Source organism: Homo sapiens, chromosome 11 (assembly GCF_000001405.40).
Source record: "Homo sapiens chromosome 11, GRCh38.p14 Primary Assembly".
Lineage (NCBI taxonomy): Eukaryota > Metazoa > Chordata > Mammalia > Primates > Hominidae > Homo > Homo sapiens.
Genome location: NC_000011.10, coordinates 11,022,827 through 11,083,153, shown reverse-complemented (window position 1 = coordinate 11,083,153; position 60,327 = coordinate 11,022,827). Strand labels below are relative to the sequence as shown.

Here is a 60,327-nt window from a genome sequence, read left to right as displayed (position 1 = left end):
GATGATATGCTAGAGTTCTTGGCCTTCAGCCTACCATGATTAATAATTCAATGAGAACATAAAGGGATTTCTGAAAAAAAATAAAAAATATAACAATGCAGCGGGGAAAAATTTTTAATGCATTGGTGAATCCACTCAAGATTTAAAATATCTGAAGAGGCCAGAGCAATAATCAATATGATGAGAGATTATAACAGAGCTGTCATACCAATTGAGAGATGTGATTTAGCAGCAGTACTCTTGGAAAAGAATCATGGGTCTTAGCTGACCATAAACTCAGAAGGAATTTGAGGTATGAAGAAGTTGTCAAGAAAGTGGCTGTGCTCTGAGGTAAGGAATCCAGAAATGAGAGAAGTGATAGCCCAGTACAAGGCATGAAGCTCAGACCCCTTCTAGAGTGATTTGCTTGGTACTTGAAATATGCTCAAAGAAGGGAAATCAAGGAAAGAAAAGGATAGAGGCCATATTATATGAGAAAGAGTTGAAAAAACTGGAGGTGTTCAGCCCAGGGAAGCCCCAGGGAATGTATTAGTTTGCTCAGACTAGATGTCTTAAAACAACTGAAATGTATGCTCTCCCCCCTCTGGAGGTCAGAAATCCAAAATCAGGATGTTCACAGGGCCATGATCCCTCCTTGTCCTTTCCTGCTTCTGGTAGCCCCCAGCATTCCATAGCTTCTGGCAGCATCACTCCAGTCTCTGCCTCCATCTTCACACGGTGTTGTCCCGTTGTGTATCTTCTGATAAGGATACCAGTGATACTTGATTAAAGGCCCACCCTATGCCAGTGTGGCTTCATTTTAACTAAGTGTATCTGCAGAGACCCTATTTCCAAGTGAAGTCATATTCTGAGGTACTGGGGGTTAGGACTTCGACATACCTTTTTGGATAACGCAATTCAACCCATACAAGAGGGCAAGAGAACCGTCTTCATGTATCCTAAGAACTGTCTTGTAAAAGATTTGATTTGTGTGGCCCAAAGGGCAGAGCTAAGAAGCAGGAATGCAAACTGTGGCTACTCAGGAAGAAGCACTTTCTAAGAGTGAAAGCTGCCTCCCTGTGGCTCCTGACTCTGAAGCTGCCCAGGAAGAGGCAAGTCGACCTGTGGCTCCTGACCTGAAGCTGCCCAGGAAGAGGCAAGTTGGTGGCATTGGGGGGCAGTCTCTCCCAGGAAGGGGATGGGGCTGCATGGCCTCATCTCACTCTGTTACTTGATTCTCTGGCACTCTGGCACGAGGGAACTATTTTTAACCAAGCAGAGATTTAAGTGGCTCTTTCCAAGAACCAGTATAAGTAGATGAGCTTCACGATAATGCAGACTGCTTATGAGAAATGGAGCATGAATTGCAGACCCAAGAAACGAATATAATTCAGCCTCTATTTTAATTTTTAATTGGAAAAAAAAAGCCCATCCCAGCCAGAAAGAACAGGGGAAGAGAGTACTTTGCACAGCGCTATAGAAAGAATTTGTTAGCTCTGCTGAAACAAATGGCATAGTCTTGTTGCTTCTGCCATCCCCACAATCAGGATAGGAAAGATTTCTACAGAGACTGCCGCTGCTGCCCGTCTCCATGGATAATGAAGGTCACGGTTTATGGGCACAAACTATTCTGCTCCAGACACAGCTTCATTGGTATGCAGGCATGAAAACCCAGCAGCCAGCCCCACACACTGATCAGATTTTGGAATTTAGTCATAATGTATACCTTCTCTCACTCCCTCCCATTTTCTCCAGACAGTTTTGCATTTAAATGGAGCAAGAGGACAATAGAAAGGAGTCAGGGAAAGAGAATTAGCATTTACTAGGCACCTACTGTGTGCCAGGCATTTGTTTCATTGAATTATTCAGGCTTTGATTCCACGTAAGATGGGGTCAGCATGTGTGCATGTGCGTGTGTGTATGTGTGCGTACACACGCTGACATATGTGTGACCTAGATGGAAAATGAAGGGAAAGGAAAGAGGTGGAGAGTGCTTACAAGATGGAAAGAGGAATAAGGGTGGAGGTCCTGGAGCAGCCTTTTGAGACAACGAGTTAGGCTGTTTCTCTGATGGCCAGGCAGGGAAGTTCCTGCTTCCAGCAAGGGTATCCAACCTGGACAGGACCCAAGGGTCAGGTCCAACCAGAGTCACAGGAATGCCTGAAATCAAGGCCTGAGATGAAAGAAAGCTGAAGAATTTGAGAGAATGTAAGGTTCCATCAGTCCTGGAAGGTCTTCCAAGGCAGCCAGACCTCAGCTGGACATTTAGGTGTCTCTGTTCAGGATCTTGCTGCATCCAGAGCCCGAACTTTGTAATTTTACCCATTTTACATTTACTGATTTTCTTGATTTACTCTGGAACCTCAGTAAAACTCTCCCCTTTCTGGCTCCAGCCCAGTGGTTCTGAGTCACTCAGGTATAAATGGATCACTGGGGAGACTGTTTATAGAGCAGATCCCCAAATCCCACCAGCAGAAAGAGACAGGTTCAGGGGGTTAAGAATGAAGCTTGACGATCTGAACTTTTAACAAGCACCTCAGGTAAACAGAGGAGCATGCTTTCAGAAATACTACTTCAGGTCATTTACGGCTTTGTTCGAAGAAAAAGAGGATGTGTCCGCCCATGTGCTAAAAAGGAGAAGATAAAAAAGTGTCCTTATGGCCAAGTGTGCTGGTGCATCAACAAGTGTGCTAAAGCAGCAACATTCTGGGAAGTTCAACAACCATTAGATTAGACAACCTCTCTGGGCTCTCCCTTTCCCTGTGCTGAAATTTTAGAGACACTCTTTTTTGTACCTAAAAATCTCACCATTGCTTCTCTCTTCCTTAGGGTAAAGGGATGTCCAGCTCCAAGGTGTCAGCTATTAACAGCTTAGCATGAATTAGACCATACTCAACCAAATCCTTTCCCCAAAAAAGGACACACACAAGAGAAACTAGCTTTTGTGGAATGCTCCTAGATATGTCCGGCACTGCAGTCAGTACTCCGCAGTGAGGAAGACTGAACAAGACTTGGTTGATGCCCACACCAAGCCAGTGAGATGGCATTTTCTGCATTTGGCAGATGAGAAAATTAGGGTCATAGAGATTTAGTAAATTGTCCAAAGTCACTTAGCAGATAGCAATAGACCCTAGATAGAATTCAAAGTCTGTTGGCCTCTGAAAATCATCCTAGCCTACTAGACCACTAGAGGAAGAAAGGGGACCCTACTGGGAAGGGCAGATCTGGGTGGGCTTCCAATAGAGGGTGGGAGAGGGTAGCCAGAACAGGACATAGGCCTGGAGGTAGAAAATTGTAGGCATAGATGTAGGGGGTCCAAAGACAACTTGTACTTTTGATTTGGTTCTCAAAATAAAGTGTTCATCAGTCTAAATAAGTATTGGCCTTTATCAAGAAAGAAAACATCTCTTTCTCTGGAGGGTTGGCCCTTTGGGCAACAGAGGAAGATCTGGGAGGTAAACAGCTGATCACAACTGGGATTAATGACATGGATTGGGTCAAGGCTTGCTATGCCTAGCCATCAGGTCTCAGGCATGATATGAGCCTCATCAGAATGGACAAAGGGTTGCACAGGGACTGAGCAAGAGGGATTTAACAAAATCTAGTTGGATCAAAGGAGATGCACAGGTGAACCACTGGATGCTATAGTGATGGAGACTATTGGGAGAATGTAGTAGAAACCAGGGATAGCCACTGGAGCATCAGGAAACAGGACCTGAGCTCTCCTGGGAGCATGCCTCTGACAGCACTATGGCTGCAGGTCATCTCTGCTGGATGTCCTGCCATTTCCATAGCCTCTGCCTAGCTCAAACTGAGTTCACCAACTTGTCTGCAAAACCAGATTCTACTTCTGACTTCACTAATATTATCAGAAGCACCAACATTCTGGGAGGTTCGACAGCTATTACACAACCTCTTTGGACTCTCCCTTTCCCTCATATCTGGTTACTTGCCAAATCCTACCGATGGACTCTCCATAACGTTCCCCACCTCTTCACTCTTATTGCCCTGTCTGTACCTAGGCTGGGGCCCAATGCACATATCTCTCAACCATAGCTTGCCATTCAAAGGCTTCTAGGGCCAGCCTCATCCTACCTCATAAACCAACCTTCCACTATCCCACTGTTCACTCAAATGAGCAACCCACTCTTGTCAAAGTAGCCTACTTTAAACCAGTCTGCGTTCCTTTGCTCATGCCATTTCTTCCATCCGGATTTCTATTTTCCCTGTGTATTCATTCACCACTCCCACCCCATCCATGCATTCAACAGATGTGAATGAGTGCCTGCTATATGCTAGGCACTCCTCTAGGTGCCAGGAACCCAGTGATGATTAAGACAAAGTCTTTCTGCCCTGGGAACTCACATTCTCCTGGAGAAGATAGAAAATAAAGCGGGGGAAAGGGATAAATAATGGCACAGTGTGTATGTGTGTGTGTTTGTCTGTGTCTCTATGTGTGTGTCTGTGTGTGTGTGCATACACGTGTGTGTGCATGAGTGTGTTTTAGGCAGAGTAGAGTGGTCATGAAAGGCTTCTTTGAGGAGGGGTTCAGATCAGAGACATGAATGAAATGAGAACTAGTTATATGAAAATTGGTGTAAGAGCTTCAAAGTCCTCTCCTCCAACAGAGGGCAACATAAGCTGTATATAAGCCACCCTAACCCCTGAATTCCAGAACTTACTGCCTGTGAAATTCACACATCTCTGAGCATATCCTGCCTTGAGTTGCTTCTTACCTTTTCAAGCCTGACTAGATGATAAGTTCTTTGAGGGTAGTAGCTTGATCTTACTTCATAAAAATCACAGATTACTGGGGCATTGTGGCATGCAACACCTAGTGAAGGTAGAATAAGGGAGAAATCATTTCACTGTGCTTCTGTGAGACTACAAGAAAAAATTTATTCCTTGTGATTTAAGGAAGACTGTTTTGCAGGTGTCATTCATTCCATGTTGGACGTATTCCTAGCTGGAAGCTAGGAAGGTAACTGAGGTCATTTCTCTGATTTGAATCCACGAGCAGATAAATAAACCCCTCATGACTCAGGCAAAAAAAAAAAAAAAAAAAAAAATGCCACCACAGCCCTAAGATAGAAGAACATCCACTGCCAAACTATCTTGAAATCATTGAGCTGAAGTCACAGAGCAAACGCCATTCCGAGGTGCTTCTGCCCTTAGGAGAAGGAGTCCAGGATACATCAGCAACATTCTCATGATGAGGAGCAGCTAAGGACTAATGAAAAGGGAACTGAAATATGTGTAGACTTTATTGAATCAAATATTGGTTTCTAAATATTTTTAAAGTATACAGTGTTAATATTTAAAAGTGTGTATTCTTTTATAATACTTTAATGCATTTAACTGATTTAATAAACACTTATTTTATGTGAAGGAGCCAACACATATTAACTGTGCACCAGCACATCCAAGCACAGTGGGGGTGCAGTGGTGACCTAACAGCTGTGTTCTTGTCCCCAAGGACCTTACAGTCTAGCAGAGAGGGCAGATGCTAAATAAATTAATGTCAACAATTAGGTGGTTACAAGTGAGCAAAATGCTGCAATTGGAGGCTTCTGGAGTGTATGGGGCAGGGCAAGAGGTGGGCAGGGGTCAGAGTAAGTTCCCCAAGGAAGTAATATTACATCTGAGACAAAAGTTGACTAGGGCTAATGTGGTGACTCACATCTGTAATTCCAGCACCTGGGGAGGCTGAGGCAGGAGGATCGAAGAGTTTGAGACCAGCCTGGGCAAGACAGTGAGACTCCATGTCTACAAAAAATTTAAAAACTTAGCTGGGTGTATTGGCACCTGTGGTCCCAACTACTCAGGAGACTGAGGCAGGAGGATCCCTTGATCCAAGGAGGTTGAGGCTACAGTAAGCTATGATGGCAACACTGCACTCCAGCCTGGGTGACAGAGAGAGACCCTGTCTCAAAAAAAAAAAAAAAAAAAACCGAAAAAAGAAGATAAAATAAGAGAAAAAAGTTGACTACTAGTTAGTGAAGGAAGGTAACACAAAAGAATGTTACAGGCAGAGGAAACTGTGCATACAAGTTCAGTAGTGGAAAGGAGAATGGCACTCGAAACAAGGGCAAGGTCAACAGTGCTGGAGTGAAAGAGGCACAGGATGAGGCTGGGGGCGGTGGAGCAGCAAGAGGCAAAACCAGGCACGCTGTAGGCAAGTCGGGGGTTGTGGCTTACCCCAGGGGCTGTAAAAAGCCATCTCACATTTGAGTCTCGGGGAAGCATACCAGCCTCCATAAAACCAGAATCATATAGATCCCCTCTTTGAGGTAAAAAAAAAAAAAAAAGATACATATATATATATATATATATGTGTGTGTGTGTGTGTGTGTGTGTGTGTGTGTGTATATATGTGTGTGTATATATATGTGTATATATATGTATATATATGTGTATATATATATGTGTGTATATATATGAGAAATGAATCACCTTTTAAGAAGCAAATCAGCTTTAATTAAAGACAAATGGAAGAAAATCACTTGGACCTAAAAGTGCTTTTGTTTATTCAGGCATTACGCTGTAAAATGCTTTTCTTGCCTAATGAGAGAAGCTGGAGGATAAAAATTGTTTACAATCTAGGTAGTTAAAGAATCTATATGCTTGCAAGTCAGATTGAGATAAGGTCTCAGTAAAACTAAACATGATTATGCTCTTCTTAGGTGACAAATTTCTCAGTTGCCACTTCATAGAAAGAGATAAGGGCTGTCTTCCTGTCAAACTGCTTTGACAGGCTTGTTTTTTACCCATCTGAAATGTAAACCTTTAGTGTTCTTACACGAACATCAAGAATTGTGAAACATGTTTTAGATAATCACGGGAAGTCATAAAACATAACTGGTGTAGGAGGTTGTAATCGTTGAAAATGTGTAATTATTATTAGTAACCAGATATAACTGAATGTAAAATGGATTAAATTTTTCTTCTTCTTTTCCTTGTCTGAGCCCCATTATTGACTGACAATATAAATCCACAGTTTACAGTTTCAGGCATTTGAAACAGTAGCAATCTTTCCTTGGGAGCTGTTAAAATAAAAATGAGAGCTTTGCTCATACTACCTGCCTGCGGCTGGCCCAGCCACTCCTCCCCAAACTAATCCACTTCACTTTTCTCACCCCTTAGCTTGTGCCGTTGCCCCTGCCTGGAATTCCCTTCCAAGTTCCAGCTCCAGAGCCTGGTGTTTCACACCACATGACTAAGAAGACTCTGCTACTTATTGGCAAGAAACCCATATTGTAAAATCAGCTCTTTGGAGTGACAAGTAAACCTCTTGAAAGCCACAACTCTAAATCCAGTTTGCCACCATTTGCTGATTTCATTCTTTTTGTGGGAAAAATGCCCAAGGGAGGAACATGCAGACTAAAAATGTATAGTCAAATGACATACCCTGTAAATCAAAACGACATTGACTGACCCCTCTTCATAAAGCACGGGCTTTTGTGCTGCCCCCAGTGGCTAAGGTGAAAGAGTCGGTGAACCACCCACACCCTCCCTCTCCCATAATCCCACCACCATCAGAGGCACACACTGTGGATGGCCCAGTGGCCCGGGTTACAGAAACATCTGTGGCCAGAGTGAGGCTGCCTGCCTCACCTGGGAATTGAACCTGTTCACCTTGGCCTCAACAAATGCCAAGCCAAACGACAACAGACGATTTGGGAATGGAATGATCTTGGATATGTCCCATGGTCAATTTGGTGATATTATTAACACAAACCCCCAGATCACTTAAGATAATATTAAGATATGTTGGCACCTCTTCAAAGTGTTTCTCTCTGAGAAGTGGAAAGGCAGCAGGACAAATCTCGACTCATCAGAAAGCAGAGGTTAAACAATCCTCCCTGTGCTGCAGCTGACAGAATGAGGTCAAAGGGAGTGAGCTCCAGGTGACGTCCGAGGATGCAGTCCACTTGGGCATTCTACCCAAAGCTGTATCCACAAACTGCCAATCAAAATGGCACCTTGGAAATCTGGTGTGTTTGATGTGGTTAGACAACCACATCAGGTCAGGCAAGCAAAGAACTTCCAAGTTTAATGCTCCACGAGTCCACGTGGATCCTATGAGCTCAGAGCTTATCCCACAGAGACATCCCCCTGGACTCCAACAGTTAGATATTGCTGCCTTTGTCATTCCAAACCACCACTGTGCGGGCAGCTGCTCCTCTCAGACTGTCCTAATTAGCAGCATGGTGCTCATTAACAGCTGCTGCGTGTTCAAATGTTCTCCCCCGCATGGAGCCGGGCCTGCAAAGCCTCCCAAAATATATCCTCCTGCTAAAGTGGTGCGTACCATGGCAGCAGATGTTTGCTGATGATGGGCCTGGCAATTTGCTTTTCCAGGATCTAAGATCCTGATTCTTCCCAGAGCCAGTCAGGGCGGGGCAAAGCACCCAGAGGCAACGCCACCATCATACAGACTCAAGGAGCTTAGCTGGGCATCTGGAATGTACTAGGCAAGAAACTAATGTTAGCTATCAACGGGGCTGATATTCAGCTAGTTTGCACCCAGACTGACATAGTAGTTGTCAAAATGGCTGTCCTCCTGGATGGTAAATAGCTGCTCTCTCTAGCCCCTGCCCGCCCAATGTCCACCACCACCACTAATATCACCATCACTATGGTGGTGTGAGGGCCTCTTTCTTGGGACCCCAGAACCCCTTACAAGCCAGCATCCACTCTGATTGATCAGTGCCATAGACACAAGTCATTACATTCAATATCATGCCTGGCTATCACTATTATCATCCTCATTGTCATTATTTAAGGACTGATATTCTCACAAACATTTCTACCAGAAACTCCACCCCAGCCCTCCAGGTTCTCCCCTACTTCTCTGATTTCTCCTTATTCTCCACAGCAGGTTTTTATCCTCTGCTCATCTTTTGAATGATTATATTTCCTGAGTCATCCCTTCCACAGCCAAGACTTCCCCTGCATTGCTTGGGGATTTGCCAATCCCATTGCTAGGGATTTCTTGGCCTACCTGGGTTGGAACTATGCTTCCAATGATTCCCTTCACTGCATAGTTTTGTGTTAGCATGGACCACGAGAGGCATTTACAGGAGACTTGAAAGGCAGAAGTGAAGCAGAGACCATTTTCCTTTCACTCTCAGAGAGCCTCTGCAAGACAGCAGGTGCTGTTGCTGTCTCTCTGTCTGCCCACCTCACCCATGTGAGGCAGCAGCCAGGTGGGCTGCCTCTCCAGCTCCTTCTGGCTTTCGCCCTTCGGCTGGGACAGGAGCACCCTAGGCTGTGTGATGGAGGAAACAAGCTTCTCCTGCAATGAAAGCTTAAAGGTGGTGAAAACATCAACACGAGTTCTAGTCCTACCTCGAGAGTCCTGGCTCATCCTTGCAGGTCCCCTTTTGACCTGCTTCCCCACATCATATCCATCTTCCTTTCCTGGCTGCCTGCTCTGTGGACACAAAAGTACCAGCTGTTAATAAACTGCTGACCCAGTTCCTGCAGTGCATGAGTTCAAACCCCTATAATAAATCCCTGCTTATATCTACGTCTGTGTGTTTATCTATATGTAGACAGATATAGATTAGATAGACAGATGATAGATTAGATAGACAGATGATAGATTAGAGAGGCGATAGATACTTAGATGACAGACAGATACAAGATTAGATGAGTAGATAAATGATAGACAGATAGATATTGCCTCATGCTCTGCTTCTCTGATTGAGCTCTGACTGATGCAAACTTCCACCCAGTCACTTAAGCCCTAAATCTAGTATCATCTCACTTCCTGTCTCTTCATCACTCTCAACATCTAAGTATCCATCCAACAAGCCATTCAACCTTCCAAACCTGTTTTGTTCTCTGGGTGCTTAAATATTTTTACTTTGTTCTGCCTTATGTTGGGATTTGACAACTGAACTATGTTTTCTAAATGGCAACTGGAATATCATGCTAGGAAAAGCAAAAGGGAATCATGAGTGCTTGTAGCTTAAAGGCTCAACAAAGAACGATGAACAACCTAATGCAGGACAGCTGTCCTTTTCATCCCCTCCCAACGGTGCAAACATTAAACAACCAGATATGAACCTTTGAAAGGGCATGGTCACCAAAGGGTGTCCACGATTGTAGGTGAGAGTTACTCACTATAGAGCATTTGCTATAACCAGTGACAAGCAGTGAACTCACTGGGGGCTTGGCAGTCCCTTAATTATTAACAACGGCTTTTAAAAATGTGTCTGTATTTATTTATCATAAAGGCAACGGGAGTTGCTAAGAAAATTCATAATGCAAACAGGAGAAATGTTAGCCTACTTAAGAGCAAGGAGCTTAAGTACTGGCCTTTACGTTCACATAATAAATATGCTCATTACACATTTTTTCTACCTCTTTAATAACATCCTGGCAGGAATCTCTAACACATCTTCCCTCTTCCCTTTTAGCATTTTTTCTATGAGTGCTTGGTCATAATGAAGCTACATTTCCTTACCAATGTTTTGCTTTTCCATCCTATCATTCATCATCCATTAATTCACAAAACATTTCTTAAGTGCCTGTTGTTTGCCAGGTGCTGGGAATATGACAGCCTATTAGTACAGGATTTGTATTTGTGGGGTGTCCATTCTGATAGTGGAATATCTTCTATCAAGAGGTAATCAAATAAATAACAACTTCATTTACTAGTAGGCACCACAAAATATACACACACACATAGTTGGGTAAGGGATAGTGAGTGTGCATGAGTGATCAAAGTAGGCCTCTTGGTGGAGGTGACACCTAAGCAGAGATATGAACAAAAGGAAGAAACCAGCCATGTGACCATATGGCACAAGAGCTTCCCAGGCAGTGGGAATAGCAAGGTTAAAGGCCATCGGCAGGAAGCGTCCTGGGTCTTGTCATGCATTTATCCTGATTTAAAAAAAAGGTGGGAGGGAGTTTCTTTCAGTTTCTGGAACCCTCCCAGCTCTTTTCTGCCTCGGGGCCTGTGCACATCCTATTCTGTTACCTGCATCACTCTGGCCCCTGAGCTCACCTGAATGACTCATTGTTCAGGTCTCAATTCTAAACATTGCTTTTTCAGAGGAGCAGTCCCTGACTATGCAACCTCAGGTGGGTCCTTCTTGTTATTTTCTCTAACAACACCAGCTTTCACCCTCACAAGGTAGTACTGTTTGCATGTGTATTTATTCAACACATAGAAAGCACTCAGCATCACTGCTGAAGTGAGGAACCACTGAGTGGATCGTAACAGTCATCCACAGAGCATCCAAACCAGGAAAGCTGAGAACTGTGAAAAGGGGTGGGGTGGAATACAAAAGAAAGAAAGTTATTGAGAAAAATAGTGATTTAAGGACAAACGAAAAAGGAGGAAGGGAAGACTGCTAAGGGGAGCCAAGCAGAGGGACTGGGCTAGGGAGAAAGTGGTAGAGGACTGGCCAGGCAGGACAGTGGACAGCAGGGACAGAGAGTCTAATACCAAAACAGCAGCTGCACTGCAGGCTCATGCCAGCCAAGGCTTCAGCACTCAGAGGGACAGAGCCATGCACAGCCTGAGATGCAAGGTCTGGCACATCCACCTGCTCACCTGCTACCTACCAGCCAATCCTCCTCTGCCTGGACACTGTTAACAAAGGACAGGGTCCCAGCACCAGTTCTGCATCAACCCCACATGCTAGTCTCTTCTTCTGTACTCAGAGCATTCATAGTCCCTTAACAATTCATCATGAGACAGTGGCCAAGCCATCCACCTTCTGTGCACCCCATGATACATTCCAGTTTGCTGAGATCCTTTTGCAGTGTTGCACGCAATAGTACCCAGGGCACCAGATGCAGCTGAAGCCCCATGCACGGGCACAACTGCCACATTTGGAATCGTGACAGCATGACCTTCTCAGGGCCTTTGGCAAACCCACAGCTGGGAGAAGGTTTGGGATGACAATGAGTTCCACCTGCTTTGACAGGACAGGTTACAGCAGATGCTGTTGTATTTGATTGTGTGGCAAATGGATGTGACGTGGGAGGAGAGGAAAATAGAACCTGGGAAAGGGCACGCGAGTCTTTCTGGGCGGCCCCAACAGATGGGGCCATATATAACGAGATAACACAGGTTCCAACCCCAGAGCCAGCTACTGAGGCGTGACTTCCTTCTTAACGGAAAAAGTAGAAATTCTCCTTGAAATGAGAACTACAAGGCAGACATATGTGCCCAAGGAGAGCTTGAGGATTGAATGCCCCCACAGGGCTCTTTGGGGAGCCAGCAGTTTCTACTGAAAATGCCACCGCAGGTGGAGGCGGACTCCTGGTTACCTGCTCAGACTGGATGAGAAACAAACCTGAGCATTCTGTGTGCACTTTCCATAGGCTCAGGGAGACCGCATCTCTGATTGATGTCATTTTGGGCAGCTGTCTCCTTGGAGCTATTATTTCTCCAATTTTCTTTTGCCAGAAAAACAACTAAAGAGCTCCAGTACCCCCACTTCCCTGGGACATTTTTTTTTAGAACGTATCCATAAAATTCTGTCTTTAAAAAGGAGTTGCTCAGTTTTCAACATGTGGATAATTGATTTGTTACAACTCACAAAAGAGCATTTGTCATTTTGCAACAACCAAGACCAATGTGCTTCCTCCAGAGATAAGCGTGGAAACACTTGACTTATTGCTGCCATTAAAGTGAAGTGTTCGGCTGATTATTTGGTATTTCAGAATTCCTTATAAATCACCACCTTATTTTGGTGATTACAATTTTAAGAAGAGATGCTTGATTTAGTGGCAGCAACAGGGAGGAGGAGGGATAGAGAGGGAGGGGCTGGCAGGAGGAGCAGCAAAGGCAAGAAGCTCAATAAACATACAATTGGAAACATCTGTCTGGTACATTGCCCTCTTCTCCATAACTTGCAGCTCAAGTGATATGCCTTCAGCTAGGAAATTTTCATTACTGGGCCTTTGTCAGAAAAAATATAAGAAGGGGAAGGGGCCCAGGGCTCTTTGCAGTGTGGGATGTGCCGCTGCCCTCAGGGTTCTGGTTTCCCGCTAGTTGGGGGTAGAAGAGAGTAGAGCTCCAAAGTGAAATTCATCCTATTGTAACGCATGGGCAAGCCATGAGATCTGGGCCCATGTTCACAGAGAAAACAAGTAAGCAGAGGGCTGGCTCCAGCTCGACACAGCTGGATTCTGAGATGCAACAAAGTGGAAAATGACTTCTTAAGCCCCAGTGAGTCCATCAATCAACTGCATTTATTGACAGCTAAAGGGAGGCAGACCAATGCAGCAGGTGCTTGGAGGGATCCAGGAACGGTTAGACTCAATATCTGCCCTGGGTAAACTTACAGACTAACAGAGCAGGCCCAAGTGGCATGCAGATTGTCCCCCACAGATTAAAAAGCTATGCAAATTAAGTCCTGGATGTGGTTGTGCATAGGTGGCACTTGGTTCTTCATGTCTCCCACAGCTGTAAGTTGGTATCTGAAATGTCTGTCTTAGGGAACGAAGACCTCTCCTCCCACAATGAGAGGCCAGGCTTGAATGTCAAATGCCCCAGGAGAAGGAATGTGTTGGTAGACCCTGCCTGGTGGAATATGTTCAATGCTGAATTTTTAAAGTTGGAGCGTATACAGATGCCTAGGTGGCCAGGATGGTGGGAGAACCCAAAACTAGTCCTATTGGGAATATGTAAAGAAAATAGGACACTCGGCCTAGAGAAAAGAAGGGTCATGAGAGCTCGCATGGACCTGAAAGGCTGTCATGGGAAGGGGGAAACAATTTGTTTTGTAATTGCTCTAGAGAGGAGAGTGAGGACTGCTGGTAGGAAGCTGCAGAGAGGCAAGTTTCAGTTCATTCTACTCTAGCAATTAGAGCTACCTGGATGTGGAGGAGTGGCACATGGTGAGTTTCCTGCCATGGGAGGAGTTAAACGACAGTCTAGGTGGCCATGTTAGAGTCACAAATCAGAGAATCTCTGCATTTGGTGGAATGTAAAACTAGATGCAATTCAAGGTCTGTTGCCACTGTAAGATTATATGACACTGTGACCTAAATTCACACTAAAGTATGAATGGTTGATAGGTTCTTTCCAGAAAGTGTATTGTATTAAAACCAGAGGAAAATTTATTATAAAAAACGATGGATATGCTAACACAACCATATATGCCTCTAACAGGAGAAATGGGCTTTGAAATGGATGATGACTGTGGGCGTCCATTTCAGCACTGAGACTCAGAGTGTTTAAAAGGCTTGCCCCAAAACATATAACCATTCATAGAAAGAGGGCCATCTAGTTTATGAACCAGGGCCTATTTGACTTCATTCCCATGCTATTTTCCATAATGTTATAAGTAAGGTGGGACTTACAGGTATTCCTAACCTCCAGGATATTAAGTCGTGGGCTAAGGCCACATATGTGGCTTTGAACACATAGTGACACCCAAAGAGAGTAGGGAGGGCTGTAGGAAAAGACAGTAGTATAGGCTCCCATGTCCCATGCTCCCTACACCCTTCACATGCCTGGCTGAATGTGTACATACACACACGGCCACACATATATGGCTGCATGTGTGCCTATACAGCCATATACATATATTATTAGCCGTCAGATGAAAAGGTCCAGGGTAAAGGTGGGTTTCACTTCAGCAAGGCTGTTGTCTGTTCCCTGACAGTCTCCCAGGGTAGCATTCACTACTTTAGCAAATTCCCTAGTCTAGGGTCTGGCCCTCATCCTCTTAGGCCTAAAAACAAGATTCTGTCAGTTCCCCAGAGGAAGAGGACTCAGGAAGGTGAATTCTCACCCAAAGCTCACAAGGGATCGGCGTCTAAACCAGTTACCAGTGTGTTCATTTGCAGCCAGGGCTCTCAGTGCCAAGACGCCTGGATATGTGAGCCCGAGCAGGTCCCTTCCCCCTGGAGACAGCTTTGTACAAAGCCAGCAGGCAGCAGGCAGCCAGGGAGCATGGAGCCAGCTCAGGGTCACTGGGAAGGACTAGGCTTCTTGGGCCAGGATGGCTTGATACCTCTTCCCCCAGAAAGACAGCCTGCCAGAGGAGCAGATGGAGGCCTCACCCTCCACTCTCCCTGCAGAAGCCTCCACCTCTGCCCTTGCAGCTCCGTGATGAGGGCTCCTGAAGCTGGCCAGCCCTCCTTCTGCCTGACTGTCCCCACCTCTTTCCAGAGGTTGCAGTCTCCATGTCTCACTGCCTCTCTAAGGTGGCTCTGCTAAGCTCTACCTGATCCTACCTGACCTACTTTATGGTTGAACTCTAAGAGAAGATTCCGTTTCCCTTACCTCCCGATGGTTGGAGTCCTGGCACCATCGCTGCCCCTCCCTACACACACTTGGAGACACCCCTCACTTGGAGGAGCAGGTGGAGGCCCTCAGCAGGCAGAGTCAGCCAGGCTGGAGAAAAGGTGCTCCAAGGGTATCATGGTCTGCTTCCTGGTGCTGCGTATACTGCTGAGTGGGCCCACACTGCAAGATCCCCCAACCCCATCCCACCAGAGAGCATCTCAGGGATTTCAGCTCCCATCGTCAGCCTGAAAGTGAGTTCCTTTGCCCCAGACCTGGGAAGGCATATGCAGCTCTGAGGCTCTTTCTGAGCCCAGTTCACAGACCTCTGCATCCACAGCCCTGGAGTTTCCTCTTTCAACCCTGTCCCCATAACTGGCTGTCTTCCCTGCTGTGTATCCCATCCTCGCTCCAAACTTGAGCCCAACCCTGAGCTCCTGCAGCCGCTCCCCACAGAGCCCATTCAACTTCCTGGAGCTCCCCATGGCCTCCTGGTACCCTTTTAGAAGGGAACATTCATTCGGTTAGTAACAAAACATTAGTAATAACAAGAGCTTACCATATGCCACCAAGCACCCTGCTGAATGCTTTACACACATTAGAATCTCATTTAATCCTCCAAACAACCCCAAGAGGTCATCCACATTCCATGGATGAGGAAACCAAGAAGCCAAGAGTAGAATCCCCAGTGTCACACAGCTAATACATGCCAGGGCCAGAACTAGCACTCAGATCTGCCTGCCTCCAGAGTCCACGATTATAAGTGCTACCCTATCTTGCCACACCTGGGGCAGCACCATCCGGCTAGTGACAGTACCAGGCCTGCCTCACCAGGGAAGGGAGTAGTGAGAGGCCTTATCCCTTCCATCATTTGTTCAGAAGGGCTAGGAAGAAAAACAAAAGTAGTCTAGAGGGAAGGAGTAATGGGGGTTGCTATTTAGATAGGATGATCAGAGTTTCACTCTGCCAACTGCCCCCCGACTTTAATTTGAACTATTACACTCTTCTTAGTTCTATGTATATTGCAAGAACAGCTTCGATCTTGTTTTAGCCAAGTTGTCACCCCCTAAAGCCTTCCAACATGAAAACTCTGGAGCCATCCTGACTTGATTCTTCCATCGTTATCCTGGGATAGGACCACTTACAGGCAAACCTCTTGATACCAGTATCTGTCCTCCCTAGAACCAAGCTCTGAGGCCAGGACAGCTTTTGGCAAGCTGTGCCTGTGCCCTGGCTAGTTTGCTTTCTCCCATGGGCCCTAGCTCCCCAGCTCACAAACTTTGGGGCTTTCTGCACCCAAGCTGCCTCTTGCAGAGCCTCCCCATCATGCTTGGAAAAACCTCCTTCCATCCCATGGTTCATTGACCTGCATCCAAAAAGAGGAAAATTGCAATGAGAGAGGAAAAAAAAAAAAAACTAGCTACGGTTTTAAGATTTCCTGGCATAATTCAAAGGAAGATTATGCTAAGTATGGGGAAAAAATCTTTTCATCAAAGGAAAATCATTAGAATTTTCCACATCATTTAAGCCTCTGTGATGATTTAAACCAGTGATTTCTTAAAATAATAATACCACTAATAATATGACTACCATTCCAAAAGCACACAAAACATGTTTAAGCAAATGCTTGGGAAGCTGCTCACCATGTCTTTTGATGGGTCTTTTTTCCCTTTCAATACCGTTAGGAACTGACAGTCATGATTTTCTGAGTAACTACCATGAAAAGGGAATTGGCCAGAAAACCTTGCCTATGGGACTGTAGCATGCACAGGAGAGAAGCTGAGAGGGGCCACAATTAGACAATTAGGAATGGCAAGTCTGTTCAACAAATATATTTTGAGTACCTACTGTATGCCAGGACCTGTGCTAGGCATTTATGATACAAATTTCTAAAAAGAAGAAAAAAAAGACCTGGACCCTGGCCTCAGACAGCTCCCAGTCCAGTAGGGATGATAGAATGGTGAGCCAGCCACTATAGCATGGTAAACGTTCAGGGTACCTTTCATACACACACAGCCAGCAACTCTAGAGTTCAAACTCCAACTTGTTGGTTCACTTGGGAGAGTCATCGAATTTCTCTGTGCCTCTCTTTCTTCACATAGAAAATGAGGATAGCAGCGATGAGCTGAAATACGTAAAAGGGCCCAGAAGAGTGCCTGTCACAAGCTGTATGTACTGGCCACTCTTGTTATTGTGGGCAGGACACCCAGGCTAGATGGGAAGTTAGCCCAGCGGAGAAGGTGGGGAGTGGAGGGAACAGCATGGGCAAAGCAGAGGCGTCAATGGTAGCTTGTATGTGAGTTGCTCTGTCCCTGGGATGATGGAAGATGGAATTTGGAGAGTAGTAGCAGATACAGTAGGGAGGTACAAAGGGGTCACCCCATAGGGAATCTTTGTCATGCTGAGGAGCTTGAGTGTTTTATTTACATGTTGAAAGCTGGTGAAGGATTTTAAAGAGAGAAGCAACAGAATCAGATCTGCAGCCTAGAAGAGAGCTTACCCTGGGGAGAGGCTGGACGTGGTCTGGGGCTCTCACTGGCAGAGGCAGACACAACCTTCCTCTCAGGAAACCATGAGGATACAAAAGTAGGAGGGATCAAAAGAAGGAATCAAAAGATATTTAGGATTTCCAGTTCAAGATGATGGATTGAAGACATGTGTTTTTATCTCTGCTCCCTCCTGAAACCCCACTAAGGCAACAGTAAATGATATATATATCCCAAGGACAAAGATTAAAGGTGAAGAGTCAATAGCAATAAACTTTCAGAAACCTAGAAGCAAACCATCACTTGGTGGTTGACAAGCAAGCCCAAAGATTCAACTGGATTCAAGGTGAGTATGGTAAACAAAGCCAACAACCACAGGATCTGCCCCCACAGAAGTCTCAAAGGCCCAATAATGGTCTCAAATGGGAACATGGCTCGAGGTCTATTTATGAGGCAGAGACCCAGCCCCAAGCTGGAGGACCACCCATCCCCACTGGAGCACCCTCTCTAGCCTCTAGGGCAGTACTGCCCATAGAAATATACTGCAAGCCACATACATAATTCTAAATGTTCTAGTATCCACATTTTTAAAACTAAAAAGAAACAGGTAAAATTAACTTTAATATTATGGTTGAACCCAATATGTACAAAATGTCATTTCAACATGTAATCAATATAAGAAATTACTGATGAGATCATTTACATTTTTTCATTTCAAAAAGTATGTATTTTATGATTATAGCACATCTCGAATTTTCATTAAAAATACTTGATCTGTTGTTAGATTTCATAAAATCTACAGTTGAAAAAGTAGATCCAGATACCCAATTTGTTCCAGAATATGTAAACGTTTTTCTATACTGAATAGATTATATATTTTGAAAAGTAAATTGATCAAAATTAATTTTTTTTTTGAGACAGAGTCTCGCTCTGTCACTCAGGCTAGAGTGCAGTGGCACAATCTCAGTTCACTGCAACCTCCACCTCCCGGGTTCAAGCGATTCTTCTGCCTCAGCCTCCTGAGAAGCTGGGACTACAGGTCCCCGCCACCACGCCTGGCTAATTTTTGCATTTTTAGTAGAGATGGGGTTTCACCATTATTGGCCAGACTGGTCTCGAGCTCCTGACCTCGTGATCCACCTGCCTCAGCCTCCCAAAGTACTGGGATTACAGGCGTGAGCCACCACGCCTGGCCTAAATTAAAATTTTAAAGTTTAGTTCCTCAGTTGCACTGGCCACATTTCAAGTGCTCAATAGCCCCCATGTGGCTAGTGGCTATTGTACTGGATGGCAGCACAGCAAAGTTACCCCACACTGAGGCCTAGGGGTGGTGAATCCCAACCATACACACACAGACGAGGATCCCCAAACATGTGAGGAATGCCTCTAGCCTGGAGACAGACGAAAGCAGATGGGGAAAAGCAATTTGAGAAAAGCAGAGACTATACAGGGAAAAAACATCAAAAAATCTATTGCTATTAACCCTGAGGAAGTATCTAAAGATTTTGAATTCGTTAGATTAGAACAGCATGCTATTAAAAAGCAATATTCAGAAGACAACACACAAAAAGCACTCTTAGAAAGTAACAGAAACCTGTTAGGAAAAATGAACGATTCAATACAAAAGCTGGAAGATAAAATTGAATAGATAACCCAGAAAGCAAAGCAAAAAGATAAGGAGATGGAAAATGAGGGAGAGAAAAGATTTAAAAAATTAAAAGATCAACTCAGACAATCCAGTCACTGAAAAATAGGAATTCTAGACGTAGAAAGGATAAAATGGTAGAGAGACAGACACTAAACATAAGTTCAAGAAAATATCATGGAGCTGAAGGACATGGATTTCTAGAGTGAAAAGGCCCATTGAGTACCCAGCACAGTGGATGAAAATAGTCACTCATATGGTTTGGATGTTTGTTCCCTCCAAATCCTTTGTTGAAATGTGTTTCCCAGAGATGGAGGTAGGGCCTGGTGGGAGATGATTGGATCACAGGGGTGGATCCTTCACGAATGGTTTAGCACACCATCCTCTTGGTGATGAGTTCTCGCTCAGTCCATGTGACATCTGGTTGTTTAAGGGAAACTGGGACCTCCCCCTTCTGTCTCTCTCTCTTTCTCTTTTTAATTATTTTTTCTTAGTCTATTGTGTGTTGCTAACCCCTTCTCTCTTTCTTGCTTTCACACTCATCATGTAACATAGCTACTCCTACTTCATCTCCACCATGAGTAAAAGCTCCCCAAGGCCTCACCAGAAGCTAAGCAGATGCTAGTGCCATGCTTCCTGTACAGCCTGTAGAAACATGAGCCAATTAAACCTCTTTCTTTTATAAATTACCGAGTCTCAGGTATTCCTTTATTGTGGCACAAAAACAGACTAATACAGTCAGTCACTCTAAAGCATACATAGAAGGGAAATTTCAGAACCCTGGGGGCAAATAAAATACCCTAGGAGCTCACAAAGAGAGTAGGGGAAAAGATTACAATTAATGGCCCAAGCACTTAAAACCCAGCTAATGAGGCCTCCAGGGGTGCAGATAAACAGCTAGTAGCATAGCTAGGACATAGGTGTCCTTCAGAAAGATGCCTCTTGGAAGGTAGTAATGTCACCTTCCTCAACACCTGCCTGGTAGGTTGAGGAAATGGAAGAGTGCAGAGAGCAGAGAGGGATGTTAGCTTACCAAAATGTAAGTCCTTCATCAGACCCGTGGGTATTTATAACCCTTTCACATGAAATACAAAAAATTATCAGGCCCACAATCACACAAGTAGTTGTGCTTTTAGTATTCATTGACTGAGAAAACACAATTCCAAAATACATCCCTGAAGCAACTACCGGTCTTAAGTATTTTCTTGTTCAAAAGAGCATCTATATACATTTGAAATATAAGTGAATACATAATTTCAAAATATACTCGTTTATAGGCAATGCTTGGTGAGTGTACGGATCTATGGAACTCTTTGCAATAAATCCTCATTTCCCAACTATCAGGGTCCAAGGTCCACCTGTTGGAAAAGATTGATCCAAACTATGGGGCATAGGATGCTCTGCAATAGCAGAGAAACACTGCTACCCCTCATGAGGTCAAACTATTAATAGATATTACCAAGATCACAGAATGGAAATCTTTCAGGAGGAAGAAGGAGAAAGCCCCAAGATTCTATGGGAAGATCCAGGTCTTTGTCTTCATCTCCTCCTGCGTGGAGTTTGCCATCCAACCCTGCAGGCACCAAAGAGTAGCATCTCAGTGTGTGGTATCAGAGCTCTCTCCGCAGTCTCCTAACAATTATCCTTGTCCCTCCACCCCTGCCCCACTCCAGTGAGCAATCCAATACGTGCCAGGCTAGGTGTTGCATACTTTAGTATATGCCATCTCTTACTGTTTAATCTTCACAACAAACTGGTGGAGTAGATATTAATATCCTCATTTTAAATATGGAAACTGAGGATCAGAGAAGTAAATTGCTTTGCCCAAGGTCACTTAGCCAATAAATAGTGGAGTTAGGATCCAAATCTACATCCTGTATGGTATACATTTTCTTTTCACTCTAACACATTGCCTTTTCTCCTTCTGAAATATAGAATTGCTGTTGAGAGATGGGATAGAGGTAGGGGGGGTAGGGGTGGGTGGTAATCATCCTGTAAGCTGGTTCCAGGCAGAAGGAACTCCTCCTAATGGCATTTCCATAATTAGAATGAATTTTTTCTGATAGTTATAATTTAGGCAATTGCAGTGACATTCAGCTGAAACCTGGCATGCAAGATGTTCATTTCTCTTAAAAGTTCACTTTTAATTGGCCCCAGTTCTTTCCAAGTCTGGAAGAAGTGCAGAATGTATTCTTCCGATGTTTCCCATGTTGAAGTTTATTTGACACCAGCACTCAATCCCTGGAGTTTATCCTGAAGTCTCTGGTAAGAGACAGGGCAGGGAGGACTACATAAGAAAGAGAAAGGGAGAAAGAAAGAGAGAGAGGCCTTGTCAGAAAGGGGGACTGCTCCTAGAGAGTACATTATTCCCAAAGGGACTCTACAAGTGCAAGCACATTCTATATGCCATATGAAGTAGAAAATGCCTGAAGATGAGACTTTGCTCCCTCATTCTGTACAGATCTCCAGGAACACATGGGCTACAATTACGGTGCTCCACTTAGTCAGTCTGTCCAGTCTTAGCTGGATCTTCCACTTGAATAGAATCCTCAGGAGAAGCTGAACTATGTCTGGTCAAGTGAGAGGACAGTTAAAGCAATACTCTTCTGGAATTCCTGTTTTGTTTGTTTCTTTGTTTGTTTTGTTGTGTTTTTTTTTAATTATACTTTAAGTTCTGGGATACCTGTGCAGAACGTGCAGGTTTGTTACATAGGTATACATGTGCCATGGTGGATTGCTGCACCCATTAACCTGTCATCTACATTGGTATTTCTCCTAATGCTATCCCTCTCCTAACCCCTCACCCCCTGACAGGCCCTGGTGTGTGATGTTCCCCTCCCCGTGTCCATGTGTTTTCACTGTTCAACTCCCACTTATGAGTGAGAACATGCGGTGTTTGGTTTTCTGTGCCCGTGTTAGTTTGCTGAGAATGATGGTTTCCAGCTTCATCCATATTCCTGCAAAGGACATGAACTAATCCTTTTTTATGGTTGCACAGTATTCAGTGGTGTATATGTGCCACTTTCTCTTTATCCAGTCTATCTTGATGGGCATTTGGGTTGCTTCCAAGTCTTTGCTATTGTGAATAGTACTGCAATAAACATACTTTTTTTTGGTTTGTTTGTTTGTTTTTTTAACGCAAGGTCTTTCTCTGTCACCCAGGAGAGAATGCAGTGGCACAACCATGGCTCATTGCAGTCTTGACCCCCCAGGGCTCAAGTGATCCTCCCACCTCATTTTTCTTTTTTTCTTTTTCTTTTTGTTTTTTGTAGAGATGAGGTCTCCCTATGTTGCCGAAGATGGTTTCAAATTCCTGGGCTCAAACAATCCTCCCACCTCAGCCTCCCAAAATGCTGGGATTACAGGTGTAAGCCACCATACTAGGCCAGCCTCTAGAATTCTTAATGCACTTCTGGGCTTTAGGAATAGCCCAAATCCCAAGGAGTCCTGGAATTTGCATTAAATAAAGAGAGAAAAACCAGGGAACCAGAGTAGTGTGGTAGAGAGAACAAAGGTTGAAGAGGAGCCAGAAGATGTAGATTTACGTTCCATTACTGCTCTGCCATTTGCTAGCTCTGTAACTTCCATGAGTCTCCATTTCCTGGGACAAATGATTAATAATCCCAAGATTATCATGAGTACTAAATGTGGCATTATATGTAGACTAGATCAAACTACTATCTCTGGTACATAGCAAACTAGGTATTCTGACAAACCCTCCAACCACCCTAAAGTATAGAAATAATTGAGTTTAAAAAAAGTAAACAATTTTCAGAGGCCAAAAACTAAGTAAAGGTAGAAAGCCTAGAGAGAATGTTGAAATCAACTTTCCTTTGTGGGCATCTGCCAAACCCAGGTGACCATGAGCTTCAGTATTCATGACCTAGCAGTTTATAGGAAACAAGAGACATAGACTATGGCCCATTTAAAGCGGAGAGTCTAATAGGAGAACCACCACCTGCGTTTAAAGCTAGGAACTCAAAGCCTTATTCTCAGTGTAAGGCTGAAGTTGAAATAACAGCCCACCCTCTCACAAGAGGGAACAGCAAAGAAAGTTGACTACCTCAGAATCTGGCTGCTAGGTGGACAGAACAAAAACATCTGAGAATTGCAACTACAAACTCAGGCCACAAAGGGGATTTGAAGCTCAAATTGATATTACCCAGATTGTCCATAAAACCTCAAGCTTGAAACAGTTCCAGTTTAATAGTGCCCAGGAGGCTACTGGAAACAAATACAAATTCTTTCTAGAGAAACTCATTTCCAACCCAGGCCTCAAATAATTCCTATATAGTTAAAAAAGATGTGTGTTTATACTCAAAAAAGCGTAACACACAAGGAAACATGATACCTGAGCAAAAGCCAGCAGAAACAGCACCAGCCTCATCATACCCATAAAGACTTCAGATATTAGAATTATCTGACATAAAATACAAAATGATGGATATGTTTAGAAATAAAAATGAGAAATCAATACTGAACTATAAACATGACCAAATAGATTTGAAAAAAGAACCAAAGATACCATCTACAAACAAAAAATGTAATAATTGAAATCAAAAGTCAATGAATGGAGGTAACATTATTAGATATACCTAAAGAGAGAGATTTTGTCAACTCTAAGGCAAATTTTTTAAAACACCCAAAAATGCAACATAGAATTAAAAAAATTTTTTGAAAATATGAAAGAGAGGTCAAGAGACATTGAGGCTAAAGCAAGAAGGTCTAACTTACATCTAACCAAAGTTTCAAAAGAAGAAGAAGAGAGAGATGTAGAGGAGAAATATTATTCGAAGAATGAATGGCTGAGATTTTTCTGAGACTAAAAAGACATTAATCTTCAGATTAAGTGAATTCCAGGCAGAATAATTTTTTAAAAATCCATCCCTAGGCCAGGCGCAGTAGCTCACGCCTGTAATCCCAGCAGTTTGGGAGGCCGAGGCGGGCGTATTACCTGAGGTCAGGAATTGGAGACCACCCAGACCAACATGGAGAAACCCTGCCTCTACTAAAAATACAAAATTAGCCGGGCATGGTGCCATATGCCTGTAATCCCAGCTACTCGGGAGGCTGAGGCAGGAGAATCGGTTGAACCTGGGAAGGGGAGCTGAGATTGCGCCATTGTACTCCAGCCTGGGCAAAAAGAACAAAACTCTGTCTCAAAAAAAAAAAAAAAAAAAAAAAAACCTTTTATCCCTAGACAAGAGCCAGGTGCTGGGGCTCCTGCCTGTAATCTCAGGACTTTGGGACGCCAAGGCAAGTGGATCATTTGAGGTCAGGAATTCGAGACTAGCCTGAGCAACATGGTGAAACTCTGTCTGTACTAAAAATACCAAAAAATTAGCCAGGCGTGGTGGCATACACCTGTAATTTCAGCTACTCGGGAGGCTAAGGCATGAGAATCGCTTGAATCCAGGAGGCAAAGGTTGCAGTGAGCCAAGACTGTGCCACTGCACTCTAGCCTGGATGACAGAATGACACTCTGTTAAAAAATAAATAAATAAATAAAATCCATCCCTAGACATATCACAGTAAATCTGCAAAACAGCAAAAGCAAAGAAAATGTCTTTAAAAGAACCAGGAAAAAAAGACAAATAACAACCTAAAGACAATGGAAGGAAGTCTTCATATGCTGAGAAAAAAATAAATTGTACACCCAGCAAAATTTCACCCATCAAGACTGGGGGTGAAATTCTTAGAGACAGGTGTTATCAGAAGACCTTCAGTATGCCAGCTATCAATTTATTGTCTCTCAGATACAAATTTGTCCTGCTCTGCTCCTGTATACCCCTATACAGGAGCTTTGTGTGACAGTCTATGTTTGGCCAGGCACAGTGGTTCATGCCTGTAATCTCAGTACTTTGAGAGGTCCAGGTGGGAGGATCACTTGAGGCCAGGTAAAGGTAGAGAGAAGGTCTTTAAATATTTTTTCTTTGCCAGCTGGCATCACATTAAGCTGGTATCATGTTATGGTCAATAGAATGTACTGGAGGGATATTGCAGGACATAGGGATTTTCCGTGCTGATTCCAATTCCTGACCTCCCAGAAAGCTCCGTGAGTAAGCCCAGCACCAGCCTCCTCCAGTGCATGGCAATCAGCATCACCCAGCAGACAACAGCTTCCTCCAACTACTCCCTTTGGTGGTTTCATGGTGGAGCACCTCTGGCAATAGCTCCTGATGAATAATAGCTTTCCCTGGCAACCTAGAGGACATATTTTTAGCAAGTTCTTCCAGTGTAGAACCACAGCAATTTTTCTGCCATTCAGTGAGCCATAATCATGCTTTTTTCTAACAAGGTCTGGGTCTCAGCCCTGCGGAGCTCATTCTTTGGATGCTCTATCTCAGCTTGTAGGAGTGGTGATTGCTTTCTATAGCTGCTATTCCTCTTAAAGTTCTCTTTACTACTTACTGCAAATCCCTTGTTACTGCATTCCCCCATTATAGTTAATTATTCTTTGTATTAAACTTTCCCTGCACAAATTAATGTGTGATTTCTTTCTCCTGATTGGACCTTGGCTGACATATTCACTAAAGAGCATCTTTCATGCAAAGAAAAATGATCACAAATAGATATAGAATGCAAGAAGAAATGATGACTAAAAAGCAATAAATATGTAAATCTAAAAAATACACACTGATTTTCTTTTTACATTTTTAAATACTTTTTTCACAAACCTAATGTTTTAGGATCATTTTTCTTTTTTATATCTTCCTATGTCTTGGACTATATTCCTATTCCAAGAAATTCCGCCTTTGGTCCTCTCCTCCTAGCAGAGCCAAAATGATGGCATGATGAAGCATAAACTTTGGAGTCAGATAAACCAAGGTATAAATCATAGCTCTGCTACTTGCCAGCTATGTAACTTGAGAGAAATTCCTTAACCTTTCAAAGTCTGTTTCCTAACAAACCCAGTTGCCATGAGACTTAACTGAGATAACTGATATGAAAGTGCCTGGAATATGGTAGGTTCTCTATTTCTTTTGAAGAAATCATTTTGAAGAGACACTTTCCCCCAGAGATCTCTGAATTCCTCTTCTAGTCATAAAACTTTCTTTCCTCCAGATGAGCACCATGCTCTTGAGAGGATTCTTCAGTGTTCTCTTCCTAATGGGTTTATTTAATTAGCTGATGTCTGCACATAACTCTGAAGAAAAATGCTGATCTAGCTCTCTCCATCAGCTGACTCTCTTCCCTACGTAATGGACTTCTAAATTTTTAAATCTGAGCCCTAGGTATCTACTGGCTCTAATGCTGTAAGGAGATCCAGGAGAAACCAACTGTTCTGAGCCAAGGATAAAGTGGCAAGGCAAGTTAATGCTTGCACATGCTCTAAGGATATTTGCTGTGCTGTGAGTTTTAAGTCAGCCCATCTTTGCTAGCACTGATTAAGCATTTTGTAATATACAGGGCTGGTGGGTTGGAGAGTTTGGTATCAATACTCTTCTCCAAGCCTACAACATAATCTGGATATGAGCCAACCCTGCTAACCTACCCACCATGTGTTTCAGTCTAGCTAGTTTGAATGAACACAGCTAGATCCTGTATTCAGGATTCAGAACCTCAGTTATGCAGCCACTCAGATATTACTTTGTTAGTGACACAAACTGAACATTCTGTTTGCAAAGCCTAGCATGAGGACCTGAATGAGACAAGTGAAAAATTTGTCTCTGCCTCCTGGGTGTTCATTCAAGAAAGAGCAAGTAAACTCAAAGTTTCATAACCTTAGAACGAAGATAAAGGCCTCAGAAGTTGTCAAGTGCCATCTCCTTCCTAATCCAGGACTTTCAGCCCCTGCTAAAACATTTCCAAACATGGAGAGTTCACATTCTCCAGGGAATGGAGAGTAGCTAACATTAGAAAGTTCTTCTGCTCTTGCAGTTGAAAATTTTCTTCCATGCAGAGGATACAATGCCAATCCCCAAAGCAAGTGGAGAGGCCAGTATCTGAACTACAGATGTGTGAGGTAATTGGAGTGTCCCATGACTGGCATTCATAGGAAAGTATTCAGTGAATGCTTCATGGCACAGGCAACCATTATTCACTCGAGCTGGGACCTTCCACTGATGTCTTCTGAATCCAAAATCTCTCCCCAGAGAGGAGGACTTTCTTTTGTGGGGAGATATAGTAAACATACTTTCTTCTATTTCTCCTGCTATGTGTAACTAAAAACCTTGACATTATTTTAAAAAAAAAGAAAGGAAGAAAAGTCTGGCAGATAGAGAGAAGTAGGCAGATCAGCAGAGACTTTGGAACCAAGGAATTACACGGTGATGAGTTCCCTGGGTTTTACTTTTGTTTCACATATCCTAGACATGGAGCTAAAGAAGTGAGCAACCAGAAAATGCCAAGAGGTGCAGACCAAAAAAAAAAAAAGAAAGCCTCAACAAAAAAGCCTATTCTTTCTAGATAAAGGATCAGAAAAGGAACATCCTAGTAACACAGAAATTTTAGACAATAACCTCTCCACCCCAACCAAACACCACATGAGACAATCTGTGGCCCGATCCCCACCCATGCCAGCAAATGTTGAGTGGGGAGCCTAGACTTCATTCATGTGAGATTGTTAACAAGGCACCCATATTAGTCAGGGTTCTCCAAAGAAACAGAACAAATAGACTTAAGACATGTAGATATTTTTTGGCTCATACAATTAAGGAGGCTGAGAAGTCACACAATCTGTCATCTGTAAGCTGGGGAACCAGGAAAGCTGGTGGTATGATTCAATCCAAGTCCAAAGGCCTAAGAATCAGGAGCTCTGCTGTCCAAGGGCAGGAGAAGATGGATGTCCCAACTCAAGGAGAAAGAGAGAAAATAGTGCTTCCCCTGCCTTTTTGTCCTATTTAGGCCTTCGATGGACTGGATGATACCTGCTCACATTGGTGAAGGCAGATCTTCTTTGTTCAGTCTACCAATTTAAATACTAATTTTTTCTGGAAATGCCCTTACAGACACACCCAGAAATGGTGCTTTACCAGCTATCTGGGCATCCCTTAGCCAAGCTGAGTTGACACTAAAATTAATCATTACAGCACCCTAACATCCAGGCATGATGATGTCAAAAGTCAAGGAAAGAGCTGGGACTTATGTCCCTGCTGGACAGTAATGAGGCCAACTACCTCTCCCTCCTGCAGTGTCAGTGGAGACCACACTGGGATTCTGGACCTTCACCCCCACCCAGCAGTAATAAGGCATCTTTCCACTACTCACTGGAGTGGTGTCAGAGGAGACCTAGTGGAGAATAAAGACTTTCACCATACCCCAGCAGCAACAGGGTAACCCCATAGGGTGTCAACAGAGGCTAAGTAGGAAACCTATACTTCTACTTCCACCTAGCAGTAATGAGGCAACAGTGCCTTCCCCAGAGGGGATTGAATTTAAACAGAAGATTTGGGTAATATTTAGAGCCTTATAATTGTTTAAAGTCCAAGTTTCTATTGAAAATATCTTGTCATATGAAGAACCAGAAAATCTCAAACTTAATGAAAAAAATACAATCTAAAGATGCCAACCCCAAGATGGAAGAAATGTTAGAATTATCTGACAAAGATCTTAGAGCAGCTGTGAATTTTTTTAGTGCTTTAATGAGAAATTACTAACATGCTTGATGAAAAAATTGGAAAGCCCTTAGCAAAGAAATAAAATATTCAGGAAGGATGTAGAAGATATAATGAAGAACCAAATGAAAATCTGAGAACTAAAAAATACAATACCTAAAATAAAAATCTCAGTGGATGGGCTCAACAGCAGAATGGACAGAGGGAAGCAATTAGTGAAGTAGAGGACAGAACAATAGAAATTATCCAATCTGAACAATAGAGAGAAAATAGACTGAAAAAATTACGAACAAACTTTAAGAGCCTGTGAAACTATGACAAAACATCTAACATTCATGTCATTGGAGTCTCAGAAGGAGACTACAAGAGTAGAGGTATGAAAAAGTATTCAAAGAAATAATGGCTGGCTGGGCATAGTGGGTCACGCCTGTAATCCCAGCACTTTGGGAGGCCAAGGTGGGCAGATCACAAGGTCAGGAGATTGAGACCATCCTGACTAACATGGTGAAACCCCGTCTCTATTAAAAATACAAAAAAAATTAGCCGGGTGTTGTGGCAGGCACCTGTAGTCCCAGCTACTTGGGAGGCTGAGGCAGGAGAACGGTATGAACCCAGGAGGCGGAGCTTGCAGTGAGCTGAGATCGCACCACTGCACTCCAGCCTGGGTAACAGAGCAAGACTCCGTCTCAAAAAAAAAAAAAAAGAAAGAATGGCTGAAAACTTCCCAGATTTGGCAAAAGATATAAACTTACAGACTCAAGAAGCTGAGTGAACCCCAAACAGGATAAACCCAAAAAAATTTACAATGAGATACACTATAATTAAAATTCTAAAAACTAAAGACAAAAAATTGTTTGAAAACAACAGGAGAGAAATAACATCTTACATATATGAGAAAAGCAATTTAAACGACAACAGATTTGTCATCCAAAACTATGGAGGATGAAAGAAAGTGGCATAACATTATTTTAAGTGCTGATTTTAGAAAACAATTATCATCCCAGAATTTTTTATATTTAAAAATATTCTACAGGGATGAAAAGGAAATCAAGACATTTTCAGGTAGAGGAAAACTAACAGAGTCTGTCACCAGCAGATCCTTCCTCAATAACTAAAGGGTTTTTTTTCTTTTTTATAGAGACTGGGTCTTGCCATGTTGCCTGAGCTCGTCTTGAAATCTGGGCTCAAGTGATCCTCCTGCCTCAGCCTCCCAAAGTACTGGGATTATAGGCCTGAGCCACCATTCCTAGCCAAGAATCTTCCCTAAACAGAGAGGAAATAATAAAAAGAGGAATTTGGGAACAACAGAATGAAAAAAGGGACATGATAAGCAAAAATATAGATAAGAACAATAGAGTATCTTTCTCCTCTTGAGTTTTCTAAAATATGCCTGAGAGTTGAAGCAAAAATTATAACACTGTCTAATGTGGTTCCAAATATATGTAGATGAAATATTTAAGACAATTTTATTGTAAATGGGAAGAAGTAAAGAAACATGAAGGGAGGTGAGGTTTCTACACATTACTCAAAGTGATAAATAATGGCACCAGTAGACTGTGAGATTTACATATATATAACGTAGTACCTACATTTGGCAACCACCAAAAAAGTGACCAAAGAGATATACTAAACAACACTGTAGATATATCAAAATGAAATTCTAAAAAACATTCAAGTAGCCTACAAGAAGGCAGGGAAAGGAAAACAGAAAAATGAAAGATGGCAAAAACAAACAGAAAACAAAAAACCAAATAGTAGACTTAATTCCAACATATCAATAATTCCATTAAAAGTGAATGCAGTCAAACTACATCAAACAAAAAACACAGATTGTCAGAGTGGATTTAAAAAAATGTATCTCACATGTGTTGTCTATAAAAGATTCACTTCAAGTCTGATTATATAGGTGGGGGGCAGGAAATGTATAGAAAAAGATACATGAACATTAAACAAAGGAAAGCAAAAGTGACTATATTAGTATTAGAGCAAAAAGCACAATTATCAGAGACATTATGAATGATAAAAGGATCAACCTACAGAGAAGATGTAGCAATCCTAAGTGGGTACACACCAAAAAACAGAGCAGCAAAGTATGTGAGGGCAAAAGCTAACAACAATGAAAGGAGAGGCCCAGCGGGTGGCTCACGCCTGTAATCCCAGCACTTTGGGAGGCCAAGGCGGGCAGATCACCTGAGGTCAGGAGTTAGAGACCAGCCTGGACAACATGGTGAAACCCCATCTCTACTAATAATACAAAAATTAGCTGGGCATGGTGGCGAGTGCCTGTAATCGCAGCTACTCCGGAGGCTGAGGCAGGAGAATCACTTGATCCCAGGAGGCAGAGATTGAAGTGAGCCAAGATTGTGCCATTGCACTCCAGCCTGGGTGACAAGAGTGAAACTCCATCTCAAAAAAAAAAAAAAAAAAAAAGATGAAACAGACAAATGCAAGATTATAGTTAGAGATTTCAACACCCCATTCTCAACAAGTTATACGACAAGTAATCAGAAAAAGTGATTAAGAACTTAAGAACACTATTAACCACAGAAATCTAATCAGCATTTACAGAATACTCATCCAACAATAGCCACATACACAGCTTTTTCAAGTATCCATGGAACATATACCAAGATTGATCTTATCCTTGGCCAGAAAATAAACATAAACAATTTCTAAAAATTTAAATCATACAGAGTGTGATCTCTGATCACATTGAAATAAAACTTAAAATCATTAACAGAAAGGTAAGAGGAAGATCTCCAATCACTTAGAAAATAAACAATACATTTCTAAATAATCAACAGATCAAAGAGAAAGTCTCAAAAAAATTAAAAATACACTAAAAAACTAAATAAAATAAAAATAAAACTATCAAAATTTGTGGGACACAACTAAACCAGCACCAAGAGAGAAATTTCTATAAGTAAATGCTACCCTAAAGAAGTGGAAAGTTCTCAGATCAATCACCTAAACTCCCATCTCAAAAACCTAGAAAAAGAAAAGCAAAATAAACCCAAAGCAAGCAAAAGGAAGAAAATAATAAAGATAAAATCAGAAATCAGTGATATGATATTAAAACAGTAAAACAATAGATAAAATCAATGAAACAAAGATCTGGTTCTTTGAAAAGATTATAAAATTCACAAACCTCTAGCAAGGGACAAAGATAATAAAGAAATAAGACATAAATTATCAACATTGGGAATTAAACAGGGGAAATTACCACAGGCCCAGCAGACATCAATGGATGATTAAAAAAAAATACTAAGAACTTCACTTGCATAAACTTGAAACATTAGACAAATTGAGTCAATTCCTTGAAAAACACAATTCACCCAATATAAACAGACTGTTTAAATAACACTGTAACTATTAAGGAAATTTAATTCATAATCTTAAAACTCATGATTGAAAATAATTTTTAAAAAGTCATAATTTTTAAAAATCTTTGGAGCCAGATACTTATATTTAATGAAAAATTAACACCAATTCTACACAAACTCTTCCAGGAAACAGAAGAGGAGGAAATACTTCCTAGTTCATTTTAGAAGCTAATATTACCCTCATACCAAGACCAGACAAAAACAGCACAAAAAAGAAAACTACAGACTACTGTCCCCCATAAATAAAGACATAAAAAGCCTTTAATGAAATAGTAGCAAATAGTATTCATGGTATTTTTAAAAAGTATACACAATGACCAAGTGTGGTTTATTTCAGGAATGCAAGGTGGGTTCAATATTAAAAATTAATCAGCATAATCCACCAGATTAACAGGTAAAAATAGAAAAAAATCACATGATTGTATCAATCACGCAAAATAGCATGAGACAAAATTATTTGACACCCATTCAAAATTTAAAGAAAAAAAAAAAACCCTCTCAGCAGACAGGAATAGAAACAGAAGGGAAACTTTCTCACCTTGATGAAGTATACCTCCAAAAACCCTACAGCTAACATTATACTTAATGGTAGAAAACTAAATGCTTTTCCCTTAAGATCACGAAGAAGGCAAGGATGTCTACTCTCACCATTCTTATCAACATAAAAACATGAAAGGTTGTACTGGAAGTTCTTGCTAGTGCAATAAAGCAAGAAAAGGAAAGAGAAGGGAAGGAAAAGGATAAAATTATCCTTATTTGAAGATGATATGATTGTCTATGTTAGAAATCCCAAGGAATCTGCAAAATAACCCCTAGAACTAATAAGCATATTCAGCAAGGTCACAGGCTACAAGGTTAATAAAAACTTACCATATTTTTATATACTAGTAATGAACACATGGATACAGATACTCAAATATAATACCATTTATAATAACCCACAAATATAAAATATTTACAGATAAATCTAACAAAACAAATGCAGGACTTATAAGCTGAAAACTACTGATGAAAGAAACCAAAGAAGAATTAAATAAATGAATATATTTCATATTCATGGATTGGAAGACTCAAAAAAGTAAAGAGGTCAATTCTCTTCAAATTGATACACAGGCTTAATGCAATTCTTACCAAAATCCCAACAAGATTTTTGTAGATAAAAGCATAATTATTTAAAAATTCAGATGGAAAGATAAAAGAAGTAGAATAGCTAAAACAATTTTGAAAAAGAATAATGTGAAATGAATCAGTCTATCAAATTTCAATATTTATGGCCTTGCTACTCTAATCAGATATCTGGTATTAGCAGAAGGATAGACACAGTGATCAATGGAAGGGATAGGTAACCCAGAAATAGACCCCACAAAATGCCCAAATGATTTTTGACAAAGGTGGATAAGCAATTCAATGGAGGAAAGATTGCCTTCTCAAAAAATGGTGCTGGAGTAATTGGACATCCAAAGACCAAAAAAAAAAAAAAAAAAAGAACGTTGACTGAAGTCTCATGTGTTACACAAAAATTAACTCAAAGGGGAGGAAGCAAGCAAGTCTGATGTGACTGCTTAGAGCAGCAGATCTCCCATCCCAATCCTTTTCCAGTGCCCACCAGAAGGTCACTAGGTCCTGGGTAGCATAAGACAGTGCACCTCCTGGTTACCTGGCTTTGTCCCAAAAGCCAGATGCAAGGTGAGGCCTCGGTTCCTTGGGTCAGCTTTTGAGGATGTGCAGAGTAGCAGAACACCTCTGGATTATCCATTTCTCTGCTGTCCAACTGAGGCAAGATGCAGAACAAAGCCCCTCCTCCAAGGACTAAATGTTGTAGAGGTGATCTGATCCTACACAGGTATCGTCTAATTCTATTTTTCAATCCCATTAAGTCCTCCAGCAATCCCTTAGTACCAGATTCTCTGAGGCACCTAATATTTTCCCCAGCTGTGCATGCTCCTGGCATATTTCATCAAAAGTGAGCCTGATGTGGGCCTCAACCTGGAGGTCAAAGGAGTCCACCATTACAGGTCATGGCTCCTAGAAATTGTTCCCAAGAGAAAGTCTACTGACCTTTGGTGACCTTGGATCCAAGTCAGAACACCCCCAGATTGTTGTGGGCAGTTTGGGGTGCTGTAACTTGAGTTGAAGATCAGCAGGCAGCTGTGTGTCCAGGAAGTCCCAGAACCCAGAAAAAGGTGAAAGAACCGCAGCTTCCTAACCTGGAGATAAGACTTGGTGCACAGTTTTTCTCTTCAGAAATCTGAGGGCTGCCATGGAGAAAGGGAATTGTGTTCTGTATGGCTCCCTGAGTGACAGATGGGACAGCCTAAAAGAAGACACAGATAATTTTTTTTCCCTAGAACTTCACAGTCATGAAATGGGCTGCCTGGAACAAGAGCAAGATCTGGAAGTCAGTGGAGATGTTACAGCTGATGGCTTTTGGAAGGAATGTTGTGGGGCTGGAATCTTAGAGAATTTACAGACTTTCACAACAGGGGTCAAACTAGAATAGAAAATTCTATGGATCCTTCCAGCACTAAATCTATGACTCCAAGAGGCCGGACCAGGGATGAGGCCTATTAGGAAGCCAGAATCCATGCTGCAGGTAAGGGTCTTCACCCACTGACCCTAACAAACCTGAGGGTCCACCCTAGAGAAATCCTAGAATCAGATCCTTACTTCCCCAGACCCAGATACCATTTTAAGAACTGCTGAAAGGGGAGGAAACCTCATCTGAGGAGAGCCCAGGCTGCTCTGCTACCAGGACACAGGCAGCTGGGTAGCTCTGAAGGGTCTTGAGTGAAAGGCCTCTATCAATCAGCCAGGTGCCATTAGAGCAAAGCCCTCTGGAGCTCCACGCAGCATCTCAACAGACCAGCTAAAACCAGTGGCTACTAAAGCCAGCTCAGATGACCCAAGCCCAGCCTGAACCACACTGGCCTGAGCAGAGACCACCTTGTACACACCCTTGCAAAAGACATATGCTGACTTGCTGCCCAGCCTCCTAACCCTGCCATCCAGCTGGTCATTGCCTTAAACCACAAGTTGGCAAAATTTTTCTTTAAAGACCCTGAAAGTAAGTATTTTGGACTTCGTGGGCCATATAGTCTCTGCTATAACTGCACAAAAGCACAGAGACATCATGTAAATGAATGCACGTGACTGTGTTCCAATAAAACTTTAGGTACAAAAACAGGGGTGGGCCAGATGGGACCAGCAGGCCATAGTTTGTCAACCCCTGATCCAAACTCATGACCACATTAGCCTGACAGGCTGGATTCTCCTGGACTCTGAGTTACCTCCATCACAGAGCCCTTCTCCTCTGTGCCTGGCCAATTTTCCTGCCTCTTTGGGGACTTCTGGCTCATTTGGGGCTGACAAAGACCAGAGAGCCCACCCCTGGATATCTCCAACCTCCTGATTCCTGCCATGCTACTCCTTGCCTCTTGCTGTATTCTCCAAGACACCCAGTGTCTTGCAGTTGTCCAAAGCTTCCCTCCACTCCTCTACCCATGCTGTTGCCCTGCCTGGACTGCCCTTCCCAACCCTCTTCACCAGCTGCCTCTCCCACCTTTAAGAAGCAGCTCAGCCATCTGACCTTCCAGGAGGCCTTCCTTGTACCACCTTCCCTCACTCTGCATCCCAGGCTGAGCCTAAGGCCCCCTCTTCTCCATTCTCATAATATTCTCTGCTTTCCCTGTTGTTTGAACATTGTCCATTGGTTGGCCTGCCTCTCTAATTAGGTTACGGATTCCTGGAGAACAAGAACAGTGCCTCACTCATCTATGTGTCCCTAGAACCCATCACAGGACTCAGCATAGATTCTCGGAAACAATTCGCCCAGTGGTGAATGTGTATCTCCTCATCTGCCCACATACCACCCTGGATCTTTGTGCAATCATTTCTCCACAACTGACTTCTGTTTCCACCCCTACCCCATCTGCATTTGTAATGCTTTCATTTAGCAGTCTCCTTAGAGGTCGGAGTCATGTGCATGCTTCTTCCTCCTTCTTCTCTGGACTTCAGGAGAGCTCCATCCCTCTGCCACCTCAGCTTCCCCACAGAGGTAAGCATTTCTTTAACAGATATAAATCAAAAATAAAATTTAAAGGCCCCCAACCATCTGAATGGGCTTCCTTCTCAGCCAGGGCTCTTAAATTTTAACCTGAAAGGCTGGTTCAGGCCATGAACGAAAGTGGGGGTCTGACATGCCTCATCATGCCTCTCTGGCACTAACGTCAACACAGACTTTAAGTCTGATAAGAAACATTGTACAACCTATTCTCGCTGAAGGCTTCTAGCTAAAAGCTTCATCTGCATGGTAAAATTTTGGTCTCCACAACCTCTTATCCCAACCCACACATTCCTTTCTATTGATCCCAGGCCTTTAGACAAATTCAACCAATTGTCAACTAGAAAATGTTTGAATTTACTTATAGCCTGGAAGCCTCCACTTTGAGTTGTCCCACCCTTCTGAACCAAACAAACGTATTTCTTAAATGTATTTGATTGATGTCTCATGCCTCCCTAAAATGTATTAAAAAAAAAAAAACAAGCTGCACCCCAACCACCTTGGGCACATGTTCCCAGGATCTCCTGAGGGCTGTGTCACAGGCAATGTGACATACTTGGCCTGGAATAAATCTATTGAAATATTTCACAGAGTTTGACTCTTTTCATCGACACAGAGATAATGAAGGGCTTGAAGTATTTCATCCCTGGGAATAAAGAAGAACTTTTCAAACCTGGGAGCATCATTACCACTAGAAGACACTCTGCTGGCTGCTAATCAAAAGAGCCCATGGATGCCAAGAGGCTGGCAGTGTAAGAAGAAGGAAAACTCAAACCTAGATCCCAGCTACAGAAAGCATAGTATTTGGGTGGGAAGTAGAAATGGTGAATTATAGCCAGGGAGAAAGCCAAAGATCCTGTTTTCTCCAGCCCCTCCTGGCTCTCAGCTCTCAAGCAAAACAGCTACACAGTCAGCTCTGGCCAGTCCTTGAGATTTCCCTGAGCAGGATGGGAAGAAGGCTGGGAGTCTCAGCCCCATTAGCAGGTGGGACCCAAGAGAACTCGGGACCACTGTGTTCTCACAGACTCGTTGGCTCCCCTGAGCTCTATCATGTTAATCTAGGTCATATGACTGGGCTTCTGCCTCTGTTTCCTGCCTAGCATGTCAATTATCTGCCGGAACTGGCTGTGCCCTGAGCCTCGGTCTCCGAGGCTGCAGCATGGCTCCTGGCCTAGCTCTTGCCATCATTTTCTCTGGGTTCCAGGATATGCCTCCTGTGCTCTGCTGTTACCACCCACTTGACACAGATGCAATGCCAACACACAAGAGGGGCTCATTAAAGGGCCATTCTGATCCTCTCCGGGCTCCCTGCTTTCCTGAGATGCCTGCTGCCCCTCCCCATAGGCCCCTGCACCAGATGATGCCAGCCTGCACCAGGCTTATTTCATTGGGGTACCTGGCAGCCACCACAGGAACTGGTCCAGTAACCCTGCCAAGCTCCAGTCTGATCAGTCCTGGCACCTCTCCTGCCCACAGGCCTGGTCCTGCTGTACCTCCACAGTCCTCCTACCAAGTTATCACTCTAGCTGTGCTAGAGAAGAAGAGGCAGGTAGGATCCTCCTCTTAAAGCATTTTAGGGACTATAACTGGCCCCTCAGGAAAGAGAGTTAAATCTTTGAGCTCTGAGGCTGTACCCCGGCAGCCCCTCCCACCTAGTTCCAGGGCCTAAGGCTCTCCTGGCCAAGCCAGTGAAGAGGCTTGTCCATCATGGCTCTACCAAGGGCTGAGGGGAGGTAGCAGGTGAGGTCTGCAGGCAGAGATTCCTGAAAGAGCCCAGGAGCACCAGCTGAGATGACCTGGGGAGTCCTCCCTTGGAACAGGGTTCTGCCAGGGACTGGTTACACAGAGTGAGCTGCATCCACCTCCCCCAGGCTGGAGCAGAGTGGGAAGGTGTTGGGGACAGGAGAGTGGGCAGGAAGTTAGCAAGACCCAGGGAGGGCTTGTGTACGAAGCTGCCCTTCCTGCCTCCCGCTGACCCAGCCCCTCCTCTCAGCCCAGGGCAGCTAGGTTAGAAGCAATAATTCCCCAGGAAGGGGAAGGATGAAACAACACCCAGGAATCCAGTATCACAGCCAGCATTATCTGAGAGAAGGCTGGAGAGGAGCACAGTACAGGGAAGGAGGCATGCTTCTGAGAGGCCAAGGTGGCATCACCAAGATGAAAATGGCCGCCTCTTACGGAGCAGTTTCCCAAGGCCTGGCACTGGGCTAGGAGGTTTCCAGACCTTACTTCACCCTGACCGCAACTCTTCTTGGCAGGCATACCATCCTCATTTTACAGTTGAGGGAAGGGAGGTTCTGAGAACGACCTCTCTAAGGCAGCACAAAAAGTGATGGGGTCAGAATTCAGCATTGCTCTGCCTGCCTCTGAGAGCAGCAAGACATGACCTCCCTAGAAAACATGTCCAAGAGGAAGGCAGGGAGTGGAGCCAGCCCAGGGAGGCAGGGCTGGCAGCATGGAGATGAGCAGATGGATCTGAGCAGTGTGTACCAGGCAGGCCTCCCCACGGAGGCCACTGCCTTGGGTGTGGCATGGGAGGGCAGGAGACAGAGAAACCCCAGGTCCCCAAGATAACTGGGGCAGAGGGACCAGTAGGTGGCCAGCCTCTAAGCAGGGGTATCCCGTGAGCGCTGCCACCCAAAAGCAGTGCCTGAGACCAGCTGTTTGGGATGTCAAGTGTCCGGCTTTGATCTCCATCCTCCTTCTTTCCTCTCCTGTTATCTTTCTCTTCTAGAATGTTCTCCCTCCTCCTGGTGCCCTGAGTTCCTGGAACATAATCCAGACTCTGAATCCTCCTTTTGGCAGCATTTCATCAATTAATCTTTCATCCACACTGATCCCCTGAAAAATGACTTCCTCATTATCCATCTTGCAGTTTCCACTTGGCAGCCTGAATGGTAAAGCATCTGTCAAGTTCAGATTCTCTATGGTGCAGTGGGAAGAGCCAGGGCTTTGGGATCAAACCGACCCGAGAAGAGGCCCAGCTCTACCACTCTCCAGCTGTGTGCCCTTGGGTGAGTCACTTGACTTCTCTGAGCCTCAGTTTCCCCATTTGTAAACAGGTTGAAAGCACACGCTTCATGGGGTTATTGAGAAGACCAAATGACACAATTCATCTGAGATTTTTTGCAAACTGCTATACAGGTGTAAAGCCTGTTTTGATTATTACTGTTTTTCACTGGTTCCCAGGTGGACTGAAGCTGATCTCCAGCTTGTAGGCCTCAGAGAGGCAAAGCTAAGATCACAGGCTTAAGAGGTATCCTCAAATGCTCCTCGTCACCCCACTGGCCAAAGAAGTCACAGCATGCCCTGCAAGGCAAAAGCCCAGATATGACTGAGGCTCAAAGTGAAAGCCAAAATATAGGGGGCTCATCTCAGCTGCAGAAATATAGAAGTATGAAAAAAATGTGCAACCTTGCTCATGATAGAAAAATGAAGATTAAAACTATATCGAGACTTGATTTCTCATCAGCCAATCAGCTAAAATCCAAGTTAGACAACAAATTCTATTGGTGAAACTCAGGGGGAACAGGCATTCTTTACATTGCTGATGGGAATGCAAAAGGTACAGCTCCTATGGAGGAGAATTTGGCAATATCTAGAAAAACTACGTACTTATTCATCTTTTAAGCTAGAATCCCACATCTAGGAGTCAAAGGAACACTTGTAAAACACAAAAGGATAAAAAAGTAAAGGAACATTTATTCATTGCAGCAGTATTTATAAAAGCAAAAACTGGAAATCACCCAAACACCCTCATCCAAAGGGGACTGGTTCATTATATGATGGTGGGTCCGTGTGAAGGGGCATGAGGCACCTGTGGAAAGCAACAAAGATCTCTAAGTAATACTGTGGAGTGTTTGCTACAACAGGGTAAGTGAGGAAAGCAAGCTGGAATACAGTGTATACAGTATTATTTTACCATTTATCTAAGCAAGAGGGGATATGTATACCTATTTGCCTATAGTTTTCAAAAAAACCCACAATGAAAGGAGAGTTGGACTCTTTATGCCCGTCTTCCATTCATAGGCCACCCCTTGGCTCCATCCAGCCACTACTATAGCTGTAGGTGTACTATAGCTGTGCACACTTGCAGCCTGACACAGCCCCTTCCTTGCCCAAGCTGCACTGTATATATCTCCTGCAGGTTTCTCTGAGATGTCTCAGCCACTGCTGACAACCTCTTTGGCTTATGAGCACACTTGGAAGTCCAAGGGCGTTAACACCCCCAGGGCAATCCTTGATCAACAGGGAACAAGAACACACAGGGGCAGAGGATCAATACTCTCATCTTCCTGTCCTGGACAGGCGATCCTCAGGCACATTCTGCATGGTTCCTCAGAAGGTCCTCTGTGGGCCTGAGCCCCAGTTGCCCATTGTCATCAGCTCAACAACACCTTCTTAGCTTGGCATTCCTTCCTTTTGTTTCCCTCTTCCACAGTCTCTCATGACTGTCTCCTGGGGTCACGTCCCCAAATTAATTACCCGCACGCATCCATTGTCTCAGACTCTGCTTTGTAGAAAAACCCAAACCATGGCAAGGGGTAAACCATTAAAAAAACGTTTTTTAATGATTACTGATAGGGGCAGGAGAGACTAAGGTGGCAAAAACAGGAATAGAAATTATATTTTATAAATACAGTTTACATTTTAGACTTGGGTTTTGAAGCATTTAAATATTTTACGTAATTATAAAACACAATTACATTTCAAAAGGTAATTCCTAAAATCGAAAGTAAAATGAAACAAATCTAAATGTTTACAATGTTGGAGGCATAATCACACAGAAAAGAACTATTCCAAGTGCCTTTAAAAGGTGTTTTAAAAATGAAAAATAATCTTAAACTCTCTTCAGTAGTCACATTGTTAGTGGTAGGGTCGCTATTGCTATTCTGAGATTGTTGTGTGTATAGTTATGAGATAAAACAATAAGCTATTATACTAATGTCATTGACAGCCTGGATTTTTAACATGAGTAAAAGAAGGTACAGGTATAAGGTTGATGATATTTTTAAAAACCTGCAGTTACGCATTTGAGTTACAGCTATCAATTTTTATAAACCTCAAAGTATATGTTATCTTTAAAAATAAACACATATTTTCCAGTGCCATCTCTTTATAGAGCCAAGAAACAATGATTAAAATGATTAGAAAGAGTGTTAACAAAAACCCTAGTGCCCAAATCGGAGTTCTTTAAAACCATTTCCCACTTAGAAAAAAAAAAAACAAAACAAAAGCGAGAATTCTTGGAGAAATGGCTCATTCCAGATTACGGGAAGGAATGTACAAGATGAGCCTGGAACATTTTGTCATACCAGAAAGCAAAGAAGCTTCAAAAGACTCTTAGGCTTGGGGTAAAGGGTCTGGAGACCCTTGAATAAATTCTTCATGGTCAGCCAGTGATGGGGTGGACAATACGAGCACCAACAGGGATAAGCACCCCCATGGACCGAACCGTATCAAGTGTTTACACTTTCCAAATTGGTAAATAAATAAAAAAAAAAGAATCCAGCATTTTTTCCTGCCTTTCCTATATGACTGTACTTCAGGATAATTAAATAGCTCATAAAGGGAAACTTCTCTCCATAGATGTAATAATTTAATAAACAAAGAAGAAATGGTAGAAGTAAACTATCATCATTTTGCAATCCAGCCAAAATGAATTGACAGATCCAGCCAATGATTTTCAATAGTTGTAACATCACAGAGTATGAGGCACTTAGATGTTATGTACTTCTTGATGGTCTAAACTCAAACCTGGATCTGACCAAACTTATGGATCTACCTACCAAGCTAGGGTAAATACAGAAGACAGAGGAAGGTGTTAATAACACCACAGGAAGACAAGCAGCAAAAGTCAGCCTGTAGGAAACTACAAGGCATACGACTCTCTTTCTTCAACAAATAAACTTTAAAGAAAAACTGAAGCAAGACTTGAGAGACATCAAACAATTGTAGCATACGGACCTTATTTGGATCCAATTAGGCTTGGCATGAACGTCAAAGACAGGACTTGGCTTTGACCATGCTCCACAATGTACAACTGAGGTCGTGACTTTTCTGTGCTGGGAATCAATAGAGGCCTATTGGGGAAACCCTTGGCCAGTATTCGTGTTCCCTGGCCCTTCAATCCACTATCCCGTACCCCTGCCACGCCCTCCAGCCCTCTCACTGCTCATGGCATCAGCCCTGAACTGTGTGTCCTGCTCCACGGCCTTTATCCCATCCTGTTCTTCACTTCTGCTGTTTACAGGCCTCATTGTTCATTCTCCTGTTTCTGACTTCATCCATCTCTCCAGAAGCGACACGCAAGACTACCATCTCACTGAGTCCTGGGCTCCCCCGCCACATCCTCCAATCCAGCTCCTCCCTCCAACCATGCTGCCTCATTTGCTGCTTTGAGTTAATGACATGCCAGTGGCCCCCCAATCTCCAAACTCCATAGGTCACTCACTACACAGCTCACTGGGCCCATCAGTGCCACCCGGACAGTCCATAAACTCTTCTGACTGCACCCATTCTCTCTACACTTTCAGGGAGTTGCAGAACGTCAGAGTGAGAACTGTCCTGCCTCTGCTGATGGATATTAGTCCTAGGCTCCAAGAGAGCCTCCATCCAAGGAGTCTAACAGATAAAGCCTCCACCGTGCCCATCAGCATGGACTAACTGAGGCCTGGCCCAACAGAAGTCAGGAATGATAGGGACAATGGGCTTCTATTCATACATTTACAGAAGCAGCCAGACATGTTCTAATAATTCCCCTGAGTTATCTTTCACCCCAGGTTAGCTGTCTTGGTGGGGGTTAGGACAGAGACATTGGCCTCTAACCCTTTGCAGAACTTAGGACAGAGGCTTTGGGGATGGGATGGGGACCCCATCTAGGGACATTAAGCTCGGGTGAGTCATCCAGCCCCAGAATGAGAAGTCCATTTTCAGACTTAAAAGAGCCTCTTCAGCGCTAACCAAAGAGACAAGCAGCCCCTGGTTGAAAATAAACAATTGTTAGGGCTAGATGCCTTGTACTTGTGTGTTCTGTTTCTCATTTTTAAAAAATGCAAAGTGACTCAATAATTTATATTAGAAACTATGATAACACAGGCCAAAAGGAAAGGGAATAAAAAGTAAGCATTCTTCTAGGAGAAAAACATAAACAAAGCAACATAAAAAGCAAGTTGGCTTTTGAAGCCAGCCATGACTGTGAGGAAGTTTGCCCTTCCTCCTGCCATGGTACTCCTTTGGGAAGCTTCTGTCTTCTGGACGGAAAGGGAAAAGGTCTTTGGGTAGCCACTATGGGGAAGGTGTTGTGCTGGGTGTATAATCCCGACAGTGCTGAGCAATAAGCATTTCTGTTTCCATCTCACTGATTTAGTACTGAAGCTTGAGGAGGTCATGTGGCTTGACCATTGTCACCTGGTAAAATGAGAAGGAGCCAGCACATGAACCCACATCTGTCTGGCTCCAAATCTCCTGCTTCTTATTTAACTCTTTGCTGCCTCTGGTACAAATCAGAATACCTAATTCTCCCTTCCCACAAGAGCCCTTCACAGTTTCAAAAACAACCGCCAGCTCCCCTCCTCTTCCCTGCTTCCAGACCAATGTTTCGCAGCCCAAATAGTCCCAGTCCTGCATCAGTCAGCATGACATGGCTTCATATCTTTGCATCTTTCTTCTCTGAATATGTTCCAATTTGCCCAAATCCCCTTAAACATGTGAGGCCCAGAAGTGGACATGGATTTTCAGATCTGGACTGATGGGCTGACCAAAGCAAAGCCTGCAGGGATTATCTTCCCCTTTGATCTGGAATCGAAGCTGACGGTAGCACAATTTAGGATAGATTCATTAGCTTTGCTGACAGCCACAACACATAGCTGGCTCATAATGAGTGTTCACTCAGCTAAAGCTCCCCAGAGCTTTGCACCCTGGCCTCTGCTAAGCCAGCTTTCCTCGTCCTACACTTGAGCAATTTGTTGTTTGGAGCCTTCATTCAGGATTTTCTCATTATTGATTTCAGTTCCACTCAACAAACACCTGCTGAGCTAGGCACAAGCGCAGGTTGCTGGGGAGCTGGGAGGCGCAGGCACCATTGAGCTCTGCACTGCTATTTTCTACCCCTAGCCCTGCTCAGAGTTCCTCTGGGCTCCCCTGCATCCCCGCTCTGAGGGCCTGGCACACACTGCACTCTTCTCCCAACAGTTCCTTTTGCCTTCCTCAAGAGCAGAGCCACACCTTGAAAATTGCCAGGTCCCTGGAGTAGTTTTTGAGTGACCAGAGCTGTGCCAAGCAGGGTATTTTTGTTAGTGAGTGAGCAGCTGCCCAGAACATTTCAGGAGATGATTTACTCCTTCTCTCAGAGCTGCTTATACCAGAGCTCTCTGTTCCTATCACAGCCTGTACCTCCCATGAAAACCCTGTCACAGTTTCTGATCTGAGAGGAGCCTGTTTGCCTGAAGGAAGAAAAATTCTCTGTTTCTTTCTGCCAGGTTTTCTCGCTTGTCCAGGATGTGTCCCCCTGGCCTGGAAATGGGGGTGGAAGTGTAGGGGCTATTAGCTGACCCCAGCCTGGATCCTGCCCAGCAGTTTGTCTGCAGCTGGAGGGGCCATGTCCTTGGCCCCTACCCTCTGACAAGCTGATAGTGCCTGGGCTTAGTTATGAAGCATTCAACCCCATGAGGCCGGGAGACCGTAGGATAATTCTGGCCCTTTCCAATTCCTTGACCCAAAGCTTGCATTTTAGCTAAAATGTCTTGCAACTTGGTTTGGTGCAAATGGTGGCTGCATGGTATTGTGACAAGAGCTCTAAGCTGGGAGCCAGAGACCTGGGTCTGGGTTCAAACTCTACCACTCACCAGCTATGTGACCTGGGTCTGGGCCTCAGTTTCCTCATCTGCCACAAGAGGGCTGACATATAGACTCTCCAAAGGCTCTTAACGTTGCAGTATTATCTAGTAGTGTGGGTTGTGAGCATGGCTAAGGAGCCAGAGTGCCTGGGTTCACCCCAGCTGTGGCATTTACCAGCTGAGTGACCTGAGGCAAGTTACTTAGGTTATTTAAACCTTACTTCCCTCATCTGTCCATGGGGATAATACTAGTACTTACCTCCTAGGATTCTTATGAGGATTAAAGAAGCACAAAAGTGCTTACAGTGGTGCCAGGCACATAGTAAATGTGCAATAGCTGTGGTAGTGTTCTTGTTTTTATCACTAAGTACCAAGCTGAGTCTAGCCTTAGCTATCAGGGATGGGGCTTCCTGTAGAAGCAGCTGTACTGGCAGCATTGTGTCTTCCTTCATCCTGACAGAGTCTGTGAAGTCAGTTACTACAACAGGAAAACCAGTGACCTCAGAACCAAAGTTCACTTGAAGCCCCCTCCAGCCCCAGCCTCAGCCCAGCCCAGCCCTGGACCTAGCCCAGGCCTGAGGCTTCCCAACCAGGCCCAGCCCCAAACTCCCTCCCTCCCAAGCTCAGGCAGACCCCTGGGCCTGACGGGTGGGTTAGCACACTTGGGCCCCCAAGTCCCGAATCACCAGGCGATTAAACTTGCCTTTTATTGTGGTCCTGAGGATTATAAACAAGCAGGCCTGACATACGGGTCATTCCTGAGACTCCTGCTTCATTGGCTTTAAGGCCCCCTTGGCGGTAAAGAATTTCAAAGCTGCTAACACCATAGTATATTAAAGTGGAATAAATTCCTCTGAATGGTCCTCAGGTGAGAACCAGTGCTGAGCAAATACCTCCTGGTTTCCTCTTGTAGAACCCAAGACTGACCCCTGGTGGTCTGTAAGACCTGCTGAAGCCCAGACTTCACCATGGTCATCCTTGAGAACCTTCTGTGTCTGAATCTGGTGTTCTCTCTTTCTCTCTCTCTCTCTCTCTCTCTTTCTCTCTCTCTCATCTATTAGAACTCTCTCTTTCTTTGTTCTATCAAAGAAAAGACAGAAGTCATTTCCTGAGTCCCTTGGGGGTGGGAATGGCATTGGAGGGAAAGCTTCAAAGCCAGTGCTCAAAGTAGAGTGGCAGAATATACCGTCCTGCCCTCACCCTCTGCACAGACATCAGAGTCCCACTTCTGGCACATAGCCAGGCAACCATCACTGGGCTCATGCTGCACACCCTGCTTTAAGGCCAGGACCAAAGAGCTTGGTCCCAGGCTGTGTCTACACAACCTATGCCTTCAGGGCCAGTGTCTAGACAACCTGCATCTCAATAATCCAATCTGCATACCATGCTTTTGTAACTCCTGTATGTGAAGTTCATATCTCTACAATCCAATTTCTGTACACTGTATGTCTCTTTAACATTTGTCTCTACAATGTATCTGTACACTCCATGTCTGTACAACTCCCCTGTACATAATCCTGTCCTGGGAAGCACATATCCACACAACACACTCATGCTGTCACATGGGTTTCTGCACACAACATGTCAGGGCAGAGAATGGATGACCAACCAGGAGGAGTTTTGCTTGTGGCTCATTTTGAAAAGAACGCCTTCCTCCTCAATTCATACTCCAGGATGGTGACCGCAAAAGCCATCTGGATTGTTCCTCCAGAAATGGCTCATTTATCTCAGGACTTCATAAAGAAAAGAAAAAGTTAAATGAGAAGAGCTAAAAACCTTACTGAGAAATGGCATGAAAAAGAGATTCTCTGTTATGTTTTTGAGGTAATCAAATTCACTATATTTTACTTGTAAAATAAACTTTGAAAAAAAACCTATCTCCAGCTATGCTTCTCTTTTAAAGTAGTTCACACTGTCCGTTTCTACTAATTGAGTTAATTAGCACAGTATCAGTGATGTCATCATCACAAAGGTTAAGGTTAAGGTTAAGAAGGTTAAGGTTAAGGTTAGGTAAGGTGAAGATCAAATTTCTGCAGAAAATATAGTTCACAACTTTAAACAAGATAAAAAAAGACTGTTTTCTCCAAAAAAAATGAAATATTCTTCATTACAACAAATATATTGCAATAAATGTTTCCTATAACAATTTTAGAGTCTTGAGCTTAAAACTATTATTTAAAAATTAAACTTTAAAAATGTTTAATATTAAGGGAAGGCTCTTTGTCCATTAATAAACAGACTTAGAAACTCAATTTTATGATGACAAGATATAGAATAAGCATAGATTTCACTTAAATGTTAAGGCACAAACTATCTAAATAGTTGCTAAGATTTTAGCCATCTAATCTTGTTTCTCAGTGGAATGCTGCTGGCATTTGGGGTTAAGAATATTCTCACCATGTGTCAGGTTGTCCCAGGCACTGCGGGATATTTAGCATTCTTGGTCCTGTCCACTGAGTACCAAAGACATCCCCCAGTCAGTGTGACAACCATAACCACTCCCAGACATTTTCAAACACACCCCCATGGGGTGGTACTGACCCCAATTAAGAAGTGCTGGTCTCACATGGACACAGGAAGGGGAACATCACACTCTGGGGACTGTTGTGGGGTGGGGGGAGGGGGGAGGGATAGCATTAGGAGTTATACCTAATGCTAAATGACGAGTTAATGGGTGCAGCACACCAGCATGGCACATGTATACATATGTAACTAACCTGCACATTGTGCACATGTACCCTAAAACTTAAAGTATAATAATAAAAAATTAAAAAAAAAAAAAAAAGAAGTGCTGGTCTCAACAAAACTTAATTGCTTATCCAGGACTCTACATTCTCAAAGCAGGGGTGGACAGCTCTTTAAGTTTTCCTCGAGGTTTTTGTTAAAAACCCGTAGGCTTTGGCTTTAACTTATTTTTTATTGAAACTTTTATTGAGATGATTATAAAGTCACATGCAGTTATAAGAAATAATACAGAGGGAGTCTTTGTACATTATGTCCAGCTTCCCCATGGTAACAAAATGTTTGTTTTGTTTTGCAAGACTATAGTACAATATCACTGATTGACACTGACACAATCCACACATCTTATCCTGATTTCCTACTTTACCTGTACGGATTTGTGTGTGTTTGTGGGGTGGGGGGTGTTTCACACATTGTTATCACCTGTGTTACGCTCATGCCTCCACCACACAGTGAAGACATTTCAACACCACCAGGATCCCTCATCTGACCTTTCATAATCACACCTATCTTCCTCCCACGCCAACCGCCTTCCCCTAGGTCCTAACCCTGGGCAACCACCAGTCTGTCTCCCAATTCTAAAATGCTCTCATTTCAAGAATGTTATATAAATGAAATCATGCAGTATGCAACCTCTTGGTATTAGCTTTTTCCATGCAGCAAAATTCCCTATAGATTGATCCAAATTGTTGCATATATGAGTACAGGTAGTTTGTTACTTTTACGGTTGAGTAGTATTCCATGATATGTACGTACCACAGATAGTTTAACCATTCAACTGTTGCAGGACATCTGGACTGATTCCAGTTTTTAGCTATTACAAATAAACCTGCTATAAATATCTGTGCACTGCTTACTGTAAATGTAAGCATTTCTCGGGGAGAAATGCCTGAACCTGTAATTGTTAGGTAGCATGGCAGTTGCATTTTTTTAAAAGAAACTGTTAAACTGTTTTCCAGAGCGGTTGTGCCATTATTTTGATATTATACATTCTGCCCATTTTCTTTTTTTTTTTTTTTTTCCCCCGAGACGGAGTCTCGCTCTGTCGCCCAGGCTGGAGTGCGGTGGCGCGATCTCCACTCACTGCAAGCTCCGCCCCCCAGGTTCGTGCCATTCTCCTGCCTCAGCCTCCCGAGTAGCTGGGACTACAGGCACCCGCCACCACGCCCGGCTAATTTTTTTGTATTTTTAGTAGAGACAGGGTTTCACCGTGTTAGCCAGGATGGTCTCGATCTCCTGACCTCGTGATCTGCCCGCCTCGGCCTCCGAAAGTGCTGGGATTACAGGCGTCAGCCACTGCGCTCGGTCCTTTTATGGTTGAGTAGTATTCCATGATATGTATGTACCACAGATAGTTTAACCATTCAACTGCTGCAGAACATCTGGACTGATTCCAGTTTTTAGCTATTACAAATAAAGCTGCTATAAATATCTGTGCACTGGTTTCTCTGTAAATGTTAAGTATTTCTCCGGAAGAAATGCCTGAACCTGTAACTGCTAGGTGGTATGGCAGTTGCATTTTTTTAAACAAAACTGTTAAACTGTTTTCCAGAGTGGTTGTGCCATTATTTTGATATTATACATTCTACCCATTTTCTAATCGGATAGTTTAGCTTTTTTGCTGTTGAGTTTTGAGAGTTCTTTATATACTCTAGATATTAGTCTTTTGTCAAATACGTGGTTTGCAAATAACTTTTCCCAGTCCACAGATGTTTTTTCATCCTCTTCACATGAGATTTCACAGAGCAAAAGTTAATAATTTTGATGAGATCTAATCTATCAAATTGTGCTTTTGTTGTCAAGTCTGAGCACTTTTGCCTAGCTCTAGATCCCAAAGATTTTCTTCTTTGTTTTTTCTAAAAGTTTTATAGTTTTATGTTTTATATCTAAATCTGTGATCCATTTTGAGTTAATTTTTGCATAAGACATGAGACTTAGATTGAGTTGGGTATTTTTTTATTGCCTTTGTGTCCAATTGCTCCAATACCATTTGTTGGAAAGTCTACTTAAATTTAATTTTAATCTAGGCTAAATTAAAGACATTTGAGGTTTATAATCATTTCCCACACAGGCACAGGAGTAAGCAACAGAGTTCATTAACAGTTAACACAAGCATACATATTTATAGCTAGTTGCTAACTAGTTAAAGTAGTGGTATTAAACAAAAGTTTTAGAAAAATATCTGCAACATATATCACAATTGAAGTTCTAATGTCTATAATACACAAGGAAATCTTAAAAAGTGAGGGCCGGTTGGGCACGGTGGCTCACGCCTGTAATCCCAGCACTTTGGGAAGCCAAGACGGGCGGATTATGAGGTCAGGAGATCGAGACCATCCTGGCTAACACAGTGAAACCCCGTCTCTACTAAAAATACAAAAAAATTAGCCGGGCCTGGTGGTGGGCGCCTGTGGTCCCAGCTACTCAGGAGGCTGAGGCAGGAGAATGGCGTGAACCCAAGAGACAGAGCTTGCAGTGAGCCAAGATCGCGCCACTGCACTCCAACCTGGGAGACAGAGGGAGAGTCCGCCTCAAAAAAAAAAAAAAGTGAGGGCCAAAAACAGAGGCAAAAACACCTGATAGAAAAATGAATAAAGCCAAGTATGGTAGAACATGCGTGTAGTCCCAGCTGCTTATGAGGAGTACCTGAGACGGGAGGGATTGCTTGAGCTTAGGAGCTTGAGACCAGCCTAGATGACATAGATAGACTCCATCTCTAAAAAAGAAAAAGGAAAAGAAATAAAAAAGAATGAGCAAAAGTCACGAACAAACAATTTACCTAAAAAAGATATAAAATGCCCCTAAACACTTATGAGAAGTTGTTCAATTCATTATAAGAAAAATGCAAATTAAAACTACAGTGAAATGACATTTATCACCTATGAATAATAAGCAAAAATTTTAGAACTTGGCAACACTCTATGTTGGCAAGGCTGAGGAGAAACAGACACTCTTACACATTGCTGGTAGGAATGCAAAATGATACAGCCTTATGGGAAGGAATTTGGCAGTATTTAACAACACTATATATGCATTTACCTTTTGTTCCAGAAATCCCACTTCTAGGAATTTACTCTAAAAATAAGCCTGCAGAAATACAAAATTATATATGTACAAGTTTATTCACTGCAGTATTATCTGTCATTGCAAAATATTGGTAATAACCTAAATGCTCATAGATAGATTTATTGAATAAACTAAATTATATCCACACAATGCAGTGCTATGCAGTGGTAAAAGAGAATGAAGATGAAGCAATGTGGAGTGATTTCCAGGAAATATCTTGTAAGTGAAGAAGCAAAGTGCAAAAGAGTATACGTAATATTCTACCTTTTGTGTAGGAAGAGGAAATAAGAAAATTACATGTATTTGCTTACTTAGTTGTGAAAGGAAATTGAGAAAAGATAAGCCAGAAACTAATGAGAATGGTTCCCTACAGGGTAGATGGGCTGGTCTCAAACTCCTGACCTCAGGTGATCCACCCACCTCGGCCTCCAAAAGTGCTGGATTTACAGATATAATCAGCCTCCCACTAGCTGGGACTACAGGCACACCACACCCAGCTAATTTTGGTATTTTTTGTAGAAATGGGATATGCCACATTGCCTAGGCTGGTCTTGAACTCCGAAGCTCAAGCAATCTGGCCACCTTGGCCTCCCAAAGTGTTGGGATTACAGGCATGAGCCACCATGCCGGCCCAGGTCTTCTAAACATTGTTTCTTACAATAATTTGAGGGTTTCTTGAAGAAATGGCTGATTGCAAGTTTGAGCCAAGAAGGACCTGGGATATCTTAAAAGTAAAAAAGTGCTTAAAAAAAAAATGAAGAAGAAGCAGCACATCAAAAAACATAAAGGCCAGTTTGAAGGGGCTTCTCCTGGCCAAATCTGGGTCAATGTGAACATCAAAATACATAGCAATAATAATGACTTAAAACTCATTGAAGGCCAGGCGCAGTGGCTTACACCTGTAATCCCAGAAATTTGGGAGGCCAAGGCGGGCAGATCACCTGAGGTCAGGAGCTTGAGACCAGCCTGGCCAACGTGGTGAAATCCCGTCTCTACTAAAAATACAAAACTTAGCCTGGCGTGGTAGTGCGTGCCTGTAATCCCAGCTACTTGGGAGGCTAAGGCAGGAGAATCACTTGAACCTGGGAGGTGGAGGTTGTAGTGAGCCAAGATCATGCCATTGCACTCCAGCCTGGACAAGAGTGAAACTCCATCTCAAAAAAAAAAAAAAAAAAAAAACTCATTGAATAAAATAAGAATCTATGAGTGTATGCTGATATAATTAAATAAGTGAATAAACAAGTGGGAGATAAGAGAAAGATCTTTCTTTTAGAATTATGCCAACAAATTAATGTAGAAAAAATGATGGAGTTAGATAAATCGCCATTTTGCAATCATCACAGTTATTATAGATTCAAGAGTTAAACAAAGTTTATGGGAGGCTCCTGTTTTGGACGAGCCTCCTGCATCAGGACCAAGTAGACCAGACCAAACCAGAATGGAAATTTTGTGCTGAGTGCCATGCCATCAAACTGAACTTTGAAATAGGCAAGTTTTCCAAAAAACAAGAGATTCTAGTCTACCTGAGTCGGCATAAGGAAGTCCCCTCTGTTTTAACCCCATAACGAGAGCAACTTTGAAACAACCAATCCACTTTTTATTCTCTGTTTCTGCTTTCTTCAGTGCTTTTCAGCCTATAAAGTCAATCTCCTCTGCTCAGCTCATTAGAACAGTCATTCTTAATGAGATGTTGCCTGATTCTGGAATGGCAAATGGAAGTCAATTCAATCTTTAAACTAAATTTGTTGTAATTTTTTCTTTTGACACAAGTAAGAATTACCAGTGGGTGCTAAAACTAGTGGGTGATGATTCAATAAGGAACAGGATATTTGCCTAGTTTTAAAGTATCTTTCAAAAATTACTTATTAATTACACAGGGGAAAATTATAACTTACAGTAAAGAAACCTGGAGGACAACAATGTAACCAAGGGATCAATGCCACCATCACCCATGAGACAAAGCAACCACATGTGCCTTCAAATACCATGTTCTGAGAAGGACACAACATACATCTGTGAGTTTCAAGCTCAAATGCAAGATCTGAATCTCATCATAAGGAAATGTTAGACAAACCCAAACTGAGGGACAATTTACAAAATTACTGACCTGTGCTATTCAAAAATGTCAAGGTCAAAAGCTCAGGAAATATTCCAAATTAAAGCAGACTGGAGAGATATGAGAAATAAATGCAATGCTGGATCAAATCTTGGACCGGGGGGAAAATTGCTATAAAGGCAATTGGCAAAATTTGGATTTGGGCTGAAGATTAGATGACAGCATTTTGTCAGTGTTAAATTTCCCAATTTTCATCATTGTACCATGGTTATATAACAAAATGTCCTGTTCTAATAAAATACACACTGATATATTTGGAGGTAAAGGAATATAATGCCTACTTACTCTCAAATGGTTCAGGAAAAAAAACATTAATACTTAGAACAAATGATAATGCAAATAGGCCAAAATGCAAACTTGGTGAATCTGAGGGAAGGGTAAATGGGAATTCTTTGTACTATTGCAATTTTCTGTACATGTAAAATTGTATCAAAATTAAAATTTACCCCCCAAAATCTTTTTCCACCAGTAAAATTTTTTCTTAAGTGAAATTCCACCTGGAAGCCCAATGTGTCCAACAAATAAAATTGGAGTCATTTGAGTGAAATGGGGATGGTAGCTCCAGAGGTCTGCCCACAGATTCCCCTCCCACTGTCCACAGCTACATCTGAAGGGCAAGGCCATAGCAACTTAGCTGTTCACAACCAGTCCCTCTCCATCAGAGCATTGGATGTGCCTAGGGTGGCATCTCTGTCCTCACCCCTCTTCAGAGCCTCTTCCCTGATCACCTCTGCCCTCCACTTTCCTCTGAGTCACGCTCACTGTGCTAATCAGGCCTCTTCCTAATATTTATGCAAATATGTTAATTGCAGAGAATTCTCACACTGTCTGCTATTGCCTAGGGTCCATGACACTCAGAAACGTTCTTCGCCAATCACACAGGGCTTCCCAGTTGCTAGTCCCATTTCTGCTTCAGGCTGCAGCTGCCCACACCTGTATTACAGATGGACTTCAGAAGAAGGAGCTCTTCTTGAAGAAGTCAATGCACTATGCTGATCCCTGCTATCTCCTCTTGGCCCTGTAAAATACCTCTGGCAGCTGCAGTGGAACTCTTTGGCATTAAGCAAGGAAAAGATACTGTATTCATTCCTACTGCAACAAACTACCATTATTATGGTGACTTAAAACAACACAAATTTATTCTCTCACAGTTCTGGTAGTACATAGCCCAAAAACCAATTTCACTGGGCTAAAGTTGGGGTGTTGACAGTGCTAATTCCTTCCAGAGGCTTTGAAAGGAGAATCTGTTTCCTTGTTTCTTTCAGCGGCTGGTGCCTGTCTGTCTTCCTTGGCTTGTGGCCTCCTCCTCCATCTTCAAAGTTCATCAATTCAATCTCTGCTTCCACCATCATATCACCTTCTCCTCTTCTGTGGAATCTCCCTCTGCCTCTCTCCTATCAGGACACTCATGATTACCTTTAGGGTCCACTCAAAGAACCCAGAATAATCTCCCCGTTGCAAGCTGCTTAATCACAGCTGCAAAATACCCTTTGCCATATTATAAAGTAACATTCACAGGTTCTGGGGATTCAGAAGTAGATATTTTTAGGGGCTACTATTCAGCCTACCACAGAGACCTAAATTGATTGCTGCCCAACAGGTTTTCCCTGTTACTCAAATTCCCCAGCCTTTATGATGATTTGCTGTCTTTCATTTAATTATTCCCCCAGGTGCACTGATTTGAGTTCAGAGTAGCTCGTTTGTAACATACACTGCCTTCGTTTTGCTGCTCTGCCCTATTGTGCCCCCTGCCGGCAGGTGACACTACAGAGCTTGTACCCGCACAGCCCTCACCTCATACATGCCCATTGTCAAATGAATTGATGGATAGCCCTAGCCCTGGATGGAATCCCCTGAAAGCAACAGAAAGGGGGTTGAGCAAGAAGATCCTCCACTGTTTTCCAAGCCTCTAGCTGGGGCAGATTGAGGTCTCCCTGGGAGATCTCATCAGCAACAACCACACTCATAAATCAAAAAGGAACTGAGCCACAGTGCTCCTGGAGAATGAAAGGGAAAAAAGAACATTGGTTCATGTTTGGGCTGATTCTAAACTATATGGGAATGAAAGCTTTGGGGGTGATGAATTTCCCTTTAATGCTGTCACATCTGTAGTCCTGGAGGTTTAACCTCTGATTTTTGGCTGTAAAACCAACATTATTTCTGCAAAGTTGACACCAGATGCTGCCAGAGAGATATAGCTAAAGTGATAAAAATCTATTTAACAGATTTAGTGAAGCAAATACAAACTAATTAACAATTTTAGAATTGGGATTAAACACTAATTCTTTTAAACCATAAAAACTGAGATGAACAAAAGGAAAAAAAAATCTTCTCCCTCTGAATAACTCAAAGGAGCCATCTGTTTGTCATTGAGAAAATGGCCCAATTGATAAATTTTGAACAAATTCCTACTTTTTTTCTGGATTTGAATGCATTATGGACAGCCAGCCCAGAAAGAAGGCACATTACTCCCTGGCTAATGTGTCAATCTGGGCTTCCCTGAAGCTTCAGAAAACAAGCTATTTGTGTACTGACTCAGAAATAAGGAGGCAAAGACTAAAATGATATCTTTATGAATCATGCTTGAGGCATATGTTTTTGACCATTAGTAAGAAACGATGGCCTGAGGTTCCTTCTAGCTTTCTCATGCAGTAGCCATTGGTGAGACACAAATTCTTCATTAGCATCTCTCAACAAGGGCTGAGGAGCCTCTCTGCTGCCATTCTAAGACTTCCCAGAATGGCCAAATTAGGCCAAGTCTGAACCATAAAATTGTGGAAACTGGACTTGCTGACCTCCCGTCTCCCCACCTGGATGTTCTCAGCCTCAATATGCAGTTTAATTCTAGAACGCAGGCTATACAATTAATCCCATCCTAATCAGGGTCGGGCAATGAGGAGAAATTCTGTTTACTCTGGTCGCAAATTCAGTTGATTTGACATCAAATCTGATTGTTGGACCCCTTCTGAGTGTCCCCTGGGAAGAACTCAGATCTATTGTGAGCTACTTGAGGATGGAGATCTTTGCATCCCTTGGGCCTAACCCAGAGGCCTGCATATATAAATGCTCAATTAATAATAATAAATTACCACTTGTTGAGTGCCAATTATGTGCCAGACACTGTGCTATCCCGTTTAGTCCTCTCAATAACGCTATGAAATAGGTGTTATTATGATCCATGTTTATGAATAAGAAAACTACATCTTAGATTAAGTAATTTGTCTAAGTTCATACAGCTCCTATGTGGCAAGATTAAGTTAAAACTCAGGCCTGTCTAATTCCAGAACTGATCTATAACCACTTACACATATTCTGCCATATGCATGTACACAATAAATCATTCCTTCACATTTCACTGTATTCTAAAAAAATGTTTGTGATTACTTTTCACAAATACAGCTAGTAGAACTCAATTGGGAGTATTGAGTTTCAGGAAAAATAAGAGTGGAAAGTCAAATTGTTAAGTGCATCGTCAGTCCAAATGAGGTCAGTGGCAGCACTTGGGGAACAATCTGAGGTACTCCTTGAGGTTTGGTCCTTGGACTCTTGAAGCAGGCAAGGCTGTGGACAACTGGTTTGAATGGGACAACTGCCAGAGAAAGTCCCATCAAGCTATGATGACCACAGAAAAGTTGACCAAAGACCATGGAGGGTGACCTGCAAGTGGACCAAGCCTGTCAATAGGATTTTGGGAACAGATCCCACAGATCTGGTACCATGCTGCCTCATTTTCTCCCAAGTGGGTCAGTGTTTGGAGTCTAGAAACAACATGTTTTAACAACTCAAAATTCTTCATTGGGTTGGGGCGTTATCAAAGCCAGTTACAGCCCATATCCTTTTTATCTGCCCCTCCTGTAAAAGGCAACCAAGCTCATGGATTCCTTGTAGTTGTCTGAACGTTTCCTTGGTCAGTGTTCCTTCTTTACTCCAAAAGACCCTTTACAACTAGAAATATAGGCCATTCTCTTGGGACCTCCTAATGGCTATTATCTAAAATTCTCCTGATGATACAGATACACACTCAAATATTAGAATAGCATAAACATTTTTCAGACTAGAGTTTCCAGTCTGTGCTTCTGGACAATGAGCAGCCAGATTAGACCCCTAATTCCTAAGCCTACCACTGGGCAGGACGGCAAGTGGTCACTATCAGAGAGGCATGGCAGCACCATACCAGATACAGAATAATAGTTGAAGAGCAGAACGCGAATGAGCAATTAAGTTGCCTCAGTTTGCCAGTAAATCTGAGAACAGACCAACTTTGCTGGGATATAGATTACAGCAGGTAGAAACTGATTTTGTCACCCTCTGGCAATTTAAGCCCCTGATCTTTCCCTCAATTCCTGCCCCATATCAGGGAGCTAGTCATGCCATTGGGCTTTTCATGCCAGTATTTCTCAAACTAAGCCCACTGGACATTTTCTCTGAGTTCATGAGATTCTGATATTGTTTTTTTAATTTGTTTTCATATTGATGAAAATATAAAAATAATCAATATTCATATCTTGTGGGTCAACTGAATGACCAACTCAAACCACAGAATTTCTATGTCCACATGTAGATTTGTGTTTATGACAGCATAAGGGTCAAATAGAACTGCTTTAATTCTCTCAGACTAGTGAAAAATGAGTGTGATGGACTTCAACACAAACAATGTGATCATTGACAAGTGAGGAACAAATGACCTCACAGCATCCTGTAGAAACAAAAGTGTCATGATATTTAGGATAGAGGAAGATGGAAGACACACTGAGTCATCATGCGGCATGCAGCACATTCAGCAGAGTCGTGGCCAACTCACACAAACCTGTGCCATAGCCCCAGGACCATATCCACATGGCAAGAAATGATTTTGTTTTAGCAAACCAACATCATTGATCCTATTAAAGATTAATCTTAATTCTATTGATTTTGTGGATTTGTTTGTATTTTATAAATTCATAAAAGCTTGTCTAAGCTTTTATGTTAAATGTTAATGTTTACACAGTATTGCTTATACTTAAATTTATACATGGGTTATGTTTTTAAGATTATACTTAGTTTAGCATCTGTGTATATTTAAATTAATTATGATAATAAAATTATTTGTCAGCATTGTTTTCTTCTAAAAAGAGACTATGCATCATTCAAGCTGGAAGCACTATTTATTATTCTCTGAATATTACATCATCAATTTCTCTAATACAGTGGCACTTGCCCCCCATTGGTCAATGGGTGTGTCTAATGTATTCTAATGGTTAGACTAACTTCTTTACTTTGTTCTGGCCTCCTTGTTCAAAATCCATGCTCCTGAAGAATGCTGAAATGATCAGTAGTGTTAAACAGGAGTAGAACATAAAGTCCTAGAAGGTTCTCAAGGCAAGTCCTCAAGGGCTAGCATTTTGTCAGAAGGGAAAAGCAGAAACCCAGCATCAGATCTAGGTAAGACTTAGTTGTACCCAGGCAGCAGGACAGTCCAATGCTCAACCCTGGGTTATCTTGATCTCCTCCCACCATAACCATTAAAAACAGGCCTGGAGGACCAAGCCTGCAGCTGAAAATCCACCGGCCCCAGTTGTGAAGTGGCAAAGGCTGAGAGGCAGGACCCAGACTGGTGAATTCACAGATCCATTGCTGGCCACAGAGAAAACAAATTATTTTAGATATAATTAAGTGTAGACAACAAAACACCAAGGCCATCCCAATAAAACATCACATTACTTCTGACTTGAGCTATACAAAAGAAGAGAAGCAAGATCCCGTTAGAAGAAATTGTTGACATATTAGAGCTTTGCCCTTAAGCCCCATCCATGGCCCTTTAAATGTGACCAGCATGTATATGGACAGCGCTGGGATCTGAGGAGGGGATGCCACCTGGGACAGAATGACAGTCAAGGTTAGTAATGCTCGCTCTGGGCCACTGCCTAGAACAGTTCCTGCCTGTCCTGAAGCAAATACCCACAAAATCCAAGAGAGCTATATGAACGAAGGAGGTAGACAAGCTTTTATATGCAGACACACTTGGTTTATATTAAATACATACACATACTTTTTAATCCCACAAAGAACTGTGCTTTCTGCCATTTTTCTTGAAACATACAACCCCTTTTGGGCTACCTTTCATGGGTTTTCATTGTTACTAAAGACATGGATACACACAAATACTTTTATATCATAAGGGAAACAATAGTGCAAGGGTGCTGCAAAGGATAAGGGACACACAGTTTAAAGTTAAGAGATGGTGTGCTGAACTCAGCAGCACTCGGTCTGAAAATTGCAGGCCCTGCCCAGGCCTGCTGAAGCCACTGTATATGCCTTGCTAAGGCAAACATCAGTTCTTCTCAGCATTAATTCCAGGTGCCTACAAAGGGAGCAGAGGATGAAATGATGTTCAAAGGACATTCATCCTTTGGATTTGGGCCAACCATTCTCCAGTGTAACCAGTTTGCTGCTGGGCATCTTTTTCTGTAATACATTTATTAATTAACAACCTATATCAGATCATAGAAGTAGATTCCCAACGCAGAATACCATTACGTGTCTGGGTACACATAATGATGCCATTCCCACATCTTGGCCAACAGCCCACACTGACACGGCCCTGCTGATGTGGGTATAACACATTCTATTAAATGAAAAACCTAACATAATGGCAGCTATTAATACCTTCTAATATTAATAGGCAGCATTAATCTTATGCAATAGAATCTGTCCACTTACCAAGCACTTCGTTTCACAGCTTTTCCCAATTTCTTTAAGTGTCCTCCCACCACCCTGATCACTATCTGCTGGACACTCTCTGATTTGTCATAACTACCAAGGTGAGGGCTGGAGGGGCCACCAATGCACTAACAGCACATAAAAAGTAACCTCAATTGGGACTCTAAAGCTCTCTTATTCTCTCAGCTACATCCACCCCAAGAGGAGAATGAACACAGGAGACATCCTCTTTAGTATAACACACTCTTACTATCCTTCAGATCTCAGCTTTGGTGTCACTTCCATCGGGAAGACTTATCTGCCTGTCTCCTCTACTTCAGTAACAACAACAACAACTGGATTAAATGTGCTCCAACAAGGTTCCCCAGGACTGTTGGTTTTTCCGTATTTGCCATCACCTCCTGTGGTCTTCTTGTTAGCAGGGGGCATATCTCCAACCAAAGCATAGAAAGCATTCAATAAATATTGAGTAAGTGGACAAATGACTGAACAGATTTT

The 60,327-nt window shown here is 42.8% G+C and overlaps 6 annotated features.

Annotated features, from left to right (window-relative positions):
* Positions 10,586 to 11,091: an enhancer, noted in NCBI's record as "OCT4 hESC enhancer chr11:11093610-11094115 (GRCh37/hg19 assembly coordinates)". NCBI's record gives its function as "activates a minimal SCP1, AML or CMV promoter by ChIP-STARR-seq in primed H9 embryonic stem cells {active_cell/tissue: H9 hESC(primed)}" and the evidence as "EXISTENCE:reporter gene assay evidence [ECO:0000049][PMID:30033119]".
* Positions 14,485 to 14,984: an enhancer, noted in NCBI's record as "H3K4me1 hESC enhancer chr11:11089717-11090216 (GRCh37/hg19 assembly coordinates)". NCBI's record gives its function as "activates a minimal SCP1, AML or CMV promoter by ChIP-STARR-seq in primed H9 embryonic stem cells {active_cell/tissue: H9 hESC(primed)}" and the evidence as "EXISTENCE:reporter gene assay evidence [ECO:0000049][PMID:30033119]".
* Positions 14,985 to 15,486: an enhancer, noted in NCBI's record as "H3K4me1 hESC enhancer chr11:11089215-11089716 (GRCh37/hg19 assembly coordinates)". NCBI's record gives its function as "activates a minimal SCP1, AML or CMV promoter by ChIP-STARR-seq in primed H9 embryonic stem cells {active_cell/tissue: H9 hESC(primed)}" and the evidence as "EXISTENCE:reporter gene assay evidence [ECO:0000049][PMID:30033119]".
* Positions 17,335 to 17,936: an enhancer, noted in NCBI's record as "OCT4-NANOG hESC enhancer chr11:11086765-11087366 (GRCh37/hg19 assembly coordinates)". NCBI's record gives its function as "activates a minimal SCP1, AML or CMV promoter by ChIP-STARR-seq in naive H9 embryonic stem cells {active_cell/tissue: H9 hESC(naive)}" and the evidence as "EXISTENCE:reporter gene assay evidence [ECO:0000049][PMID:30033119]".
* Positions 45,310 to 45,810: an enhancer, noted in NCBI's record as "H3K4me1 hESC enhancer chr11:11058891-11059391 (GRCh37/hg19 assembly coordinates)". NCBI's record gives its function as "activates a minimal SCP1, AML or CMV promoter by ChIP-STARR-seq in naive H9 embryonic stem cells {active_cell/tissue: H9 hESC(naive)}" and the evidence as "EXISTENCE:reporter gene assay evidence [ECO:0000049][PMID:30033119]".
* Positions 45,811 to 46,311: an enhancer, noted in NCBI's record as "H3K4me1 hESC enhancer chr11:11058390-11058890 (GRCh37/hg19 assembly coordinates)". NCBI's record gives its function as "activates a minimal SCP1, AML or CMV promoter by ChIP-STARR-seq in naive H9 embryonic stem cells {active_cell/tissue: H9 hESC(naive)}" and the evidence as "EXISTENCE:reporter gene assay evidence [ECO:0000049][PMID:30033119]".